Here is a 60,948-nt window from a genome sequence, read left to right as displayed (position 1 = left end):
CGCTGCCTTCGCTTGGCGTAATGATCCCATGCCGCGAAAAGCCATCCATGACACAGGCGCAGGCAACCTTGGTCGCAGGCGCGCACAACGCTGTACAAATACCGAGAACGTGTATAAAGCCACATCATCTCATTGTAACAGCTTGTAATTTTCAAAAATGGTTGGAAAGCTCAAAATAAAGGTGGTTAAGCATAGCTACAGTAACTCCTGCGAAAGCAGAACAACGACAGCTTTCACAAGGGCTAGCGGCATTGCTATCAATTCTCAGCGTTGCTGGAGCAAGCCTTCATGCGTGTTTGGAGCCTTTCAGATCGAAAAATACTGCTTATAAAATAACTGCGTGCTTTTAGGATAATCCACTGCAGCTACAAACGCTACGAAGGGTAAGCTTCCTGTCGCGCCGTAAAAAACTTGGTCGAGAAAAATCAGTTGTCGGTCCCTTTAACAATTAGATTTTAAAAACTATCCGGTTCTTGGCCAATCTCCCAGCGTGGGTGTGTGCCAAAGTTATAGGAACTACACTACACTACAGCACGCCGGCGTTGGTCCGATCTCGGTCCGACGGAGGGGCCGGTGTTCATGCCGACGTTCTGCCGTTGTATTTGCTGCTATGCAGCCAATACCGGGCCGCTGTAGATATGCCGACGAAAGGCCGTCGTATCGCCGACGTAGTTGCCAATGTACGTCCAGCATCAGGCCATTCCAGGGCCATATCTCAGCCAATCAAATGCCATTATTACGCCGATGTTCGCTGTACGACGAATATTGGCTACCGGTGGTTGGCCGATATGTAACCATTAGTAATAGGGATCTTTAGCTAGTGGCATTTTTTTTACCTGAAGACGATACAATCTGCCTCGAGGTCCTGGTCTTGCAGCTTAGCAGCCCTGTACGAGCTCTGTGGTGCAGTATATTTGGGGCAACAGAAAATTTCATGCTAGGCCGTGGATACTTGTTGCACCACGGTTGTAAAGCAATTACTCATTCTCATCTTTACAACTCATTCCCTTTTCCAAAAGTTGGGCATCAAACTAAATGAAGTTCAGTTCATGTACCTGCCACCCACCTCCCATTCTCCGTTTCGTGATAGTGAGTGCCTCTGGTGCTGTAACACCACATATAGAAAAAAAAATCTTTACTGAAATAAATGCTGAAAGCAAACGTCACACAGACACAATTGGTAAATAAGAATACTGAAACAGTTCAGAGCACTTCTTTTGAAACCAAAACCTGTGTCCATGGTAGGGATGTAGGCCCACTCTGCTAGATTTTGTTGGAGTGTGACAGGAAATCCATAAGTCTAGGAAATTACTCAGGTGGAACGATGGAAGGTAAAGCTTGCCCACTTGTAAACTACAGTGATCATGCTTCTAAACAAAGTCTGGCAAGCAGCATAAGCCAGTTGAGCAGTGCCTGGTGGCACCACCTATAGAATCTTCAGGCCATTTATTTTGTATTTTTTGTATTTGTTATATAAAAAAAATGCAGAAATATCTACAATATTTACACTAATTACAAATCAGGCCCATGGCAGGCGCAGGAGGAGCAGGCTGGCAGGAGGCGCGGAGGATGGCCACGGCAGGTGAAGGCCCCTACTGCAGTCACATGGCAGGTGGAGCCGAGGGGGGCACTTTGACGATGGCGGTGCCGCCAAAGCCCTGGTCACAGTGCCTGGGCAGGAAGCCAGCTACTGCGGGCAGCCGATGATCCCCGCATGGACGGCAAGGATCATCGGGCTGCTCCACAACAAATGCTTCCTTGAAGCGCCGCTTCCTGCCCCCACAGCGGTCACCAGACCCCGGCAGCCACCTCTTTATGAAGCTCTGCGCTTCTGAAATGTCGCAGCTGGCCTTTTTGCAGATGACATCTGCATACAAGAATATAAAGACTGTAGTACACACGAAGCACTACAGACACACAAGTACACACGCATAAAAAAATGACCAAGAAAGTCTTACCTGTTACCAATCTGCAGAGCCTCAGGTTTATGAAGGCTCGCTTTCCTTTCCTTCCATGAAGGCTGTAGAGCACTTGCACATCATGTGCCATCACAGCCTGCATGGCATTTGCCCCCACTTCTCGAAGGCCTTTGCCCCCGATCTGCAGGAGGTGCTTGCACTGTAAAAAAAATGCAAGAAGCAGACATGGGGTAAATTCAAACTGTACATCGCAATGTTTTCATGATAAAAATCTGCAAGGCGAGGTAATTGCCATAAAGGAGTGACTTTTGGAGATCATAACATTTCAATTTTTTTTATGGCAACTTCAACTCACTTGACATAAAATGTGTTGCCACATCAGCCCTCACAATAAGCAAGCTAAGAAGGTTACCAAGAGGGTGTTAGAACATTTCAGTGTCCTTCTCCGATATGCACGTGTGCTTCTCCTTCGCTGTTATGAAATTAAATACAAGACAGTCATAAACCCTTAGGAAATATTTATTCCAGCTATGAACTAGTATAATTACTCTCTGTGCTGCTTCAAGGCATGCCAGTACTTTTTCTTCAAGGTTGAAAATGTCTTCGGCTGAATGTTCACCTGAGAAAGCTACTACAGGTTAAAAACGATAATGTATGTGGACTTCGAAGAGAAGCTTGAACATGTTCTTAAGCAATGCATTGTGAGCAGAGTGGGACAAGATAAATGCACTTAAATTGGCACGTGATCAAGGCATATCAAGAGGCAATCTTAGAGCCACCAAATCTTCATCACAGATGAAATTGATACGAAAATAAATGTTGCATTAGACGACGGTGAATTCTATTTGTCTTTTTTTTTCTGTAATAGCCAACAAAGTGCCATGCGATATTTATAGCTTAAAAATCTGGTAACAATAAACAAAGGAACATTTATTTTTCTTAACCCAGTAAAATTGGGCAAGTGTTAGCTTAAAAAAAAACAGTAAAACAAAATCCGCTAGCACAAGACAGGGTGAACTGCATATCACAGCAGCGGCCTTTATCCCAGCAGTTGACATGAAATAGGACGATAAATGAACAAAATGAATGAGTGTTGGTTTTAAGCAGCCTTTTCCTAGTCACTGCCCGTGGAACACATGATGCTGTCTGCATCATCTGCTACTCCTCACATTTCACTTCGACTTCAGAGACCACAGTAAATGGTACAGTGGCTCATGCAAATTGCCTGACTAGTTTGTTTCCCGAGACACAGAATTTTGAAACAGCACTAAATTTCTGCATGTTACACAGGCTTATCAAAAATAAAGGAAGTACACACCAAAGCAGCAGCCACAGCCTCATTCTGCACAGCTGCCTCTGCTGCCTCCAGCTCTTGAATTGTCCCAGCAGGCAGCCGGGGCAAGTCAGCAGGGGGCTGTGCTGGCGGGGCGTGCTGAGGCACGGTACGGCTCCCATCGAGAGTCTCAGAGAGCTGCACTCTCTCAGACAAAAGCCGTAGCTCGTGCCTCATTTGTCGCATCTCCCGCAGTGTTTCCCTCTGTTGCTGCCGCAGGCCCAGCAGGCAGCCTCAGGATCCGCAACAAGAGAGCTGAAACATACAAGAGTACATACCGTATTTACTTGCATAATTTGGGCACCACTAATATTTAGCCAGCATCACTAGAAAAAAAAATTTGCTCGTGTATTTTGCACTCCCCAACCCGCCCAAGCCAGCTTGCCGGCACGCGCACAAAGAGACATTGGCACCTTTCAATGCTCTGCACAGGCGCACCCCTCACTGAGCAGGCGAGCGCATTCATACATAAAACAGGCTGTGAGTGCAAAGTCCCTTCTTCCGAGGACTTCCCCCAAACTACGGTCTCTAGAATATCGTACCAGAACACCCAAACCTGCTGACGGGTCATTGGAACTGCTCGAGCGTTTGCCTCATTCTATCTTCTCATCTCTTCCACCGCGAGAATGCACGCATGCTCGCGACACTTCATGGACTATTTTCTGCATCGTAGGCGTGCGAGGGCCTGTCACGTTAACTATTCCCCTCGTTCTCAGCGTCCACACTGCAAGGCATGCTTGGTTGATTTCAGAAGTTTCGGTTTCACCATCCATCCATCACGTTTTTACTGTTCCCTTGCAATGGGCTACAATAATTATATATAAGGCGGAATTCAAGCTCGCTGTTATAAAGTTTACCAAAGAAAACTGGAACCGTGGCACCGTCAAGCAGTTCAGCGTGTTTCAAAGTGTGACGTTCGGTATGGGAGAAAGCAGAAAAGTGCCTTGAAGGAGACCTAGTATCAAAGCTTGGGCGTGTTGGTTAGACATCAGAGGGAACACAGCGCAAAATAGGACGAGGACAAGCAAGGGCGATGAACCCACAGTGCTGTGTGTGCGTCGACCTTCCTTGTCCCAGTCTTCTTTTGCGCTGTGTTCCCTCTGATGAAGACCTTTTCAATTATGTGCGAATACTTAGGTCCTCTGGTATCACAGTGTCGTGGGACCTGGCAAGCATTGCCGAGAAGAGGTTCAAAGAAAATGGGGCGAATTCGAATGCACTCAGCAGAACAGAGGGCAAAGCGCTTTGGGAGAGCGGTGACAGCGGCCGCAAGGATGATTCCGACTCAACCTGAAATGGCTACAACAGCTACGACGCCACCCATTCCATCCGTGCGGTCGGTACTAACGAAGAAACGCGGCAACCACAAGACATTGGGGATGGCGAAAAAGGCCACAATTATTCGCCAATTCGAAGGCGGCCGACCTCAATACGATGTTGTTTGGGATCTTTCGCCGAGTTGGGCGATGATGAGATTGTCTGTCGGGTCCCTGAATCAGCATAGGTGAACAGTGACTCCGATGAAGCGCAGGCCGTGGCAGTGCTACAACTTGCGTTTATGGCCAAACACCGGCAGAAATACAGGCCGACTTGGTCGTCTGTGATTGTGCTTGTGTGCAGCCTTTTATTCGGACTCTCGATTATTCGTACTTTTCGGCGGTTCCCGCCGAGTCCGAATAAACGGTCGGCAACTGTAAAAGACAAGAATTGCCCCCTGGTGTATTTCTCTTACGAAGGGGTTCAACTGTAATACCTCTGTCACACGGTCACCACCGAACTCCATTTCACTCCGTTCGGCAGTTAACTCCCTCATGGAGCATTACGAGAATGGAGTTGTGGCCGTGCTACACGGCTCGGTGCAAGCTTTCGACGGTTGCCGCATGGGGCAGAAACAGCGCTACTGCGCTGGTGGAAACGTCCAATTTTTTGCCTGTGCAGTCGCCTTTAAAGCAACAAAAACATGTTTTTGTGTGTTGATGAAGTGCTCGGAATCATTATTGCTGTCACAGTGCTTGTGCGTGCGCCTCACATGTGCAGATACAAATATGGTGCGACGCTTCACAGCGGCGGCTTGGCGAGGCATTGGTGTGGAGAGTACAAGCGCTGATGCGCGAAAAAATACAACTAAAACTTACATTACGGGGCGTGAAATGCTACGCAAAAAAGAGCATAGTTCTTAAAATTATAATTGAGCTCATTAGGACGATTTTGCTAGTGCGGTTTTCAGCGTAGCAGTAGCTGGCTGGGAACGAGAGTACTCCGTCGAGTCGAAATGGTCATTACCGAACTTCCTCCACCAAAAGCTCCATTTAACTTCCTCAGCGAAATGGTGACTGTGTGACATGAACCCCATCTCCCTCGAGGAAAAGACAAGGGAGTTAAACGGAGTTCACGGGTGCCCGTGTGACAGGGGTATAATACCGTCTTGGCTGGTTATCTCGCAACCAACTACAGCAGGGACAATACTAACAGTTCCAATGCATAGCAGCAGTATACAACTTGATGGTGCTTAGTGTACAGTTAACAAGTTAAACATGTCACCGCCCATGAAAATATTTATTTTCAACTTGCCCGCATAAGATATTACCATGCAAATAATAAATGGCTCGCAATGAATTTTTGCAGTCCTTATCCTATCCAAATGCACCCAAGGGCAGCATTTCAAGAATAGGACCAGATGTCAACAAACTTGTCTAGAATGCTAGAGCAACGCACTCGGAGCTGCATGGGCAATATTTAAGAGAACAGACTTTTGGGAGTTGCTTTGTTACGTTCAATGAAGCAATAGCGCTGATAAGACAGGGACCACAGAAAGCGGACAGGACATGAGCGCATGTCCTGTCCTCTTTCTGTGGTACCTGTCTTAGCACTATGGCTTCATTGAAAGGGCAATATTTACTTACAAAATGTGGTTTGAGATGGGCCACTTCATAGACTGTGGGGTCCCCAATCACGCAGCCTGCCTCGATTCTCTCCTTGTTTATCATCATGGCTACAACTACTGCCTTGGCCATCAGAAGCGCTGTCGGTGGTGTAGCGCAGCCGGAAAGAAAACGAAAGGAATGAAAACACGCCTTGGTCGGCATCTGATGCAAGCCATGATGATGACATTGCAGACTGAAGACAACCTTGCAGCATTTCATGCATAGGGCACTGAGCCTAGTTACTCTGCATTTTTTTTTCTGTGGCACAACATCCCCTACAGAGCTTCTGAATGCTAAAACAGTGTTATAGCCACGGGGATAAACAAGGAGAGAAAATTCAAGGCAGGTGCACCAATAGGGACTGTGCAGGCTGAAATATGGCACATGCATAGTGTATCAATGATAGGAGACTCACGCGTGGCTTCCTCCGAACCTTCACGTTCCTGTGGCTCCTCATTCTTCACGTGCCTGGGAGAGGACAGTACAGCTAGAGAAAAATAGCAGCAATCCAGTGTTAATGGCATGTTAGCAAGACAACAAAACTAAGATGGGTTGCACACCCATCTATATAATAGACACACTTAATTTTTACACTGCATCCATTTCATACAGCTACAGACATGCTGCATTCTTATGATGCAACATATACACACCGGCCCTGGTCCCACTGGCTTAAAGAGTAAGCATTGTAGGCTGCTTAAATGACACCTACAGAAAAAAATTACTTGAACATGGCCATGCGCAATGTACTTTTATTTGAACCTCATAAAACCTTTGTGGTGATGGAGTACGAACAGAACAGGTCATGCTTCCAGGTGCAAGAGACCTTGGCAGCTCTCATAAAGTAAAAAAAAAAAACAGTATGCTGTGTGTGTGTGTGTAAACAGGTCATGCTTGCAGGCGGAGAGACCTTGGCAGCTCTGATAAAGTACAAAATAAGCAATATGCTGTGTGTGTGTGTGTACACAAGGAGCTTCCAGTCTTCACACGCAGTTTCTTAATGGGACTGACTACCAATTTTTCTGTTACCTGTGTTCTTTAGCGCAATGAAAGCTTGCTGGCCAATGTGTGTAATCACGGAATAGTTACATGGAAAATGCAGTAAAACATTTATAATAAATTTTTCTATCTGTGGAATATAAAGCTATGTACACGAAACACGTGCTGCTAACAGTGGGAGGTGAGAGCAAGAGTGGTTCGCGCTTGTGCGCGGCGGTAGGGTGGTTAGAATGGGGAGGTGTGAAAAGCGGCCGCTGAAGCCGGTCCCCAAAGATCGCCAATGCCGCTTGGGGTGCTGCACGCACAGGCGCGGGTACCGTTGTGCAGGCGACATATGAGTGAGCATGCGCTGCTCTCCGCAAAGATTGCGCTCACGCTATGTGGCGGTCACCCATTTGCTGTAAAAACTTTTCGATTGAGCATATGGCAGTACATGGCACCTAAGCCAATTGACAGTCATATTCTCGCCTCTGAAAACCATTCTCTAAAAGGCCTACACGCGAGACCCAACGCCAACTTTTGTAGACTTAATGATATTGCGGTTATTCGCGGCAGAGCTGCAGGTGTGTTAAAAGACGTTAAATCACTGCAAGGCTTAATAGTAATTTGAACGTGCTAAATTCCTTTAACCACCAGCAGAAACTTTGGTACAAGAGCTTCATTTTGCTGTTCTGAACGATCTTGTGCAACTCGCAGCTTGAATTCTTCACTTAGCGTTCAATCATCGGTTTCCAAATGCAGCAGTTTTTGCGGCCCACAGTTGCTCATTAACTTATATGAGTCATGTATTAAGAGCGCAACAACATGTCCCCAGCAGCAGACATTGAGCAGACAGCTTTTACACAAACACAACTTTACTGTCATGCATGCCAAGATGTTCATGCACTACAGCACTCATAGATCTCATGTTTGGTTCATGCCTCTCAAAAAAAAAAAAAAAAAAAAAAGTGCACCCGAGTGAGGAACAATATCGCACCACACTTTTGGCGCATTTTCTTTAAAACAAGCAGTTATTGTATGCGCTACCAAAAAGACGTAACTAAATGCGTTACTCGCTACGCTAACAAAAACAGAAACGCATTACCACCCGACGTTACCCACAAAAAAGTATCGCATTACCCTTGGAAGAAAGGTAGCGCAGGTTACTTCTGCTATTACTCCAAGATCAGAACTTTGAATCAGTGCGCCCACGCTGCGGGAACCAGAATAACAATTTAATAAATCTCTTATTTATATTTCACATAAAGCCTCTAACCAAAACGACTATTTTAAGTGAATTACTCATATAACTAGAAAACTTTGCACAAGACACCGGATCTATAATATAGTAGCCTAATGTTTACATTAGAGTTGCGTCTGATGGCTTATAACGTTGTGGCAGATGGTAAATCAATTTCTCAATGTCACGGCAAACAGAAAATGAGATTTCATGATCAACACTCCCCGAAAACAATATACATCACTTATCTCTTAACAAACTTTTAAGTAATTCTGACGGTGGGCATCTACTGGCGCACAAAACATATGTGCAGATCATGTACGAATAAAGAAATCCCGAAATTATCTAGTCTCGCGGAAAACAATATTTGCAGCATAAATTATTTTTGCCCGTTTAACCTACCAAAGTGCCGCGAAAATTGCGAGCGTTTATGCGAAGGCGTTCAAGGTGAGCCTCGCTTGCCCCGGCATTCAACAACCAGTAACGTATGTATACCTGCAGTAAGCAGCAGGTAGAAGCAAATTTTATTTTGAAACCAGAACTGATAAACAGCATTACCGTATTGCAGGGACAACTTGCTGAACACTAAAATTTAGTAGAACTTAAGCAGCGGCTTTATTTCTAAATGGTAACGAGCACTTACTAAATTACCGAAAAGAAAAAGTGATGCGCCACGGTGTTACTTGTAACGCCTTACCGCCAGCACTGAAAACAAGACAGGTGTTCTTGCACTCATCACAATTATTACAAAGTACAAGCTTTCCTGCAACATAGCTGAGGCATCAAGTGTTGAACCAAGGTACAATGCACCAACGCTGGGTATTCTTTTTTGTCGTTGAAATTTTCCGGCATTCTAGAGACCCGGCCTTTCAGAGCGCAAGCACCAGCTGATGACATACTTGTAAAGTAGCGACTGCTTGTGAAGAGAATCACAGCGCACTTGGCTGAAAACCCGGCGAAGTGCGCCATTCACTATCCGCGCCGTACCCGTGCCTCTGCCATCAGCGCCCCTAGTGGCATTGGCGCGTCGAGGTACCCTCTCCGGCAAGCGAAAAGCACCACGCTCGTCACACCTCCCCCTTCTAGCCACCCTAGCGGTGGTTTTCTGCGCATGCTGCACACACTGCATGCATGCACCACAGCTGAACATGTTCAATTAGTTGCCACAAAATCAGCACCGCTTCTCTGCGTGCTAATTTTTGTACCTCATATGTAGCACAGAACACAGCAGGGATAGAAACAACATACGCACTATAATTTTTAACACTAATTATGGTACGCATGAAAGCATCAGGCCATGTATAGCAAACTTAACAACTTCATCATCCACCTTCAAAGATCTTCCGTTAGGCTGCACCACGTACCGGTTTTTTGTGGCTTTTAAATGAAATTTGAAAGAATAACTACTCAGGTTGCGAAGAGAATGTTTGAATCTGTCGCTATTATTCAGGATCTTTTCATTTCCACCAGGATTTAATCACATGTGCTGGCTGGTGTCGGTCCCTTTAACTCAATCCTCCAAGCACAATACACCTGACTCTTAGCACTGCCCACTGTTTTATTTATTGCTGATTAGACGAGAGCCTGCACATAGGCTGCAGTACAGTGTGATGCCCGACCAGCATGCTCATTTGGAGCACTAGATCTATGTTGGAAGCACCAACAGCAATTTTGCTTCTGCATAGGTCCTCTTCTTGCCTAAGCTCACATTAGTTTTCACCTACTCGGATAGTGCCTTTCATGTCTCAGCGAAATTGTAAAACCGTGGTATTAATTCTGCAATTAACACCAACTTTCCACTACCTGTGAGTAAGTTTTTTGCACCGACCAAGGCATGCAGGCAATAGCAACTTTAACTATCCCAATTGTAGGAATGCATATTATGGCAAACGGTTAATCCAGTTCACTGGTGCTAAAATATGGAATGCAATTTCACTTGAAATTAAACTTGCACGCAACTTCAATTTGACTTGTAAAATGCATTTTGTAAATCATTCATGTTCTTAACTAAAGTTAAAAGCTCATGTCCACACTTATTTGCAATTTCACTTTCCCGACACTTGTCGGCACGCGGGCCGGACGGAATTACGTACGCTGCGCTCCGCCTTCTTGATACAGAAGCACGACAGATCCTGTTGTCTTACTACAACATTTCCTGGAAGTAAAAAAATGTTCCAGATAACTGGAAGTGCAGCCGCATAATTGCACTGCTTATACCAGGGAAGTGCCCTAATAAACTTTCATCCTACCGGCTGAGCGACTTAGGCAGCTGCATTGGCAAAGTCATGGAAAGAATGGTCTTGTCAAGATTAGAGTGGCACTTAGTAATAATTGCTTTTCCAAATTCATGAATGGCTTTAGGAGAGGCCGATCAACCATTGACAGTGTTGTCAACTTGGTCTCCGATGTCGAACAGGAAAGATGTCGACGCACATATTAAGAAAAAAGAAACAAATGACTTGCACATATGCATTGGTGTGCATAGCACACACTAGCAAGTTTCCAGCCACTTGTGAAATCGAGGTACCAACTGCATTTTTGAAAACAGCAATTTTAAGTACTTCAACATCGTTTTTCAGCTTGAGGACCTTTCGCAAACCCCAATAACACAGGTGTTGTTCACTGAGGCAGCTTGAAGAACTATTTTATGAATTACTTACGAGGTTCAGGCAATTCCACCGGAGGTGACGAACGGCCCTCCTCTTCATAGTGGCCTTCATTGTCTAAAAAGAATGTTTATGCATGTACATTCATTTTAAATCACTTTTAGATTGACGATTTGGATTTGCAAGGTAGAAGTGAATGCATGAAACAGAAAGTGAATTGTTTCAAGGTTGCATGAGGTGGCAAAGCAAGCTTGTACAGTATCCTTGGAAAGATACTGCAGTAAAGCAAGCCCCATTTTGGTTTATGGACTCAATGTGCACTACCACATTTTGGGGCATTGAGGAGAACTGGAGGCTACCATACGGTGACACAGGGTCAAATTAGTCTGGAAATTTAGGCACTGTGTTATTCATGGACACTATGTGTTGCATACACTTCAGCCTGCCATTTAGATCCGAATGGTGTCTTCACATTATCCTCCTGGTTGGCCCAAATGGCAAAGTAGTCACCATATAAATGTAACTCTTCCAAAATTGTTTTACCTGCTTCGACAGGCATTGTAAGCAGGCATCAGCTTGCAATATTATGCAAGCAAAGAATGAATGTAAGGAATTACCCGACTGCTCCGTTGTGTCGACGGATGAGGAACACTGTACACTAGTGGCACGTCGTTCAGCCTTTTCAAAAGTGCCTGTGAACAAAACATAAATTTCAAAGCAAATAATATTAGAGGCACCATGGGATCAAGCAACCCACAAAGAGTGCAGGCCCCATTCTCTGAAAGACTGTCCCAAGAAATAAATTTGCAACCGCTAGTAATTATTGATAGCAAAGTGGCGTAGCTATGATAAGAAATTGCAGAATGACACCAAAGCATCAGTTTCAAATGTTTCTATATGCTTTAAAAGTTATCAGTCATTCATATTGCTAGCAGTCACTGTCATGACACATAGGACTATTATGGTGCAGCACATATCTTAATATGTGGTTCTACAGTTCCCACTAACTTGAGAAATTTATGGCAACATTCAAGTCGGTAAAAGTGTGCGAACCTACTGACAAACTGCTTCAACTGCACATAAATATTTCATTTCGATCCCCATTTTGTCATTTGTCATAAATAGGCAGATTGAGTGGTCCAATGAAAAAGTGAGCTGTTAAGGAAACACCTAACGGTTTTGACAATTTGGCACAAATTTACTGAGCTGGTACTGCATGTCCTCAGGATCATTAGCAGACCAGCCTCAGCTCTCAGCATGAAGTCTACGTTATCATATGGCTTTATGTATGAGAAACGCCGCAGATTGTACAAGCACTCTTTCAAACCACCACAGTCATCCATTTTAGAATAACAGAGAGCTGAACTAGTTGGTACGTATTCATTCTAAAAAGACAGGGCAGGCAAACACTAACAAAAGAAAGAAGTCAGGACACCACAAATGCCACAAAGGCATTTGTGGTTTCCTGACTGTGGAGTTTGTTGTGTACAGACTTTTTTCTTGTGTCCGTGTTTGCACACCCTGTCTTTTTAGAATGACTGCATCCATGATTCACGTCGTCACACAGATCTGAATCCAGTCAGATCGTCTTACAAATGTCAAGGGTATATTGTGCAACCTACTCTGAATAATTATTGTTTAGAGCAGGGGTCGGCAACCTTTTGAGGCGGAGGGCGAAGTTGCATGTAGCTGACACAGTTGCGGGCCCGCACGGCTAACATAAAGGGGGGAGGCAGACTAAGTGAAAAAATTCAACGAATTGACAATAATGTTGAAAACAGTATTAAAATTCATACTTATTTTCAGTGCGAATATTGTTAGGTTGAAAACAAATATAGGTTACAAGAGCAAACGCCATTTTAGGTCAAAACTGTAATGTCAGCCTTCAGATAGGAAACGAAACAGGAAAAAAGAGAGGGGTTTGACATCACGCTGGGGGCCGCATAACACTGCCTCACGGGCCGCAGGTTGCCGACCCCTGGTTTAGAATAATTAATTGCGACACTTTATAATTTGTATGATGAGAAACAGGAAGAGAAGAACCATTCCTCAACTTCTGGTAGACAGGGAGTGCAATGTCTATGTTGACATGAGCTGTGAAACCAATGTAGATCTCAATTTTTCTTCACTATGCACCATGGATCATACTAGACGGCAAGCTGGGCTAATTGGTTGGGATTCATTTTAACTTGGTTACAGCGCAGCTCAAGACAAGGACAACAGAAAGGAAACAAACAACACAGCGCCATGTTGTTCAGCATAGCAGTTTTTGTAACTACTACACCTTTACCTACATTCGGCTTGTGTACTTCACAAGGACACCTTCTACGCCCACCGTGAAGGAGTGTGCATTGGCTCATGCCTAGCTCCGGTTCTTAGTGACCTTTTACACACACAGTATAACAGAAGTGTCATGGCTAACCTTCAGCAGAAAAGCCCAGTTAAGGTCGACGACTTTTAGTTTTTTACACAATTGATCAAACTAACCCTCAACAAACCACTGGTGAAATATTTTACGTATTTCGGCATGAAATGGAGCAACTGGAATCAACATCAGAGTTTACTTCTGACAAGCCACGATTCCTAGACCTTGAAATGAATTTTGTGTCTGACCATGTCTGTTGGCGGTACAAGCCATGGTCAAAGGAAAGCTTTCTTCCTTTCACGTCTGCGCATTCTAAATTAGTCAAGCAAAGCATCGCTCATTCCTGCCTAAAGGCAGCTTTAGCTCCCTCTTGTCACCACCAGGTTGATAGCAGTTTTATGCAACAAGTGCACACTCTTCAACAAGCTGGTTTCCATAAGCCTCTGCTAACTTTCATTGCCAAGACTCTCCTAACAACACTAAGTATGCCCAATAAGAGACAAAGCAACAGCCAACTTACCAAGCCTCTTTCTAGCAAGGCTGTTATTCCCTATGTACATGAGGTTTTGCACAGGCTAAAGAAGATTGCAAGCAAAATAGGTGTAAGAGTTGTATTCTGCGCACGCGGCAAACTTGCTAGGCTGTGCCGCAGGGTTAACAGTGAAGGACCTAAGAAACAAGCAGGTGCTAAGAAAAACACTATGCACTATGTTGAATGTGTTTCAGGGATTGTGTACAAGATACCATTTACTAGTGAGCGCTGCTACGTCGGCCAAACAGGCCGATGCATAAATGATAGGTTGAGGGAGCATGCTTACTCTCTAAAAGGCTCTGTCCCCAGCCACTTGGCTGACCACTGTAAAAATTGTGGTTGTCAGCCAATTCTTGACAAGTGTGTGGTCATGGGGCACTATAACGAGCAGTGCAAATGCGAGATTAGCGAAGCCTTCCACATTTAACACAACGATGTTTCTTGTGTTAGCGTACCCTCGTTTCCTCTCGCGACAATATCGTTTCACGGCTGTGAAATTATATATCTGGGGTCCACTGACGTGACAATGCCTCGATAATGTTTGCTGTATGGCCTTCTTCACATGCACGCGCATTTCCGCTTATGTTTCATGGTTCTGCACAGATACCTGTTTCCTATATATTGCAGTTGTTTTGCAATAAACTTTGGTTGTTAGTTGAGCCCCGTGTATGTGTCCTTTTCTCGTCCCATCTTTAGCGCTGTTTTATTCTTCGTCTACTAAGCTAAGACGTTATCTGCCCGTGCAAGGCAACTAATGAGAAGTTGCTACAGCATATTGGCACAATGTGCTCTCACTCTCTGATCAACACCAGGAGCAACGCATTTTCAGCCGCAACTTCACCTCCATAATATCAACGCAATTCCCATATTAACGCTTATCAGTGTTCATGGTAAAGAGCTCAAGCTTGTCTGCATACTTCTTGGCACTTGCATAATGTAGGCATACTGGAGAGAAAAATGCAAGCGGCCTGCAGTTGTGATCATTGCAACCCCATGGTGGCATAAGCTTAAGGCTCAGCCACGCGCCGGCAATGGCTATTGGAGGCACAGTGATCACCAGCTCAAATCCATTTGCTCGGTGTAACTGAGAAAGCAAAGCAGCGCCATAGTCCCTCCATACTTTCTACTGGTCATAAAACTTCTCAGTCCCTCTATGAGAGCGCTTTGTGTGCTGCCGAATAAGAGACACGGCGCCACCGGTGCTAAGGAGGCGCTCGTCTGAGCCAGCAAGGCAATAGCGTGGTGTCGCGGTGTCTCGGCTTCGTTCACGTCGTGTTTTATCGTGAGCGTGCGGTGCTGTCTGTGCCTGTTCCCATTTTCGAACGCGACAAATAGCTAGTGGCAGCTTGACAAACCATGCCGAAGACATGCTGTGTGCCGTGCTGTCACTCTGGCTACAGAGGAGTCGTAAAAAAAGTGTTATTCGTGTTTCCCAGTGACCCTGAAAGCCAAGATATGTGGAAACAGGCGATGCCATGTCAAGAAATGGGTACATTCTTGTTTAGCTCACCGCACGTTCGCATCTGCGAAATATATTTCGATGAGGAAGAGCTGGGCAGCCTTACTTGTTTCTCTCTGGTTTGCTCTTTCTTGTTCTCTTCAGTTTCTTTCTGTATTTTTACTCTTTGTTTCTATTTTTTCTTCCCTTTTTTCCCCTTTCTTCCTCTTTTTTTCTATTTTTCGTTTGCCACCTTTTGTAATTTTCATACATGGTTTGTGTTGTCGTGTTTCCCTAGCCAGTGTTCAATGTTCATCCTTAATATCATCGTCAAGGCACTTGAAGAACAAGAGGAAGAGGACTTCTCTTTGGTGTGAGCATGTGCTCAATATGCTACAGTTGGCTATGCTATAGGTAGATTTGCGTGCGTTAGGCCAAGCAACGATGACGCATACGACAGCCTGGCCCCCTGAAGTGCTCTACAGTAAAAAAATAAAAGATAGGAAGGGATTGAGATAAAGTGGCATGCCTACCTAATTGGGCGTGTAAAGGGGAAACAACAATAAAACAAAGAAACTAAGGGACGAGGAAGGTGGCACACCCTCTATGTGGGGCTTTTCTTGCGTGAAAAGTTTTTTTTTTGTTTTTTTTTTTATAATCAGTCTCACGTGCCCAAAGTTAACACAAAAAGATTGACAGCTTTACTTACTGCATCGTGCCATAATGGTGACTGGGTACATGCCCCACTCTGCCGATGGTGCCACCAGGTCACGAGTTAGTTCATGAACTCGCACACTTCTCATTTTGGGAGGCCAAAAGCAGAAATTGCAGTCCTCGGTCAGCCACGTAAGTGGTACAACCGCAACTTTGTTCCGTTCTTCTGGAAACTTCACAACAGCGTAGAGCTTTGGCATTCTGTGGACAAAGAGGTCTAGTTGGTGGCCTAAATATTGTGTAAATTTTGTTCATTCAGTCATAATGAACTACACGTCAAGTCCAGAACAGCTCTGATTAAAAAAGCCAGTCAGGCTCCAAAATTCAAGCAAAAGTCCAATGTTTTCCGACAATGAGAAGAGGGCTATGTTATAACCACATGAAGGCAACATACACTGGAAAAATTGTAGCCTATAATTTACATGCAGAAATAAGAAAAAGGGAAATTAATTTGAACAGAGTGCTGTAAACAAAAAAAAAACTTATCTTCCACATTATGCTACAAAGCTTTATAATACTGCTGCAAAATATGCCTAATGCAAATAATGATGTAGTGGTATAATTATAGATAATGAATAAAACTGCATACTGATGAAATATGACAGTGCTGTCTGCATAAATAGAACCCATTTTTCACGAACATAATGCAGCAGGCAGCCTGCTTGCACCTTGCCTAGTATACCAACATATCCATACAAAGTACTACCACATGCAACAAGGATCCATGCTGTGCCTAATAGCCACACGGACAATGTGGTACAGTGCAATAATTGGTAGTCTTCGATGTGCAGTGAATATGTGGAAGCTATGCAAAACGGTATAATTGGTGCCACAGGTTCTCTGCTAATTAGATGCACCATTTAACTCATACTTTTTGATCAACTGTGCATTGTTAAAGTTTACCTCGCAAGGACGTGAAATTGGCATGCTTCTTGAAGTACGATACACATGCGGCTTGTCTCACTTTGAAGTGAAATGCTAAGGCAGCAGCACAATGATGATGATGCCACATGACAAAGGAATGAGTGCTGGCTTATTGGTGGTAAATTATCACTTATATGTACAAACAATAAATTTCGTGAGCAAAGAAAAAGTGAAGAAGCACAGCAAAAAAGGGATATGGTTCTACCTGTGGATATGCTTCATTTATCATGCCATATAGTGAAATTTCCTTTGGTAAAACTGCCCACAAAAGAAAAGTTTCTGTCCAATAGAGCAATTAAAAGGAGAAGTTTCAAAGACTTTTTTGCAATTTTTAAGCTTCATGCAGTGTTCTGTCCCAATATGTTGCTCACAGTGGTTGCATTTTGAAAAGGGCACACATTCACAGACCCAATGGACAGAGGATAAGAGCATTCAAAGGGCACATTCTATATTGTACCTATGCCCTTCAAGAACTTCCTTACTGGGGCAATGGCCTGTTTGACTCATTTTTATTGTATTTATACCGCATGTATTCATTCATTGTGTTCATCTGAGAAACTGTACAAACGTGAAAAACAACCATCTCGACGCTATTGATATTTGTAAATCATGTGGTTTGCATTGTATTTATAATATTTCTTTTTTTCCTAAATGCCCGAATTATCATCTTTACGTTTTCGCATTGTAATGATAGTATTATTTTTTCAATTACTGTATGCCTGAATTGTGACTGTATCTTTCACTTCTGATTAATCCCCCCCTACGTAATACCCTCCGGGCCCTTAGGGTATCCAAGTAAATAAATAAATGCACACCCTTTTAAAACGGAGGATAGAATGTATTAAGTACCACGCTGTTGCAGCATCTGAAGAACCCATGATGATGTGTTGCTGACCAAACCTGGAACTGTAGTACCACCATTGTTAACCCGCTGACAGACTAGCAAGAAGATTTGGGACTGAAATGATGGCACCTATACCTGCCCTTCAGCAAATTTCCTAAATACAGCAGAGGTAATGCAGCCATGTGTGGGCAGACTTTTTCCCTCTTGCACAGTTTGCCACCATTCTTTATGAACTAAAGGAGGTGATTCACAACAAATTCCCAGCACAAAAAGGTCGAAGGATGACCAAAACAAATAAATCTTTGAACCTAATCAATCCGTCACATGCATAACTACAGGCATGAAGCTGGGGGAACACATGGCCAGGGCAGTGGAGACAGAGCTTTAGTCACAAATGCACACTTTATTAACCCTAATTAATCAAACAGGATAATTATTTTGCTACATCTTGTTTCCTCATGTTCATGGCACTGCTGCCGTTATATGGCATCCGATCTAGCCCATGAACTCATTAGCCAAGTTTTAAAAACGCACGGCTGAAGCATGGGGGTCCAATGTGAGCACATGGCATTCGTCTGCAGCAATCGCGTATGAAAAGTACCATCAGGCTAAACAGAACACTAAAAAAGCCGTTACGTTTAATTTTACAGCTACCGATGTGCCACAGTAACATTTCTTGTGCAAGCAGCTTATTAATTATCAGGCAGGCGTGTCGGTGTGTGAACTAAATGATGCCAGAGATCGATCTTGCCTGCTAGTTGGGCGACATAGGCCTTACCTTATGTTCTAGTGTAGCTAAGTCATGCAAGTTGCGCATGAAATGTACATTATCACACATTTCACCTAAAATCACACCTATGTGACTGATCGCCGTTGACAGTTGCTCACGACGAAATTGATAAGATGCAAACCCGAACAAGAAATCACTCAAATGAAAGAACAGCTGATACTCACGTGCAAGGTGAAGTTCGAGACGTTGTCTGAAGACGCTGTCACAGATTCCAGAAAGCCAAGGAGAGGACAAGCGATGAAATCGATTCTTATATACAAAACGGCCAACACAAAAGGCACAGTCATACTCTCTCCGACATAGCAGTGTGGCTGCACTAGCCCTGTGGGTGCCACCAGGCGAACCCCTTAAATGAAAGCACTTAATCATGTCACTCATGTCACGTATTATCGTGCGCCACACAGAACTTAAAACAGTGCGATGGCAACTGGGATCAAGATGCGCGGTCTGCGCCATAACAAGAAAACTGGAGCAAAGAAAACAAAAATATGTAAAATATTGCAAAAATATGCAAAAATAGATGTTCTAAGCTCATTTGACCAAAAGTTACAGCATGTTGAACATTCGCAAAGGAAATCCCAGTCTGAAAGTGACACACTCGTGAATGTTCAACATATTGTAACTTTTGTTCTAATGGGCATAGAACATCCATTTTTGTTGCATTGCACTCAGTTCTGATTACAGGTTATCGTGATATGCTGGCTTACTTTGTAACTCTCTCTGTTAAAAAAAAATCTTCCTCCCCAAAAGGCACGTGAAATATTTTGTATTTTAAGAACTACTAGTTATACTATAAAAATAATTGCATATTTAAAATCAGTGCACAATTATACATAAACTCACTAAGTATCATCAAGATCGATCAAGAAATGAGGAAAAAAAATTTTAAGAGCAGTGTCCCCCCTTAAACTGACACAGCCAATATTGGCGGCACATTGTCAATACTGGTCCAACGTCGCCATTATATTACACTGGCACCGCCAATATTGGCGGCATGTTATCCACCATGGGCTATCCTTGGGCCAGGAACTGCCAATCTGTCGCCAACATCGGGCCAACGTTCTGTGCTGCCTGGGAAAGCAGGACAAACTGCGGAGAATTGATTTGCCTGTGTTTCCCTTGTGTTTATCTGCTCTTTTCTGTCCTAGTCTTCTTTCTACTGTTTGTCCAATGTTTGCTGCTCCGTGTGTGATGCGTCTAGCTCCCGGCACTGCTGTTTCACCTCTGATTCTCTCTTCTGCAGATCTGTATCCGACTTCTGACATTAGAATTTCCCTGTCGCTGTATTCCAATAAAGAAGAGATCAAAGGGGGGCTTCACGGGGACGGCGGCTCATCCCTTTCTTTACATTTTGGTGGCGTGAAAACCAGGAGAAAAATACTTCTGATGTGAAACCGAGCGGTTTTTACAAATTCTCGAGAGCATCTGCAGTGTGGACGACTGTCGTGGCACCATCGCTGGGTGAAGCTGATGTGTGAGGCCTAACCGTCCCCGAGACCCAGATTGTGAAGCATGACATCTCGATAACGCCAAGGACTCCGCCGTGCGAAATTTCTGTGACGGATCCCACGTTGACACCAACTTTGCCTACATTTCCGACACTGGACCGGACCATGGAGGCCCTATTTGAAAGGCAGAGTTAAGTAGGCAAGTCCGCCACGCAAACCATCGCAAACATCAAAAGTCTGTCGCATTTAGATCGCCCATCAATAAGCAAGTTGCGGAATATTAACCAAATTTTGATTGAGCAGTACAAGCTTCTCAGACGAATCGATAAGGAGCTAGAAGATACAGTTGACCGTCCATCATTTGGTAGCTGAGATGTAGGACGCCGACGTTTACGTGCATCAGATCAGGGCCGTACCCAGGAATTTTTTTCGGGGGGTGTTTGTGTGTTGAACGGCTAACTTTGGCAACTAATGGTCCCTGTGAAGGTGTGAAAGTATGTTAGTGCCACCCGAAAAGTTAAAGCATGAAAAAATTTCGGGGGGTGTCAGAACCCCCTCAACCCCACCTTAGTTACGGCCCTGCATCAGATTATTCTAGCCAAGATGAGAACAGAATATAAGATAGCAGATATATTAAAGGCTCGGCAGGCTCACTCTGACTCAATAAAATAAAGCATTAGAACATAAGCAGAAAGAGAAATACTCTCTTAGTCTATGTCACCACAATCCAGCCCTTACCTCTTCAACAACAATCTTGTTGCACAGAAGCTAGACGAGACAACACCAAACAAATAATGCAACATACTGAAAGCATACAAATTAGCGTTCCCACTACAGAGAATACAATATGAAAGATCGACAGTGAAGAACCACGTCAACTTGTAAATACTTCTTCCACACCTATAGAAGTCTTGTCAACTTGCAATACCCATGAAGGTAATGAAAAGACAGCTGCAACAACTCAGGTGTATCTGATGGAAGAGACTTCTACGATAGAAAAGCGGGAAGCCTATGAAAATCCAAAAGGCGATCCATCAAACCTTGAAGATGAGTGCACACCGAAGATGACAGTTTCAGGTGTTATGCAGTCCTCAACCCTGTGGATACATGTGCCTGGCGGAAGAAAATCAGACAATTCATCAAGCGAAAAGAAATAGAATAAAGGAAGGAAAAACAAGGTGGACACAGAAGCCTGCCATTTCTATTGCTCATAAATGTAGCCCTTCGAGTAAGCTACAGATGTCAAGGTGGAAAAGAATGTCTATCTACACCCCTTATGCCAGTGCACATGCGAAATGCCTAGACAGTGTCACAGCTGCGGATGAAACACCCCAGACCAAGGCGGAAGCAGAAGGCTGATGCTTCCAAGGTGAACACAGCACCCAAGGCGAGAAAATCAAAAAGAAAACTTCTCAAAATGAGCTACACCAGAAACTCGTGGAAGAGACCGCATAATGGATGTCCATGCCAACGAAAACTGCTTCATCGACAGTGCAAGTCCATCAAGGGCAACGCGTTCGAAACCACGTGTGTGGAATAAGCGTCAGAAGCATAGCTGGAAGTCCAGGTGCAGGAAGAAACACGGATGATCTCACCAGGACCGACTTGGAACTAATGTGAATAGTGATGAACAGTGTGTACTTAGAATCTGTGTGTGCTGGGAGTTCTTTGTCAGGCACCACTGTGGGGGCGCAGGGGATGTTGAAAACTCTGCACAAGAGGAGGAGTGGTGCAATCATCATTAATGTAGGAGCAGTGTATTCGAATAAAGAACAGGTCAACAGGGGGGCTTCACCATGGGGACGGAAGCTCATCCCTTTCTCTACAGTCGCTTCGCTGGCTTTCATGGGCAAGCGTGCTTGCTTTCCAAACGTGTAGCCTGCTCGCTTATGTGTATCAGCGCGAGATATGAGATGAGGAGAGGGCGGTCCCTGAAGTTGCTCCGCAGTTAAAATAATTCTGGATTTAAAAGGTCATCCGAAGTTCACACAGAAATACATATCTGTTCCAAAGATTGACACAACTGTTCTGTTAATTATGAGTCTTCTGTAAAAAAAAGGCTTTTTACCTTTAGTGTTTTTTCCTTGCCATTTGGCACGTGTGGCTTTTTCTGAAACACGCTGCCCACAACTTCTTTGACTTGTTGACATTTTGATTGCCTGCATGAAAGAAAGAAACACACCAACAAAGTAGTTGACCAACTGTGGCATTTTACGCACTGACGCAATGTATAAACTATGGAAAATGCTGTAGTGAAGGGCACGGAGAAATGTATTCGAGGAGGAGAAACTGCTTGGCCGCCGCAGCGCACGAGGGCGGCGCAATAGCATCACGCAAGAAATGCGGTTTTCGCCGCAGCATGACAGATGACGCTTCCGGCATGTTGCCATCGTTTACATGCTCTTCTATGGACACAGCGTATAAAAATCGTCATACCGCCTCGTACATTGTAAAATTTCTCAAATTTCTGTCTGGACATCAATTGATAGATGTGACAGATATTTTAGCTGCAGTTAATAATAGATACTGCCCGAATTATAGGCCGTACAGCACTTGAAACGAGCTGCTAGTTGTGGCCCCGGAGCAGACGACGTCTGCCACACCCCGCTCCTCGCTTTCCTGGCTCGCATGTTGCGTGCACGCTTGCGTAGATGCCTTGGGAGGGAATGTTCCCTATTCGCCGTGCATTCCTTCGCAATTTGCAGGCTTTCTGTCTCTAGCGCGCTCAGTGGCTTCTGCGTTGTGCCGGCGGCGCTGACTTCTCGAACTCGCGCCGCAACTAAGGCACGTAAAAAGAAGTATTACTCCATGAAGAAGTATTGCTCTTTTAGGATGGGCAAGAAATGTGTCGCGCCCAACTGCAACAATGGGTACGCATCCTGCAAGGAGTGGGTATGCAACCTTCAAAGTTCCTAGTGACCCGGTGAGGTTGAAAGTGTGGGCTCATGCCGTACCAAGGAAAGATCGAGAGCTCACGCCTTGCGACTACGTTTGCGAGAAGCACTTCTCGGAGAGTAAGTCTTATCATTCGTTGAAAAAACTCACAGGGTGCATTAATTTTATGCACTAGACTAAGACGACTCGAAGGCGAAAGCCATCTTCTTCGTTTTCTTCAGTCGATGTGTCTATCCTGCCCCACCCCCGTGCAAAAGTTTTCTGCACCTAAAGAGGTTCTGGGCTGCCTCCAGGATCTGAGGCATTACAAGCTTTCTGCACCTCATCTAGTTTTGCATTGCCTCCGTGATCGGACCACCGATCACGGAGGCAATGCAAAGCGATGATGTCATGTGATGATGTCACAAATTTTGGCAATCTGTGACGTCATCACGGCATGATTTTTTGCATCACTGATGTTGGCCTAACCTATCGAGTTCACGTTACCGAAAATCATAAATTTCGTGTTCTACAAGATATTTCACTCAGGTAATTTTCCTGTATGTGACGCAACTTTTTCCTTTAATTTACAGAAAAATATGGCGCCGGCTAGAATGCATGCGAAAACACCTAACTGGGCATAAAGCCCGAATGGCGAATCATAGCCGAACGACCTTGAACCAGCGAGCTTCGTCGAAGAGCACGACGCGCGCGTTTTTCCCTTTCCGATAGGGGACTCTCACGACAGAGGGTGCGTCAGTGCTGTGCCCGATTCCGTGGCCTTATTAGGACATCCGAGAGAGCGCAGTTTCGCCTTCTCAAGAATTATTGCTCCGTGGTGAAGGGTTATGGAAATTTTTAAATCACGGTAATCCGTTAAGAGATATTCAGTTAAACCTCTATATAACAAACTTCAATATAGTGAAGTAGTTGTTTTAATAACTTCACGTTTATGAAAAACCATTTTTCAATTAGTGTAATGAAGTGCGTTTATCCGAGATTCCAATATAACAAAGTTTAAGTGCTACCTCAGGGCAATACAAGGCAATAAATCGAAACTTCTGCTTGTGCAAGTGGTCATAATTGGCTTGTTCGTGCTTTTTGTGAATGCATTTTTCAAATCGCGTGCTGTGCGATAGAGCGGCCACCAAAGCAAAGCAGTATTTTCCTGCTACAGAAGCTGGGAAAGGGTGCTATCATGCACCTCAATCATGGTGTAACATGTATTCTTTTAGGTGAGGACACTCGCAAGATGCGATCGATTAGGTAAAGTAACAACGTCACACGCTAATGAGTCTGGTGACAACAGCTGATACTTATATATATGTGGGACTAAAGCCCTTGAAACTCCGTAAAGTAGCAACACTCTTTTTCAGCCTTGCTTCCTCCTCGGTTCTCCTTCATTTCGCTCTCCCTCCTTGCCAGCATTGCTCCGGCGTTACCAGCGTACCAGACATTTCGTAGAATTGATGTGCACACAGCCAGGCAGTGCGCTACAAGCATTCATGCTTGCAGTCTGGCTGCAAGCGTTTTCATTTTTGGCACAATATTTTTCTCCTGTGGGTTATACAAATTTATTACCTGCACTTTTGCACTCTTTTGATAACTATTCCACAGTGAAAGTGTCTAAACTAGCGTAACGGTGGTCCATGACATGTCTGAAGCTTGTACACTACAATTCAGCACGCAAGTTTTGTAAAGAGCCTGCATCGCAGGTCCTATTGCAAATCGTTGTAAATGACACTTTCGAGACAACGCTAACATCACGGTATACAGCAAGCCCTCTGAAACCTAGATAATCATCCTCGATATTGTCAGGTGAATTTGCAGAGCGTATCAGTTATGACCCACGAAAGCCGGCGGGAAGAATTAGTGGCAACCGTTCCGAAGGTTCGAAGGGGTGTTACAGCTTCAGTACCGCTTATGTTCTAATGTTTGTACCAAGCATGCACAAACACACAGACGGGGCGCTGGCGCTATCATGTCTTCAACGTATCAACAGCAGTACGCGCTTCGAAATTGCACGTGTGTTGCCAAGGCTTGTAAAGCTTAGCTATGACCATGCCACTTATCTCGGTCAGGCCTGCACCTTGTGCGAAGATACATAGTAACCTAATTTTCCAAAGATGTAGATAGTGTACTTTTCTATTGCGAATCCACCGCGTGACCATCGGGGATAAAGAGACAAAAAGCCCCATAAGGTGTAAACACCGATTTTGTAACAAAGAGAGCCACAAATTTGCCATTCTACAGTGGGACATCGCGCTCAAGTCTCTTGTTTTATCAAAAGAACTGCGCTGAATTTCTGAAGCTCCGAAATCAAATTCTTGCACTCAGTCAGTCTGCGACTTTGAGTCATTTGGCGTGTAGCACACAAATGCAGACTGTACTCTTGATACAAAGCAAAATCGCACGGATGCTGTGTTAGCTCATCAAAGAGAAACAGTGATGTGTTCAGTATAATTTAACCCGCTTCAGATGTTATAACTTGCAGCAAATTGCGCAAACCTCGAAGCGTACTACAGTGAGATACTCGTAACCTAATTAACTCAAATCGAACATACTGGCCTGAATTTCTCCACTCCAATTTGGTTCATTTCTGAAACTCATTGTGCCAACAAGACTGTGTCACTAGGAGCTTTCTGCCTTCGCTAAATTCGTTTCGGTCTCCGAAAGGCCAGCACCAACCTATGGCGCTGAAAAGTGATGACACCCTTGTAACTAAATTTATGTACTACAGTGAGATACTCGTAACCTAATTAACTCAAATCGAACATACTGGCCTGAATTTCTCCACTCCAATTTGGTTCATTTCTGAAACTCATCGTGCCAACAAGACTGTGTCACTAGGAGCTTTCTGCCTTCGCTAAATTCGTTTCGGTCTCCGAAAGGGCAGCACCAACCTATGGCGCTGAAAAGTGATGACACCCTTGTAACTAAATTTACGTACTACAGTGAGATACTCGTAACCTAATCAACTCAAATCGAACATACTGGTCTGAATTTCTCCACTCCAATTTGGTTCATTTCTGAAACTCATCGTGCCAACAAGACTGTGTCACTAGGAGCTTTCTGCCTTTGCTAAATTCGTTTCGGTTTCCGAAAGGGCAGCACCAACCTATGGCGCTGAAAAGCGATGACACCCTTGTAACTAAATTTACATTGCAACAAAAGATGCACGGAGCGATACATGTGCTCTCAGACAGTGTGGAAGAAATTTGGAGCAAAGCTGGCAATTGAGAGTGACTGTAAACAAACGATCTCTGCGCGCCCAACATGACGGTAGTTGGCCAATAGCGACGCTGTGTCAGCCGCAGAGAGGGCGGAGGAGGAAGGATAGAGAGGAGGCGAGCTTCTCCACAGTACGTCACTACATTACAAATTTCAGGGACTTTAGGTGGGATGACGTCAATTCAAGACACAGGTGTTGCCGTCGTAGTCAGCGGATATCTATTGTCCCGCTGATAGATATCCGCTGCCATCACAGGAACAAAGGATGTGCATTGTTACTTTATCTGGTTTAAAGGAGTACTGACACGATTTTCAAGTGCAGCAAAACGAACGTTTTTGGTTTCTTTGGCATGTATTGTTAACGCTCTCCCCACACCGCATCTGGGAAACACGTTTAAATATTTAAGTTTGATTTTAAAGTTTTCATCTCCCGGCATCTGCAAGGCAGCTTCACCGCATGGAGAGCCCAATGACGTTTCAAGTCAGCTCACTTGGTTTGCGAAGTCTGGGTTCTGCATGCAGCCTAAATCACAGAAATCGCTGTCGGAGGCCCTGGACGACAGTTCACTCATCATGAACCACGTTCGACTGACAGCAAAGGACAGCAGGTGCATATTTCGTGGGTTGCAGTCTGCCCGTGACGTCACAGGCAGACTTGACACGTTACTACGAAGCCGCCCTCTCGAAACCGAAACCGAAACTGCTGGTTGAAAGAAGCGGTATTAAAAATATATGCAATGCATCCCCAGGCACCACAACACTCTTTTTAGGGTTCTCGACACCCGTGCTTTCATTTAGAGCAACAACCCGAAAAATTTTAAAATGCATGTCAGTACTCCTTTAATGCGCTTTGCAAGAAGTTGAGAAATGACCCCATCTCAATGATAACCTCAATAATAATTGTTGGGGTTTAACGTCCCAAAACCACGATATGATTATGAGAGATGCTGTAGTGGAGGACTCCAGAAATTTCGACCACTTGGAGTTCTTTAACATGCATTTAAATCTAAGCACACGGGCCTCAAGCATTTCTGCCTCCATCGAAAATGCGGTCGCCACGGCCGGAATTCAATCCCGCGACCTGCGAGTCAGCAGTCGAGCGCCAAAACCACTAGACCACCTTTGTGGATGCTACTGTAACCTCAAAACTATGGTTAACCTATGCAATGGCAATGACTTTTTGAACGGTACCTGACTTCCTCTGTTGATTCATCGCAGCTTTCACTTTCGTCCAGAGAAGCCCGACTCTCTTGCTGTGCCATCAGTGCCTCCGATGCTTTTTCGTCAGTGCACGTTCTGAGCAGGCTGGACCCTGTGACGTTCTCCAGCATGGCATCGGAATAGTCCGGACAATCCGTCGATTCTTCGTCGTCCTCGAAGTGCACCACGGAGCCTGAAGGTGTGGCTTCTGAATCGCTGGCTATATCGGCCTCAGAACTCGATGGTGTCTTCTGGTTGGAAGCAGCAAAAAGTAAAGAAATGACATAAATTCAATATACATGCTGAAGCCTGCGTGAACTGGAAAGTTTATTCTACCGCTTCAAATCTGCGGCTTTGCACCAGTCTTGGGAAGTAACCATAGTCAGATACACAAGTCCGGAGAGGCCTCGCCCAGATGACCGAAGCGCGGCAGTTGATTGCCTTCGCGACTGAATGAATAGTCCCACTCATGCACTTGGCAATGTTCGAGTCACCGGCTGTCCGGCTCATGACGTCAGTCTGCAGTACGCACCCCTTGGTACAGGCTTGTATGCATCTGCCTTTGAGGAGAAAATGTCACTGACTTCTAAAGTTGTATCTAACTATAGTCACCAATAGTGCATTACTAGCAGGAACCAGTTACTTCTCCATTAAGTAACTTTTAGCTGCCACTTGTTACTTTTTGTACAGTGATGGGAACATTAGGGTTACTAGAAGAGATATGAAAAATAATGACTTTATATTAAAAAATAACAATAAAACCGATACGTAAACTGATCCCATAAAGGGGATATCGCTGTCACGAATCTAAGTCAAGACAATATATGCTGTTTGCATTTGCGACACTTTAATTACTGTTCTTCCAGTAACAAAAGAAAGAATCCATTTACAGTCGCCGACCGTTTATTCGGACTCGGCGGTTCCCGCCGAGAAGTCCGATCCGAATAATCGGGAGTCCGAAAAAAAGGATTCAAAAGAAAAAAGCACCTGTATTGACCCAGCGTCCGGAAAAAACTTGTCAATGCGTGTCTGTACACATGCACGCTTACGCACGACCTAGTCGGTCTGTACTTCAGCCAATTTTTGGCCTCTCCTGTGAGTCGGCAATAGCACTGCAACGACCTATGCTAAATCCACATTTGATGGCTGTGGTGTGGGACGCACGTCATTACGGCAGCCACTGTCCACATGTGCTGGTTCAAGTATCTGACGGATGATCTCATCGTGCAACTCGGTGAAAACTCCCAAGCAACTTCGGATTGAGGTTGGCCGCCTTCCACCTGGCGAATAATCGCTGCATTTTTCGCCATCGTCAGGGCCTTGTAGTTGCTGCGTTTTAGTTCCAACGGCGCACATGGAATGGGCGGCGTCGGAGCAATTTCAGCAGATCAGGCTTCGCACACCAAGCAACAAACAAGGGAGCAAGGCCACAAAGCTCGGGACGCAGATCAGGCCTAGCCACAGAAACATCTGACAACGCTAACCCTCACACACCAAAAGGAAACGACATTGGGCTAGTTGATGTTGTAGCGCTTGTGTTGGCGTACTCTTTTTGTATGAGTTAGGATCCGCATCGCAGTCGTACGCGCTGTCATTCACCTCAAACGCTGCAACGAGCTGATTCGGATCTCGGCTTGGCTTGGCCTGCTGTTTGGCCGCAATAGCCGTTCAATGGATACTTGACTGGCTAAAGCCAAAAGGCAACCGTTACGCTTAGCTAACAAACATAGCCTTCGAAATCGGCAATTTCTGCGTGGATTTTTACACTGGCACGATCTTCAGCTATAGCCAGTGCAGCATTTCAGTGCTGGCAACCTAGCAAAAATATTGTAAACATTGCCGACAGCTTGTCATGGAGTTCAACGTCGCACTCGATCGGCCAGCTGGAGTCCGAAAAATCGTAACGGCGCACTGTGGGGTGTCCAAATTTTTGTTCGTGAGTTTACATTACTTCAATGGGACGAGTGGCGGTGCCATGAAGGTGGCTGAATAAACGGTCGGCAACTGTACATAGTCGTTACAAACTGTAACAAGTTAACTTGTTGAAGCTTGGGAAATCAGTTCAGCAAAAGCTTACATAACTGTAACAGGGTTACTTTTCTGCTCCATGTAACTCTGGCTGCGACACTGTTACTTTTTGCTGGTAACTTCACAGCTTTGTGTACTCACCACATGCTGTGCGTGAGCGTAGGTGCACTTGTCGTCGCCATCAACCTGCGAAAAGTTGAGTCCACGCGATTCCTGCACTTCAACCGCAGCCGCCGAAGCCACTGTGAGGTTCTCGCGTTCACTTTTGAACCTGCTCCTCAAGGCGACCAACCAGCGGTGCTGTGACAGTGAGATGCAAGCAGAGATTGACGCTTCATATAGACACAACCTTCATGTATGTTATTCCACTCCCGTACAAACCCTACTCCATATGGTATACTACTACACATCAATAATTGCTCCCTTGCATGTACTGACTTTTACTTACTTTGGCATCGTTCTGGATAGCTGTTTAAATTGGCAGTTTCAGCTGGACGCAGTCTCCTCAAAACTAGTTTCCAGCTGTTACGCCCTTGCAAGCTCACGAATATTTTGACGTTCCAATTCTGCACATTTTGTGCTTTACTTCATTCAACTGCCACCTTTTGTACTGCGTAGAATCCTGGGGCTCGACGTATAACTTCTATCTTGAGCCAGTATGACGGTTGCAAAAACGAGCTATACGTACGATAACTTTCTCACAATACTAAAAACATAGCAAACCACTGTTTTCTAGGTTGAAAATCTTACCTTTTGATTTTGTGCGGGAACTAAGATTGGCTACATGTATAAACAGTGTTGTAAGGAATAATGAACCATTCCCTATTTCATTACTCTGTACAACCCCCCCCTAACATGGAACCAAACTTTTAACAACTTCAATAAACCACCCACAAAAAACGCTTATAGTTTGGAATGGCATACTGCATTATATAAAGAATACCCAGAACTTGTCGAGACCACTGAAAAAAATACTACTTTGAAGTAGTTTTCTCTGCTTCCTGAGTTGACTGGTATTTTGGGTTATCAGTTTTTTTAACCATGTTGCATATACAGTAGAATCTCGATGATACGATCACGGCTAATACGAATTTCGGGATGATACGAATTTTTCTGTGGTCCCGGCCAAGGCCCATTAATTTACAACGTGCTTGAGTACGGTTGTTACGAACTGATTTTTGACCCGCGTCGTTTGACACGAATAAACGCCGCCCCACCCAACGCAACGTTGGCCCCACCGACGGCCGCGGAAGATAGCAGCGTGCACTTACGGCGCTGGAATGCGTGCGGCGCCGCCGGTTTGGCACGTTGCCAGCGCCGCCGGCGAGCAGCGCGACAGCCTCCAAAATCTGCGCGTATCGGAGGCCGGAGCATGGAGGAAGGAATACTAAGGAGAGGCCCTGACGTCACATTCGTGAAGCCCCCACATCGCAAACACCCGCATCGCCTCCTAGCGAAGGCGCAGCGAAACATTTCGCGATTTCCGTTGCGACGTTTGCAAGCGCATGCGCGCATCGCGAAACTTTGCAGCCTTTTTTGTTTGTTTGTTTGTTTTTCGCCGTGCAAGCGGCGTAGTCGATTCACGCATGCTGCTCTTTGTGTGTGTTCTTTAGGAAAGCTACGCAATGCCCAGCTGTTGCGTATACACGGTGCAAATCGCGTGCACTGCGGACAGTACCGGGTGTCACTTTTCATGTGTACGTATACGTTCGCTTCATTGCTGATCACTAAGGCACGGTATTTGCGTGCCAAGCTCTCGGATGTGCGCTCTGTTGCTTGCTACTCATTCTCAACTCAGAACTCACGTGAACTTTTGTTTTTGGCGTCTGACGCGCCGTACATAACATGCGCTGAAGGCAGCGTACGTTTTAGAGGCTGTGTCGTTCAACGAAAGGGCAATAAACTTTTCTTGTTATTATCAGACTACGTGATGTATGTATCGTGCGGTGTGCGCTCGCTGCGTGCTTGTGTTGTGTGCGCACTGGAATTACAAACTTTACGTGCACGATCGCGTATACAATACAGCTGTGTCTTCTTTTCGACGTGAAGTTACGTCAACTATAGGTTGGCGTTGCGCCGAATAGCTACTGCGCTCACTTCATATACACGAGCAAAGAACCGCTAATCGGGCAATAGATCTGGAAATCGGGCTACAAGGAAGGAAAAAAAAGGCGTAACGCCCAGCAGAACGCGTAAGTCACTGCTAGGTGAGTTCGAATACGATGAGGCAGGGGCTGAATGTTTTTGATCACGGCACGTACCGGTACTTTCTGTACTGTTGCACAAAAACGCTCCTCGAAGAACTTCATCACGCAACGCTCGGGCCTGCTGCGCACGAACAGCCTGGTAAACGTCTGCTTGCAACATTTTACTGCGTGCGAACCGCACAATACGCGCTAAGTTTACGCCGGGACTACGAATCCGAACAGAAGCGAACCACCGCAGAGAGCACGCCGCGGGGCGTCTGCTGTTTTGTTTGCCCCATATCGGCTTGTTTGCCCCATAAATCTGACGTCACTTCCGCCACACTTTTCGCAATGCATTGGGATACGATAGGGCCTCTCCTGAGTTTTTCCTTCCTCCATGGGCCGGAGTGTGCCTTTTGCTTTCTCTTGAAGATTACAGATGGCGCTGGCCACGTTTTTTTGTTTTTTTTTTCTTGGTGCGGAGGCAGGCCGGCAGGCGGAGACGGTAGAGGCACGGCCCGCGGGAGCTTCTTTCTTCTATGCGTGCCGTCGGACGGAGTGGTTGTCGTTGCTGTGCTCGAGCCCGCGTTCTTGCTTTGTTGTGATTGTGCCTTTTTTGCCGAGTGGCAGCAAGCTATGTCTCGCAAGCGGAAAGCCCTCTCCTTTAAGGAGAAACTGGACATTCTTCGAAAGGTCGATGAGGATCCCAAAAGAAAACGGACGGAGTTGGCTAAGGAGCTAGGCCTCGCAACGTCGACATTAAGCACAATTGTTGGACAGCGGGACTCAATAATGAAGAATGTGCTTTCATTCAACGTCAACGCGAGGCAAGCGAAGACAGCCCAACACGTGAAGCTTGAAGAAGCTCTTCTGACCTGGTTTAAGGAGGTTACTGCAGCTGGTGTGAACATCGATGGCAAAGTGTTGCGTGAGAAAGCCGACGAGATCGCACTTGCTCTGCGCATCGACGGATTTCAGGCCTCAGGTGGGTGGCTGCACCGTTTCAAGACGAGACACGGTCTCGTTTACAAAAGCGTCTGTGGGGAAGCGAAGAAGGCTGACGAGACCGTTGTTAGCGACTGGCTCGCGAAGCTGCAGTCACTCATCTCTGGGTATGAGCCTCGTGATGTTTTTAACGCAGACGAGGCTGGCCTGTTTTTTAACCTTCAGCCTGAGAAGAGCCTTTGCTTAAAAGGCGAAGCGTGCCAAGGAGGCAAGAAAAGCAAAGAGCGAATAACGGTGCTTTTGTGCTGTAACGCCGACGGGTCGGAGAAACTTAAGCTGACGGTAATTGGCAAATCCCAAAAGCCTCGGTGTTTCAAGCGCGAGAGCCATTTGCCGTGCGTCTATCGCGCAAACAAAAAGGCGTGGATGACGGCGGCCCTGTTCGAAGAATTTCTGTCGCTCCTTGACAGAAGGATGGCCTGCAAGAATCGGAAGATTGTTTTGATTCTTGACCAGTGCGCCGCCCACCCGAGGCAAGTAACGCTTCAAAACGTCAAACTGATCTTTTTGCCCGCGAACACGACGACGCACCTGCAACCGCTTGACGCTGGAATAATAAAAAACCTCAAGCATCATTTCAAGGGCCTTCTTGTGCGCCGCCTACTTGCCAATATTGACAGAAAACACGAAGGCGACCTGCGGATAAGCCTCCTGGACGCCATCCATTTTATCGCTATGGCTTGGGATCGAGTAACGCCGACTACCATAGCAAACTGCTTTGCGAAATGCGGCTTCTTCAGGAGTTCCGAAGAGGTGCCCTCAGAGCAGGAAGAGCCAATTGAGGGTTGGGAACTGCTTGATGCTGGGTGTACAGCTGAAGACTTCTGCACGGCGGATGACAACCTCGCCACTTGTGGTGCGCGCACGGTGGAGGATATTGTTGAGGAGGCCACATGCGAGGTTGCCGATTCCAGCGATGATGGCGACAACATAGACGAGGGCGATGGTGAAGGACCACCACCGGCGGCTGAAACGCTGCACGCGCTCGACGTCCTGAGGCGTGCTATGGCCGCTGATGAAATCAGCGACGACACGTGCACGCGTTTTTACGGATTTCAAAGAAGTCTGCTGAGTGACTTCGCGAAAAAAAGAAGCAGAAAGACATTAGAGATTTTTTCTGCAAGAAATAAATGTTTTTTTATGTGTTCCTAAAAATGAGTTTGCCTCTGACTGTTAATTTAGCTAGTTTTACATGTGTTTCGGTGATACGAATTTCGGCTAATACGAATATTTTTCGTGACCCCGCGGGATTCGTATCATCGAGATTCTACTGTATTGTACTTTATGTTTTTTGTATTTTCTTTGCAAAGTATTGCAATATCCTTGTTCCCTTTATTAAATTATTCAAAAGAATTATTATTAATACTTGTAACAACAAGTTTTATTTTCCAGATCTGTGCACCACTATTACTAAACTTTTTTGCGTTTACTACAAGTCATGTTATTTCTTTTTTCCTTTGTTTAATCGAATTCATTTTACTCTTGTTAGTAGCCAAACGCTACTTCTTGCATGATATCAAATTTCATTTTCTATTTCTGTTTACTTGTAGAATTATTACAGCTTCTGTTATGTATATTTTTAAATGGGACCCGCACTAGCCTTTGGCTATGGGACCGTACAGTTTGTGCATACTTTGTACAAGATAAGTGAGCAATAAAGAACATTCATTCATTCATAACTGGCCATTTGGTGTTGTTCTCAGCACTTTACAAAATTACGTAACACGGGCAAAAAGTTGCAGTTTTCAAATGTACAAAGATGTTATAAGCTCGTGCTGTCTTATATTGCTGAATTTTCTGCATGAGGATATCACCTTACCCTGTTGTACTTTCCTTCCATCACGTGTGGGTACTTTGCCACCAGCGAGTCAAGTACTTTGTTGTACAGCCTCGGTGTTGGATATCTGCAAAAAGGATTTATATAGACCTCTGTGCAATGCACGACATCAATAATCCGTTTGAGCAAACACTACTTGATCTATTAGCCGCATTAGTCCCTCTAGCTGAACCTAGTCAATGAATGTTACATGTAACGGAAGAATACTTATACATCAGTGAAAAGGCAATTTTTTTTCGGACACTTGATAATGCAGACCCTGCAGAAAAATGGTGCAAAACTAGCACACTCACGGAGTCACTCCGTAGCAAGCCTTGAAGAGAACAGAGATCATGTGCGTCTTGACTTTTGCAGTGACTGGCCGCTTGCTTTGCAAAAATGTGTCGCACCAGACGCCGAAGGATGGAGGCAGCACGAACTTGAGAGAGTCATCGCTGTTGTGCATTGACGTGTGACTGATGGCAGTGTCATCAACTTGCATCTCGTCACTGCCGCTCACTTGCCTGTAGGACAGAACTGCATACGGTGTGTCTTCAATTCGTGTCACGGTCCTGCATAACAAGACGGGCACGCGAGTCAATTATCCACAAAAAGAGCACAGGCACAGAATTCAACAGTCATCAAAGATATTGAGTTCTTGAGCTGAAAGATGCTCTCGGACTACGGACAAACACTGTCTGTGCAGTTCATACAACTGAGCTTTCGAATTTTTTTAAAAAGTGATACAGAAGAAAACTTTTGCTGCCGAGATTTTCAGCCCAATCGATAGCTTGTGTGATCTCAATTTTTGCACAACTTTTATCACTTGTCCATTAAATAACAGAGAGCTGAGCTAGTTGGTAAGTATTCATGTTAAAGAGACAGGGCGTGCAACAACGAACACAAGAGAGAAGTCAAGACGCCACAAACGCCGGCTAACAACTGCAAAGACGCACAGCGGCGGTAAAGAAAGAAGGCACGAAAACTTATCTGCGCATGCCCATACAATAGGCGAACCTATCAATTTGGCATGCGTGGTGGTCTATGTGAGAGATAACTATTCAGACACTTGATTTCTTCTTTATGCAGGTTAATCGATGAATGGCTGACGAATGCTCTACCACTATTATCGATATGCCAGGCCTCAAACATTAAACGCGTTTCTTCATTCCTGTGTCAGTGCACGCCAAATTCGATGAATGGCGATTTTGTAAATATCTTTACATTATTGAGAGTGTAAGTGCACACCAAAATTCGATGAATGCACGATTTTGTACTGGCACAGGAATGAAGAAACGCGTTTAACGAGTTGAGGCCTGACATATCGATAATAGTGGTAGCGCATGTGTGAGCCAACCATCGATTAACCTGCATAAAGAAGAAATCAATGGCGCGATTTTGTACGCGTTCTTAAAACGGACGGAGGTGGTCCGTTACATCCAGCCGCACGCGAATGGCCAATGTGAACCGCAACAGACGTCACGGCCCTGCATTGACCAATCGCGTGCGGCTGGATGGAACAGACTGCCTCCGTTCGTTTTAACAACGCGTACAAAGTCACCCCACAAGTGTCTGAATAGTTATCTCTCACGTAGACCACCACGTGTGCCGGATTGATAGGTTTGCCTATTGCATGGGCATGCGGAGACAAATTTTGTGCCTTCTTTCTTTTCTGCCGTTGTGCACCTTTGCAATTGCTAGTCTGTGTTTGTAGTGTCTTGACTTCTCTCGTGTCCATGTTTGCATGCCTTCTCTTTAACATTTATAACGTAAGTCGTCGGAGGAGCGAGTATCCGCACTATAACCAAAACACCATTTTTCAAAGGCTGCACACGTGCAAAGTGTGACGAACAGGCAGTCATGACATTCTGAGAATTGAGTCATGTGACTGGCATGTCAATTCGCATTTGCTTAAACTTGCAAATGTTGAAAGGTTAACATAAGCAGACCCGCGGTGCCGACAAAACGAACACACACACAAAAAAGCACTGTATCAGAAAGTTGCCGACTAACTTTTCAGACTCCTGATTTATGCGTTGGACTTTCTTGCAGAATGGCAACTGAAGTTCCACATGCTTTCAATTTCCCAGGCGCGACGCCAAAAGCAGTGGCAACCGTGAACCATCACTCGAGTGTAGCACATGCAAGCTCTCGTTTTCGTCGACGTCGCCCCTTTCAGAATGTAAGTAATCACTGCAAAGCGTTTCATTGACTCGGCACCAAATTGCACATCCAAGTTCCCTACAGATGAGGTGGTTAGCGCTCGTTAGGCCTTGCTGCGAGTTGGCAACTTGACATGCTGTTGTGGGAAGCTCGCCCTAGACAACATGAGATTGGGCATAAAAGAGATTGCACTCGTTACCTGAACCAAGGGCAGCATGCGTGAAACCAACTTTGAATTCGCGGTCGGGAGAACAGCTGAAATTATTCTGCACCATCCTGCATAATAAGCTTGCCCAGCTTTCAAGTCCATCTGCTAGTGGCAACTGCAAAAGCCCGCACTGCAAAGCCTTTACATTGCAGAACACAACCTACACTGAAGGCGGAATTCTGCACTCTACGACGACGTAATTGCTTTCCAGACAAAAAACCAAAAAGCCACAGCGGCACCGTGCACTTGACGCGAATGCCCGTTCAGTGGGGAGCGCGCACACGGAATGGATGACAAATGGCCGGAGCAGAGGCTTCTCCGGCAACTGGACAACCCTTCCTCACACAGCGCGCCCGCACGCCCGCTACACGGCCTTTCTTTTTTCCCTCTATTCCACCTCCACTCCGCGTCGGTTCGCTCAGCATCCTGTCCTCTCTCGTAACTCTCTTTTCAGCTGGCACACCTCCATTGAAAAGTGCACTACCTCGTGTCTCTGAACTGCATTATAACTGGTCTTTCATCTCGGGGGGCTGCACAATAAGCTGTATGTGTATACATGGAGTTCCATAGGAGGATAAAGAGGAATAAGAAAAGACCGCAGTGTAGCCAGTCCTGCACTGTAAATGGTTATGTTGCCGGTGGTCTTAGCTGTATGTGCATGTAATGTTACGTAATGCTGCCGAGTTCCACCTTATTTAGCTGTTTTAGTTCTCACAAATTCAATTTTTCCACTCAGTAATGAGCCTTTAGGTGCTCCAGAAGCCTTTTTCCCTGTTATAAAATGCACTTTTGGTGGCACCAAGGTCCTTTTTCCCTGCGCCAAAATACGTTTTTGGCTGCTCCAAAAACCTGCTTTAAAATGGCTTCGGCCAATGACATCACTGCCTGAGTATAGAATTGAAAATGAAAAGCCACTTATTTTGCAAATGCTGCACTATAAGTTTTAAGAATAAAATCTCTGCATGTCTTTAACACGGTAACCAGCACAGGAACAGTATATCAGTGCAGCTGCATGTTCGACTGTGCTGCTACACACACAAGGTACACTATTTCTTACCACAGACACGTTTACAACTTTAAAGAAAGAGCGATATTTTTTAAGAATTGGATACATGTCTGCATCCAATATACCAATCACCAAAAGATACAGGCAAGCAGTGCGGTTGCGGATAATAATTGTTGGGGTTTAACGTCCCAAAACCATGATATGATTATGAGGGACGGCGCAGTGGAAGACTCCGGAAATTTTGACCGCCTGGGGTTCTTTAATGTGCACCTAAATCTAAGTACACGGGCCTCAAACATTTTCGCCTCCATCGAAAATGCAGCCGCCGCGGCCGGGATTCGATCCCGCGACCTTCAGGTCAGCAGCCGAGCGCCATAACCACTAGACCAACGTGGCGGATCACGGTAGCAGATGCAAATGCACTGTTACATATACTAGGTACACTATTTCTTGCTGCAAACTCGCCTGTAACTGTAGAGAAACAGTGAAATTTTTAATGTATGGTCAGCTTACAGCACAGCTTGAGACGTCTCCATTGCATCACTGCCGGCCTCTTGAATTCCAATGTCACATGCTTGCAACGAAACTTCCCCTTGTTCTTGGACTGAAGCTGGCTGGATTGCACAACTGCAAAAGTCAAAATAAATATTTTCTGGTTTAGAAACAAAAGCCCTGTTCTGCAATATAAACTGCAGCTTTTACACATTAAATCTGATATTCAACTGCTCTGCAGAAAGCTTGACAACCATACTGCAATTCTTTCCACGTTAAGGCAAAACTTGAATTATAGGACTGATGAATGTATTACTTTATCTCACCAATAGTTAACAGCGAGCAAGAATTACTGCATACAGGCTCTTACAGAGCCTCTGAGGACTTAGTGAAAATACTACTAAAATGTCTCAACTCGTGTTTGATAAAGCACAACATGCAGGAGATAGATCAAAATAGGAAAACGTATCTCGACACATGCCAGATAAAATTACAAAAACGCAACTTGACTGGGCAATGGAGCATAAAAGTTCATGTGCGAATGCTACGACTAATAAGACTGACAGCGATCTGGCAGAACCCGCAAAAATCTATTCAAGGGCAAGCAATCAGCACAGTAAAACACTTGCAGCTCACATTTTCAGAATTTACAAGCTCTGTTACAGTGATGACCTTTCTATAGTAAACACTTCAAAAGATGAATTGTCAGTTTTGCCCAAAGGTGAAGCATGTAATAAAACAGCTGGGCATCGCACTGAAAACACGCCAGACACATGGTGCAATAAGGAGCGTCACGTCACGTCTCAAAGGTACATGAGGCGAGACTAAGCGAAAACCGTGGCCACTGTATAATGTCTGTGGCCGGAAAAGGTCAGTACAGTAGGCTCTCGTTAAACGGAACTTGAAGGGACCAGGAAAATGCGTTCCGTTTAACAGGAGTTCCATTTACTGAAAGATGAACAAGGGTGCAGAATCCAAGTACAAAACCAACCATATTAGAGGCAGCTGTTCCATTCAAGCAGCAGTTCGATTCAAAAAATTTCTGTTTACTGAGAGTCCACTGTATTTAGGAAAGACGTTTACTCTCCATTTCACTTAGATGAGCACACACATGACGTATTCTGCCCAGAGTTTTGCAGCACGGACAAGCGTGCATGCAGTGCCTGGCAGAACATGGCCTGTGCCACTTTTGTGCCATTAAACCCAATTTAATGGACTACACTCCATCTCACACGTTGGTTGCAACACTGTGAAGGCTACGTGGTCAATAAAAAGAGCGCGTATCCCTCGTGATGTATTTACCTGCACCCCATCTTTCGTTTGGCGTCCCCAAAGCATCTGCGTGCACATGTTGGGCAATTAAAGTGAGCGCATGGCAGCGTCGGAACAAAGCAGCAAGGTGGCACTCATTTGCAGCTGACGCCTTCCTAGAATTTATCAAGTCATCGTGTGCTGCGTAGCACGTAAGTTCTAAACAAGCACTTGTGCTTGCTTTATATTCGCGTCCTGACATTTCAACAGCAATATGTTCGTGATTATCTTGCAATGTTTCAATGTTCTCTCAAGTTCTCGGGGACAAGGCTTAGAGGCATATCGGAGAAAACAGCTGATCTCAATAACAAGGACAAATCATACCCGATACTTTGTCCTCAGCTTGAGATGATGTAAAGCGAGCCAGTTTCACTGTTTATTTATTGGTGTGAAGAGAGTGGGCAAGTAGCAAGCGCGAGTTCAGATTGAAACAGGCGGTCACATCTGCATGGGTGCTACCCATGTTGCTTTGCTACCACAATTACCAGCGGTTACTGATACAATTAAAAGCATAAGACTTAGATGCAAGGCGTGATTAGCGTATCATGCATTGCTGTGATGTAGCACATGCCAAACAACCCAGGCAGCACAGCACGTTGGCCCAATATTGTTTATACGTTGGCAAACCATGGCCAAATGATGGCCCATACAAACCACTATAAAACCAATGTTGGCAAGCCAGTCTACAAGGATGCCAATAATGGTCCATCTTTGCCAGCCAACATAAAATATTGGTCGTGCCATTCTTTGAGGTTGGCAACGGCCCATGGTTGCCGATGTACATATGATATTGGCAGAACCAGGCCGTATGGATGGCAATATTGGGCCAGCTTATCCGTTGGTAAAACAATATTGGTTAAGTAATGGCAGTAGATTGGATATATTGTCCAGTCAATCTGATTGGTTAAACAACATTGGACGGCCAATGCTACGCGCAAGACAATATTGTCCAGACTTACACGTTGTCGCTCCAATGTATTAAACACTGGCAAGCATATGCATGATATATCGGCAAGAATGTTTTTTTCCCCTTTTACCATCACTGAGTGAAGGTTAGCCCAAATCGAGCCACCACCTGCATGCCACCACCTATTATGAAAATCACTTTGTCCGGCATCCAGCGCACCTCAAAGATTTCTGGTTACTTATCACCATAGGCGTGCGCTGGGTTCCCCAATAGGGGGGGGAAAAGGTTCGTTGCACCGCCCCCCACCCTACTAAGAGGTTCGTCCGAATTAACCGGGTTGCGGACAGATATGGCTGAATTAACGTGTGATGCCGTTAAACAATACACATGCTTGCAGGGACCAGAGAACGCGTCCTAATTATCCAACTTTCCGAATTAATAAGTGTGGAATTAACGAGCTTTTACTGTATAAAGATGGCAAAAACAGTCCATCACTGTCAGCCAACAAACCAAACTGCAAATTACAATCTATAAGAAAGGGAACAATGGCGCATTCAGGGTCTTGATTTTTAAGTTGGCATTTAGTGTGGCACGAAATGTATGCTAAATAGTTGGAGAAAATTCGTTTTACAGATGTTGAGCAATGTAAAATAAGTACCAAGTTCTCAACTGAGTTTTGCGCGCTGTTGGAAATACATCAATGAGAAAGGAAACACAAAACAAAATCTCACTTTGCAATGCTTGTTGAAAGTTAACGTTAATTGTGTGATAGAGCCAGCGTATACATCGCAACTGTATAAAAACAACCAAAAAAACCCTGCTTTTACATTGATTGAAGCTGTATATAGTGTTGATGAGTTAATCGAGTAGAATAGAAGTTGTCTGCTTCGTAATGGGCCTCTGCGCTGGTGTGCCTTCTGCGCACCGCACACGCACCGAAATTATTCTCACGGCTTTATTAGCGGCAAACAATCAAAACATTTCATGTGACTTCAACCACGCCACGTATTTTCGCGTTTGCTACACGACTGGTTGGATTACAGGATTGTAACTTCTTTGTGTGCGCGCTACAGCGACGTGCTGTCCAAGACTACAGTATCGCCCGCGGAATCTTTAAATGATCGATGAGTTATGTTTGCACTTTCAACGCTTCACACAACCAGACGTGTTCACTTTGAATAAATGTTCTCGGTGATCGGGAGGCCGGAGAAGCAGCGCGGTGGTCGCTGGTCATAAAACACTTGTCACTTGACGGCTGCTCCGCCCACGATGGTTCAAACGGGGCTCCTTGCTTTCAATGCCTTTGAAAACGAGGGGGGGGGGGGGTTGAGGGAGATGGCGGGAGACGACGGCACCTCGGATGATGCGTACGCGCTTCGGCCCCTTCTGCCAGGCGGCTATTCTTTTTCAATCAGTGGCGGTTACTTTCCCTCGTTCGGGCTCCCGGCATCGGTGGGCGCCCGGCCCTCAGTATTCAGTCAAAAGTCATCGGGAAAAAACGGAGTCGGATACCGAGACAGGATGCCATGATTCTACGGATACAGAGATTCGACGGCAATGCCACAGTGAGAAGGCAGCTGCCCTGTTCTTCATCGGACCTGACTGTTTTGACTTTTGAAGAGCGATCCACAGATGAGCGCCGATGTGTTCTGACAACTCGCAAACTTTCCGCCGGATTTTTGTGTTCGCATCGCGTTCAGTTAAGTCGTTTTTTTACTTCGTCGCATGTTACTTTCCGTGTTTTTCGTAAGTGAAATGTGTGCTGCGTTTATTATTGTCTACATTACCGCGTAATTTTTAAAAATTTGTTAGTTTGTGAATACCATGTGGTGGGATTTATTGTGCGCTTCGAAGTAGGTTCGTTAAGTTCTCGCCCTTAGCGATGTTGTCAGCATTTGCATGTGCTATTTTGTTCTTTTCTCGTGTTGTAGTGCGTCAGCTGAACACCCGTTGTTTTTCATTTGCCCTTCGCCGCTCGATTCGCGCAAAGAAATGATGGATTTGTAACACACAAATTTTTATTAGTTGTGAAGTTGTCGCAGACTTTCAAGCTCTTGCCGCAGTCACCTTTTAATTAATAAATAGGCGATGAACTTTCTGTTAGTTCAAGGTGGTTATGGATCTCGGCTGTATCGAATGTCTGTTCACGTGTAGATGTTCATTTATTTCATTTTGTATCACGCTTCACTTTTCACTCACTTCCTTTTGAACCTTCGGTGAATTGACAAATCAAATAAGCGCTAACACCTAGGGAGGCTGTGTGTGTTTGTGAGTGGTCCCGTTTCCCCGATTTCTAATATAAGGGCGTTATTGAAGGTAATTAGTGTAGGTTCTGTGCAGCTGTTATCTGCCAGCAAGCGGTCAGCAGAACAAAGCGCGAAATGCGAAATTATTTTCAAAACTTGCAGTATCTTTGCCATATGTATACATGCAGAATAAACGTGTGTACTCTCGGTTTTTGTACGCTGATTATCCCTGCTGCTTGCCTAAAAGCAACAGCGTGGGCAACATGCATTTATTTACGTGCACAAAAATCTACCTCACGTTAAACTACACATTCAGTGGAAAATGCCGTAAAGATATTGACATAGCTAACGAAAAGGCTGGCAAGAACCAGCGTTAAATGCTGGAAATGAAAGAATGATGGTGCAGCCAACGATAAATGCTGGCAAAAAATATTGGAGCTGCCAATATTTATACAATGTTGGCGATACGTACAACGGACAATGTTGGCTACAGCCATCCTTGCCATTATTGGCGATATGTTGGACGGACAATGTTGGCTACAGCCATCTTTGCCATTATTGGGAAATCATTGGCATCCAATATTGGACCAATGCACATTTAGGTGTAGCAAACCCCCAAAAGCCAACGCAGGACCAATATTTCTGCCAATGTTTACCAACCTTGTTCCGAGATTGGTCCAATGCCGGCCGTGCTGCCTGGGAAAAGCAGTTGTTTCAACCTTGCTAATTATAAGGCAATTACATATCATCATCATCCTATGCCCAGTGCAGGGCAATGGCCTCTCCCATGTATCTTCAATTAAACCAGTCCTGTGCTTTCTGTGTGGCCACATTATCCCAACAAATTTCTTAATCTCATCTACCCATTTAAAGGAGCAATAACACAAAAATTTCGCTTCTTGTTTTTTTCTGTTGCAATAAGTATCTAATGACACGCTTATCACGGCTGAAAAGCTAATTTACTCGAGCACGCGACGGTCAATTATTTGGAGATGGTTTTACAGCGCACTGTCGCAGTTTCAGTTTCACAGAGCGCCTTGTGAGGCGGGACCCAGAGTGGTTTTTATGTAAACATAGCTGCCTACATGAGCACACAAAACTGCGTGCACATGAGCACCGCATTGACAACTCTTTTGAACAAAGGCTTTCTGGGTGCTGTATAATCCCCTACGAGACATTGTAAATACGCATGACCCCCCAGAAATGTACTGCCGAGGCAAGGACATCAGCCTTTGTACTCCCTCAGTCCATTGAAAATGTCTGCTAGGGGAGAGCGCTTGCAATGATCGTGGCAGCCAACCCAAACTCATGACGCAGGTGGCAGTTGATTGTTTACACGAAACCAAAAGCGTTTCGTGTGCAGTGGTTTCACATGTGCATGCACTTTCAAATTGATTTTAAATATGTTCTAGGCTACATTATCCGTTGATATTTCATAGAAGATGCGTGTGTCCACACAAATCTATCCCATAAGTTATCTCGCCTTAAAAGTTTTGTGTCGGTACTCCCACGGCCGCTGGATGAAAAAGTGCACGGTACGGCCTGCCGCGTCAGCCGGCTTTCTGTGGGGAGAGTGCGTGTCGGCAATAGTTGCAGTTGCGGCCGCTGGGGCGCCCGGGGCGGAGACGGGAAAACGTGCGCTGGCGGCTTTGTTGGGGTAGCAGCCGCAGCGAATTAGTTGGTGGTTGTCACACGACCTCTTCCGTAATATAAGTACAGTTAATTTTTGCTAACATTGATCCCACTCATTTCCAATAGTTTTTTTCAATCTCATCTGTCGCAGTAATGACATCATGCATTCAGTTGTGTCTGTTTGCGTAATCTGGTTAAATAGCCAATTAAATTTCCGTTTATGTGCTGACCAACCAACACTGGGCCATCCGGCAAGCCGAAGGTGCCACCTGGGTACAAGAACTTCGAGCCGTCACCTGACGCCATCATCAACGACGGAGGGTGGGACGGGACAGGAGTTAATCCCCTCTTCCCCCCGCCTCGCCCAAAGGAAACTGCCGGACTTAATAAAGTTTATTCATTCATTATGTGCCGAGCTCCTGATGTAATTTTTTTCCCCAAGAACAAACCTTTGCTTCCGGGTTGAAAGAATAAGCCACAATGCACTTAGCAACATTATATGGCACTGAATGAGAAAAAGTGGCTGTTATATCTATAAGCGTGTAATACATCATTTGCAATTTTACTCTATTTATATTTCTGTAACACTGCTTCAGCACTTTGAGCTTTCTCAGCTAAAAATGCTTGACAAGTATTCATTTGAAACATCTAACATTACATGTTCATAGTGTTTATACACACAGAATGTAAGAGAAAACATGCTTTGAAATTTTTTCGTGATATGTGCTACAGGGCCAAAAAGTAGTTTGATACTAGCGGATTCTACAAATATAGCGGTGCATATATTTGACAGTTCTCAACGGGACAATGACAATAAATTGCAATATAGGTATATAAGGCCAATTACTGCAGAAATGATATCAAATAAATTGACTTTGTGTATTTTTTCCAGATTTTATGCTCACTGTTGGAGTTCAAAGTGGTATTAGTTACATTATTAAGAAAACGGCATGAAGGAAAGAGATGAAAAGGCTGAAAAACACACGAATAGAAGCACTTGTGTCCATGTTTTTTTTTTTTTCAGTCGTTTTGTCACTTTTTTCATCTCACCGTTTTCATAATAATGAATCCGTAACAACTAGCCCAGTCATCAGTGTTAAAGTTACTCTAAATGACCAGCGGTTATCTTGCCTTTTCGCTAGATGGCCTGCCCATTCCCATTTCTTTTTCTTGAATTCGACTAATATTTCCATATACACGTAGAAATATGTTTTGCTGCGCGGGCATGTGGTTTGCCTATGTCTCATAGTATCCACCCTCTCGCAACAGACTTGTGAGATAGTGAGAATAGTGAGTGTGCTGTGCACATCACTCGTGTCAGCAGCAGAAGCCGTAATGCTACCCTAGCTACAGCAGAGCCAAGTGAGCAATGTGTCCATTTGTTTCATCAATTCTGCCAACAAATTGAATGCCCTTCACTGATTGTCGCCAGTGAGAAGGTATCTGGATACTTCCTAACCCTCCACTTGCACTGGCAGCGTATGTGTGCTCACAGACACAATATGACAATGCAGACAGTTCAAGCGCTCGCGTTCCCTGCAGTTATGTCGTGCAGCCTCCACATTTGTACACATCACTGAAAACACATTCTAAACGCTGTCGGAAAAAAAGTGATCCTGTAGCTTCAATATTTAAGCCTGATCAGGCCAGCCTTGATAACATACCCTTTTCATAATTCTCAAGTGCGCTTACCTGTGCTACATATACACCGTACTAAAGGCGGTAGCTGTCATGCTTCGAGTGGAGACGAGATTACAGTTGCAGGTGCTAGGGCTTGTCTATTACACATATTTATTTCATGAGATCTTACTATTCATTTTTTATGTCACAGTGCAAGCAAACTGCACTTGAACACCGTGCTCGCATCAAGCTGCCATAGTTGGGTAACTGCCTCACAGGAAAGCTAGTTTTAAATTATGAAAAGGGTCTATTACAATTATGAATAAATTGCTGACACTGATCTCTTTTGATGATGTGCTGCAACATAAAACGAATGAAAATATTTTTGTACAAATTAGTGGCCATGATTGAGCTGGGGGCGTTCTGATCGCAGAAAGTACATCGATTAACAGCAGTGATGCAGAGCAACATGCCCAACCTCTTGACAAACGTGCGCCCCTCTAACATACAGCTATTTATTTATTTATTTTTTATTTATTTACAGGATACCTGCGTTGCCTCAAAGGCATTATTGCAGGGGAGACATCTGTGCTACATGTTCTACAGTGAAAAGCAACCAAAATATATGAAACAAGGTTAACATCAAGATAAACAAGGTGAAAGGACCATAGGTTAGCATGGTCAAAGGTAACAGAAAGTTGAAATAAAAAGTAGCACAATTATACATTATTGTAAACACAATCGGGAATAAAAATTATGATTATCAGGTACAGAAACGTAGTCTTCCGGTAACAAATTCCAATCTCGTACAGTTTGTGGAAAAAAAGACCTGGAAAAATTATTTGCGCTGCAACTGTTTGCTCGGACTTTCTTGGAGTGGTCGTGTATCGTCGAGATGTAGGATTTCATTTCTGCACTAAAGTGCATCAGAATGTCGTTGACAGTGGCCCTTACATCAAATGCTGTGTGAGCATTTTATTTTAGCTTACTACATGGAGCAAGAAACATGTGAAGGCGTAACTCTATTTCAGGCGACCAGATAATGTCACGCTCTCGGAGAGCCACATCATGTTAGCGGCATCTGGCGGCAAACAAGGCAATTGCAATTTCGGTTGCCAAGGGAACCAGTCGCGTGTGTTGCTCCCGTTCCGCCACAGTCACACGGAGCGTGGATGCAGAGCATGTTTGGCCGTGTTCATTTCTTGCTCCGTCGCTGCAGACTCCTTGCGTAAGCTCGCAGAAACTGACACAACAAAAAATTTAATAACGGAAAAAAAATAAGAAATTATGTTTCCGCTGATGGGAATGGTGCTGTTTGTCCACGAACGCTGCCAAAAAGTGCATGCGTTCACCTAAAGCCGGCTCATCCAACCGTCACGTTTTTTTTTTCGTTTTTTATTTCATTCACCATGGTTGCGGCTCCGCGCTGCAAGGCGCTGGCAGTTGAAGTGCCTCCGTCAGCGCATTCTATTTTTGTGGCATTATCTGGACGACCGTTCCAACAGGAGTTTCACCTCCTACATATTTCTTCCTCTCTCTTATTGTCACTGATATGAACTATCCAAACGTCAGTTGCATCTCTAAATGAGAATCGGCTCACGCAAGGTAGGGTAAATTGGAGATTATTCGGAAAGGCTTTCGTCTTAGAGTGGACATGGAAATAGGCTGAGAATGATGACGATGATGGAGACACCGTGACTGAATAGGATGTTTGATTAAATATCCAATACTGGATAACACTCACAGATTTTTTGGAGACTTGAGTGTGGCATTCTGACCACCAGTAGCCATTGCCGCAGTGCACAGAATTGAAGCACTCCTCGAGACGACGCGTAGCTTTGCTTTGTTTGGAATTTCGTCTTCAGGTACAAGGTCCACAAAGTCGTCCAGGTCAGAGTCAAACATCTGGATCTGCTTGGAACAGGGTATTGCATTTTGTTTCTCAAAAAGACCAGGAAGTTCTATGCATGGGATGCGTAGCAATTCACGAAACAACGCATTATCATGCATTTTAATCAGTGCATTGTCTAATCATTTGCAGCATTTGTTTTCCTCCCTACACTAAAAGAACAGTCGCACTGTTTAGGGTGTGTTTTTGTCACACTTTGTCGTGCCTGTCATTGTTTGAACAATCTGCAACTAAAACGTCCAGTCCATGAACAGTGTGCACACCATCAGCCATACGTAGAATTCGTGACAGGAAAACAATCAGGACGTAGTTTTAAGAAATGCAAGCATGTCGCACAATGATTAGCGTTGTGTAACGGGACAGCCCAATGGGTTAAAGGAGTACTGACAAGATTTTGAGACATCGCATTTTTTGTTTCCTTGGTATGCAGTGTCAATGCTGTCCACACACCGGTGTCGGAAAACACGTATAAATTATTTTAATTTGACTTTGAAGTTTCCGTCGGTGACAATCTGCAAGCCAGCCCCACTGCAATGGACATTATCCCGACGAGTCAAGACAGTTCCCCCGAGTTTGCGAGTTCTGCGTCCTGCATGCAGCCTAAATCGTAGAAATCACTGTCAGGGTCACTGGGCGACAAGTCACTCATCATTTATGTGCACCACGAGCAGATGACAGATTTGCGCTAGTACGTCGCGAGTTCCTGTATCCCCGTGACGTCACACTGCTATGAAACGTCACTGAGAAGCCGCCCCCTCGATATCGAAACCGAAAGTGTCTTTTTAAGGTAGCGGTAATAAAAATATATACGATGCATTCCCAGGCACCACAATACTCGTTTGAGGTTTCTCGACACCAGTATTTTTATTTAGAGCAACAATCCGAAAATTGTTAAAATTCGTGTCAGTACTCTTTTAAGCTGTTTTGACAGCACAGCCTGCCACTTGCACAGACCGGAAACAGCATTCACAATTCTGTCGCACAATCTTTGCCAGACCCGCACTACTGATTGGTGAAAGAAGGCTATGCATTTAAGTCGTTCAGGTGCCAACTCATTCTGCCAAAAACTTAGTTTCGCTTCACACTGTCACAGTTCAGAATGAATTAAATGTGTACAGATTCATAATGAATTTCATTTTTAAAGTGGTTTTCGTCAAGATACATAAGACATAAGAACATAGACTATCGTATCAGCGAACCTAATCTATTAGAAAAACAAGGGGGAAAAAAAGCCGAATGTAAAACGTTGTGATAACCTGAGAAAAGTAAAAGTTTAAGGAACAACTACATACATCTAAGCTAAGAAACATCTATACATCTACCTTCCCACTCTGAAAACACTTCACAAATATTCAAATATGCACTACTATCAGAAGTGTTTCACTTTGCGGGCAACAAATTTGTGAAGCAGTTAAGTATCGCCGTTTTTTTTTTCATTGTTTTCGGTGCACTTTATTTGGACTTCACACGGTTCCTGGGCCAAAGTCCTGAACGCAACTGCATTAATAATGGCGACCGCACTGACAAGCGATGTTCAAACTGAATTGCAAACTGTTGTATTTGATGCCTGGAGCAATGTTTCATTTGGGAGTCCCGTTTAATTACGTACACACAGCGCCTCCTTTAAAGTCTTTTTGTTGGCATGTATTTTTTTCCTTACGGCATCAAAGCGTAAATTCGATTGCTACTTCCATGACACCTCGGCATGCAGCGTATTGGATCGTTAAAAAGCCCGAATCGGGGAGTAAAATGTGCATCAGTGGCAGCACCAGAGGTGCGCAGTAACAGCCTACGGTGTGGAACGCGATGAAGTGCCTTTGAAAAAGGCAGTGTCTATTCTCCCCGTAGCCGGGAGAATTTCTGAAAAATATTTCTCCCAGCAGTCACCTCCCATTGGCTCTGCAAAGTCACATGACAAAGCTACCGGGAAAACTGCCTGCGAGTGTACTCGCGGGTTGTTTGTTAATGCTCTAAGCAGAGGAACTGGTACTGTGTGCATTTCCAGCCCATGCGTCCGTACGTGTACGAAACAAGTGTTTGCTGCTTCGTTTCAGTACCTATTTTACTACTGCCTTTATGATCTATTACGTGACACGGACTGTCAAGACTATCGAATGCTTCGCCGATGCAATCAAGAAGAGACTGATTGTGTGTTGGCAAAGTGCAACTTGCGCTCAATGATCACTTTTTATGAAATGGAAGCGCAGATCTCGCGATACAACGCGGAAAACTGCTTTCACTTATGGGAAAATTATGCAAGAACCATTCGGCGGCAAGAAACTGCGTGGGAAACCTTGTCGGCAAAGTTTTCGATGCACTGAAGCACTACCAGTCCAAAACCAATTGTTGGAAAATACGTGGCCTCACAAGCAGCCAATTTTGCCCCGACCTCGCTCGCACCTTCTCTCAAGTACCGTGATTTTAAATTTCCAGCGGCCGCATGTCGCAGCTACTGTGCTATCCAGCAGGTACTGGCTCGAGCCAATCGTCCGATGGAGCGATCGCGACAGCTCGTTTGCGCCCACGCTATCGCTCGTTCGCTCGTTTACTTGGAGTGAGAAGTGATTTTGAATAAAATGCTACTAAGACATCGACTTCCTGCAGCCTCTATCCGGCAGATCGTGGGGTGCGGGGCAAAATTTGATATTGCGTAAGGAATTAATGGACTCTACTGCGGCCAGTAAAATAACGACGCTTTTGCTACATTTTTGCGGCAATTCGCGTTCAGCTACCGTGAAGGCCGAATATTTCTCACAGCAGCCGGCATGGTGATATAAAAGGCGTTCTCCCGGCAGCCTTGTCACGTGACTTTGGAAAGCCAATAGGAGGTGACTACCGGGAGAAATTTTTTTCAGAAATTCTCCCGGCTGCCGGGAGAATAGACACTGCCAATCTAGAAATGTTACACCAACTTGAAACCCGTCCATTAGTGCGTGCATGTCGTTAATAAATCCGGCAAGTTGCGTGTGGCACGCGTAGCCCTTGCGAAAACCGCGCCGATGCTTGAAAATAATGTTACGGTCACCATGATAGTTGATGACACGAGTGTGGGTGACGTGCTCAAGTGGCTTACAATACGGCCCTATACAAACTGCATACGTTTCACTATAAGCTCTTTGTTCACCCCCCACCCCCCCGACTATCCACAAGTCACAGCAGTTGGAACATGCAGAGGGAGCAAGGAAAATGAAAATATACCAGCGTGTCTTCGAGATCGACATCCACGATTGCCGTCAGTTTCTCCAGGAACTCGGCGTAGGTTCCCGTCGCCAGCTTCAGCTTTCGCCGGTTACCGTTTTGTAATATCACGAGGCAAAAGACATCGCCCATTTTGGCGAAAGAAACAACGCAGTGGAACCACTGCGCGTGTCACTTGTCACTCATCAACGCACACGATCAGCACGTTCATACACGGGCAGCCGGCGCGGGAAAGTGAGCGGAAATAGTGCATGGTTGGTGGTCACACAAAACCAGTCAAATCCGAGAAAAAAAAAACGTTTACAAAACTACAAGCGTTAATTTATAGCTCCAGCGTAAACAAACGTTTATAGTTCCACATCGGTTTACGTTGGAATCAACGTTTATAGAACATAAACGAGAAGAGCGGTAAAAAAAATATGGCGACCAAGACGCATCATCAGCCATAGCAATAACCAAATAACAATAACTACGTTATATTTAAAAATAATTAATCGTTGGGCTAGTTGGTTCAACATATCTGGGTTGGGAGAGCGAAGGCTTGGAGGAAGGACAAGACCAAACAGAAGAACAGACAAAATAAACTCAGTTGCAAGTTGAGCGTGTGTTCTGTTTGGTCACGTCCTTCCTTCCAAGCCCTCGCTCTCCCAACCCAGCTACGTTATATCGTTCGTATTTCATCGTATTTCTCGTGTACTTGCATGGCGCGCACGGTGTAGCTACAAAGGGGGTAGGAGGAGGTGACAAATTCCCGCCTAGTTGCGTAGTCAGCATTTCTTTTTTCGCGGCGTGAAGAAAGCAAGGATTGCTCCAGCGACAGAGGCAACGATCGATCACCTACTTGGGACCTGTCCGGGCCTTCACAAGGCTCGCACCCGCCACCTACGAGGCCTTGACTACCGCCCCGGTCGACCACCCGACTTAACGCGCTGGACGCACGGGCCGTTGCATCGACCGCTCCTGGCCTTTATCAGCGAATCTGAACTCTTTCCTTTTATTTAACTTATGCCGTAGGGCATACTGGCGCCAATAAAAAAAAAAAAAAGAAAGCAAGGAGGTTGAACCATACTTTATGAATGTTCTTGCGTGAGTTTGTATGTGTACGTGCATACATACACATGCAAATCTGAAAATTTTCGGCGGGGAGGGGGGGGGTGAACCCCCCCACCAACCACCCCTTGGCTAACCAGTGCTCCCACCCCAAACTTTTCAGTTTGTATGCACACAGTCCCAGTCGTGGTAGCAGTAAAGAAGCCGAGTAGAGGCGTGAAAGCGTAAGGGACGAAGCCGAGGGATTTGACCACAGTGTTCGAGGGCCATGGGCTTGCTAGGAGGTTGTAACCAGCTGTAACTACAGTGAACTGTAACCTCCTTGTCGGCGTGTGGCTGCCAGGGCCACCATAGGCTACGGTGCGACGTTCTAATAATGCGACCTTTCCCATCTGCGTGCCAGTTTGTAGCCCACTTCAGCCTCGCAGCAATATTACATCTAAGAGAATTTGTTGCTGAACTGGTTAGTTCATAATGCTGCACTGCAGAGCACAAATTCGGTACGGGACATAGAAGAGTACACACTACACAGGATAGCGTTTGTTCTGTGCGGTGTGTGCCCTGCTATGTCCCGGGCCGACGCACGATCACTCCAGGCAGGCCCGAAGCCAGGAATTTTTTAAGGGAGGGGGGGGCAGGGAACTTGCTGAAGGCCTTGACAATTTGAGAAAAACACATATATTCTCTTTTTTTTTTCGGTAAAACACCCCCCTCTATCACAATTTCGGGTCTACGGGCTTGACTCCAGGACCTCCAAGAATAAAATCATGGCCACTACTGGAACGTCGCGAACGGCCCAAGAACCAGCATTTTACCAAAAACTTTTCACAAGCTGGATTGAATCCAACGCACTGTGCGATTCGACGTTGTGAAAAAATGAATTTATTTTATTGAGCATGGTCTATAGCAGTCGAACACTGATGCAACTACACGAAACCACAAAAATGAAACGATTGTAATGCAGGGGCGCGGTAACACACACACACACACAAAAACATATATTGCCGTCAAATACCGCAAAAATTCTACGCTGGTATGTCTAAGATCGAGCGCACATTCTGAACAAAACGAGTAAGAAAGAAGCATTCTAAACAGCGTTCGCGTCCATACACAAAAACGTTATCAGTAAGATATCCTGCAAGCGGGTTGCCAGTCGCACTGAAAATCGTCTGAAAACTCCGCTAGATACTTCAAGGACGCGCCTACTCTCTGCTCGTGGACGGTCGACGTCAACCGCCCGTGGCGCACAGCGTCCTCTGAGTGGCAGTTATCGACTCGAGCTCGAAGTAAATAAAGAACTGGACAAGGGTTATAAAGACCTGAACAATAAAGGACAGCTGGTCGGACGAGACGTCGGGCTGGCCGGGAAGCCGATAGTCGAGGTTCCAGATGCGCTTCACGTGCAACATCTCGCGGAAGGCCAGGTGTACAGCCACCGCTTGCTCCAACACAGCCTTCGCTCGTGTCTTCTCTTGCGTCTTGGTTTTTAAATAGTTTGGCATATGTTTCTCTCGATGCAGCTGAACAGGGAGCCGAGCGCGCGAGTTGAGTTTTCAGTAAGTCCTGCCCACCAAGGACTGCAGCTGCTCGCCGTACGCTTCCTCGGTCAGCATCTGGACCATAGCTTGGTACAACCTGATGGCGACTCGCGGCAGTTTGGAAGGCGAAGAAAGGCTCGTTGGTGCGCGTCGACGTGGTGAAGATAGTCGCCGGGACGTGGACTCGAGTTAGTACAAACTGTACTAACTTTGAGAAGCAGACCTAAGCGACTGATGTAAAAGCATGCTCAAATTAAGAAATGAAGACTCGCTAATTACTCAAGACATAAAACGTCATCGAAGTTTTGCTTAATAATAATACAAATAAACAAAGAAATGTTAAAACGTCATACACCCCATTGAAATACTCCACTAATCGAAGAGCAGGACTTTTTGCAAAACATTAGTAAAACTATCAATGATATGGCGTAAGCTGCAAATTCCGATATGTCGCATGTACGCTAGATTGTTTACCAGACGCAGCTTACAAGAAACCTTTTCGTCTTGGTGTGTTTGCGCGCGTGCCTTGTGCGTATTGGCCAGGGCAAAAAGGCAGCCACAGTCTCGGTTCTGCAAAACGATCATAAGCCGAGAGTTAGGGAGCTAAGCGACGAAAATAATGAGCTTAAAGCAATGTTTCTTCAACTTTAAACGATGCGAATATTCTGGGATTACCATTAAATCGTTTAAATACCTAGTTCTCAAGGCACTGATACAATGATGGTGGTGCAGGGCTGAAATTGCAATCACGCCGTCACGATAGCCATTCGGACGACACTCCCGGTAAATTATCCGGTGATTGTAACATGTCGGCATTATATCCATTCCCTAGAGTTATTGAACCTACACTCTACATTAAGGCATGCAATACTTCAATGATCAAAAGAAAGAATTACGAATGGTCGCTAATTAGCAATTCTGCTGCTTCATGCTACTCATTCGCTCAGTGAAAGCCTAGAAACTGATATGAAAGCTCTCTGTCTCAAAATAACCCAAAAGTGACGAAATGACGCTTTCATTGGCAACACTTGTAAAAAACTTCCCAAACACAACCCCGAGCATGAAGTCAGCTCTAAACGTTATACATACACACAGAAAGTTGTACAGTCGTGCAACAAGAAAACACCAAACATCCAGTCCAATCGATCACATCAGTTACGACGAAGGAACTAGAGTCCGTGCTTACTTTGGATCCAGGATGTCTCCCACCTTCAAGAACTGCCGTATGTGCAACCAGCAGTCGCGATTGAGGTCGACTAACTGCTTCTGACCGTCGTCGCGCCTCTTGCAAGTCACACCGTACTTGACAATTCCTGCCAGACACATGAAGTCGTCCAACTCGGAGAAGCTCTTCAGGCTGTCTTCAATTCGAGACACGGCTTCATTTTCGTCAACGGAAGCGAGTTCTTGAACCTTCTCAACAAGTCCGGGGTTGAACTGCATCAGCTCGGCAGCTGCAGCGCAGTGCTTGTGCCTCGTTCCCATCACGAAGTGCGCCGCCCGCGTCACCAGCGAGTTATTGCGACGCATGACGTCTTTGATGGGGTACCAGCCGAAGTAAGACTGGCGCCAGTTTGTGCGCATGTCGATGAGCATGTAGTTGCTTGAGATGATCGGCGACAGCATTAGGATAACAGACGTGCTCGTTTGACAGTTGTGCGGGTGAAAGGAGAAGCGGCATAGCGTCCGGCTAGACTGCAACATCTCCACCAGCACTCGAGCCTCCTCCTCGGTGATGGAGAAACGCTCCAGTGAGAGCCTGCGTATGCTCTTGTTGTTGGACAGCGCTTGCAGCAACATTGGGTAGGACCAGTCGAAAGGCCAGATCTCGGAGAAAAACTCCAGACGCAGCTCTCTAAGCGCCGTCGTGTCGGTGAGGTACTGTGCAATCAAGGAGCTCACCTTCCCGCGGAACCTGAACCCGGGCAACTGGAGATCCAGAGACTTCAAGTGACTGCACATCGGCAGCAGACGCAGTGTGTTGTGCAGCGCCTCAACTTCGTCGTCAGGCAACCGGTATAAGCTGATGCGGGACAGTGCCTTGCACTCCAGGAGCACCGCAGCGGTGTCCTTCGAGATGACGTGGTCGTCGATGAAGAAACGCTCCGGCACTCCCGTGTCTCGAATGGCCTGGCATATATGGGCCACATCCTTATCCATGAAATTCTGGACATTGACCTTCTTCAAGGACGTGTTACACGCGAGTGCCCGGAAGAAGGACTGAAATCTTCCGGCTTTATCCAAGAAAGGCCCATGGTAAGCTCCTCCAACGTATTGTTCTCTGCGAACGCCGCCAACCACAAGGGCATCTGCTTTGATCCGCTCCCGGATACAAGCACCCAGTCACGCAAGTTGGGGTCGTACTCGTAAAAAACACAGTTGACCATGTGGAACCTTTTAAGGCCCTGGTTTCGGCTCAGCATATCGGTGATGGCCTTATTGTCCAATATATCTATTGTGAAGCTGATCAGGTACAGCTCAGAGAGGGTGGTGCTGCAGGAAAGCACCCCTACGATCGGACCAAGGTCCTTGAAGAATAAGTGAAAGTCACGTGACGACACGGTCAGGCTGCGCAGCGTCTGGTTACGCCTCAAAAGTCGGCGAAAGTTTCGCACAACCGGTACGAGGTCGCGCGCAGTAGGTCCGTGTGGAACGACAACGTCGAGATTGTCACGTTCTGCCTGAGTCCTCGAAGGATGACAACCGCCTCCCGGCCCACATTGCTGTGGTCGGTCATGGTGAGCGTCGTCAGCGACCGGGTTGTTGCCAGGAACTCCGAGAGAGCTTCGAGGGACGTGCAGTCGAGATACACGTGGCTTAACTCAAGCTCTTGCAGTTGATTCAAATGCGGCAGCACTGCGGCGAAGCTCTGCGAACACTTCAATATCATGTTCTGTTGGCAGAACTTGAGCTTTCTAAGGCTCTGACTCTTGCGCAGCGAATCGCATATGAGTTGGTGGTGACCACTGTATACGTGGTAATTCAGGTGCACCGAAACGATGCAGCGGTGATGCGACAGCAAATGACACAATAGCGTTGCGGCCTCCTCCTTTTCCAGTCGATCCGGAAACATCTCCCCGTCACACATTTCTGCGAGGCACAGTTGGCCCGGAGAAAATTCTCTCAGTTCGAGACCAACCTGCCAGAAGAACTCGTTCCACAGGGTAAGGTCTGCGAAGACGTCGCACAGACGACCCTCGCTGCTCCTGCATGGAGTCCGGTAGTTTATCACGGAGCCGGAGAAGGGACTTTTCTCAAAGAGCATGCTTGCCCGGACTTCGCTCGTTTCTCCTCGAGAACCACTGCAAATAGTCTGAAGACGAAGGTTCTTGTGCTCTGACAAGGCGATCGACGTTCGCGTGCTTGCCTCGTTCACAGACAAGAAAATCTTACAATGACACCAACAACAATGCCAACGACGCCACGCACGACGCCGTCTGGGAAACAATAGTGGCAATAGCACAGTCGCCCAGTCGGCGCAGTAGCGATAGCGCGAAAGGCGGCCTCCGTGTCACGTGCCACATAGAATTATTGTGATTATTGTGTATGATACGAGAGCAGAGTTGCGCGTAGGTCCGCGATGCCGCGATCTTGCGCGCCGACACATCCACGTTAGACAGAAAAGCCACTCCTCTCAAATGTAGGAGACGACGCGGCTCTGTGACCCCGTGTGCTTTCTCTGCCGTTCATTCCCGCCGCTGGAGGAAGAAATACTTTCGCGCTTCAGAGAGAAAAAAGAAGAGGAAAACTCGAAACAAACAGCCAATTTCGACGAAACTGGTACTATAAATTGCTCCATTGTAGTCACTACCGGCCGTAATATTTTTAAATCTTAATATCAAATAAGAAAACTACGATAAACATGATTCTGGACAAAATAAGTCCACCAAATCGCTCCTACCACGTGTTTTTTGACGCAACGCTTTAAAAATATGAAAGAAGTAACTCGAGAAAATAATAAGCGCCGATGAAAGAAGCGCTAAAGATTATTTGTGCATTTCGTGCTTTATGAATAACGCGGGCTAAAGAGAATTTTAAGTAGATCCGGGTAGATGTGGCGTAAGAGACATTATATACAGCTTCAAACTTTTATACTGCACAACGGTCGGACTGTATCTTGCTAGGTCTGTAAAGTGAATATTCATACATTCACAAGCACACGTGTGTGTCTTTTTTTTTTTTCGGTCCGATTTTTGTTACTGGCGAGTCAGCTGTTACAAAGTGGGCAAGAAGCCATACATATCCTGCATGTGATCGCCAACTCTAGTCGTAAAATTTTACCAATAAGATTTATAATTACTCTATATAATCGAATTTTGTGCCTGGCGTGTACACTGATGTGCACTCTTGAACGTACTGTTGCACTTAAAAAAAATAATGAGGGGAGTTGAATACCCCAAAATTTGACCTGCAGTGCCGATTTTGATGGTAGAAGAACGCACAGGCGTGGTCAGAAGTTCACAGGCGACGTTGCGATAGGATTCATAGGTTAGCGGCCTGGGAACTTTTGACTACTCCTGTACACATAGGCGTGCGCAGGGTTGCCCTTCAGGGGGGGGGGGGGGGCGAAGGTTCATCGCGGCGCCCCCCCCCCACTTCCCTATTAAGTCAATGTATAAGACAGACTTCGCGCCCCCACCCCACTTCTTAGGTGACTAGGGGGGGGGGGCGCCCCCCTGCCTCCACTCTGCGCACGCCTGTGCCTGTACATATTCACCAGGACCATTGAAGCATTTTACTTCGAGTGTCACTGTTATTTTTGACACATTTTCGACAAGACAAAGAGTTTATGTTCGGCTTTGACAATACAAGCGGGTGAGAAAAAAATCTGGTCATTGACAACACTACCCAATATCCATTTTAGCGAGACGCATATTTGACACTGCCTTGTTCTTAACTGAAGTGACTATGAAACGGTAACTGCAACGAGACAAAATGCACAGTCACGAAATTTTGCTGCGTCAAGCCACGGTTATGCTTTGTGTTTAACTTCTCCGCAACTTACTTGAGTTATTTCGCACCAGTGACAACACAACACTTCGGGCCTGCCGGGTGCCGGACGGCTCAGGGCAGCGGTTGCGCGGTGGTAGAGTAGTGATTGTGGCCGTGGTGGCGCTGCAGGCGCCAGCGCCCGCGCCCGCGCGGCCGTGAAGTCAGCTTTTACTCAAAATGATGCTTTTTGCGCACGAGAGTGCTCTTGGCGAATGAAATCGCGAGCGGCCTGTGCATTCAAAACGTGCCATTGATCTGCTTCCCTAGGGGAACATACTAGAAACTACCTTCTCTAGTGAGAGAGAGGGAGAGATGAGATTGAGAAACTGCGGGAGGAAACTTCCTGCCTTTGAGCAGTTCTCCATATGCGCAGCCATGGTGCGTCCTCTAGCAATAGAGGATTTTACTCTGTCCGGTATTCCGGTAAAGCGAAGGCGTAGCCCATTACCGGATATCGTGTGCCGTAGCCAACGTTCTTAGATTGGCCGTAGCTGCCGCCGCGTCAAGTTGCGCCAGCTATGGAGGATAAAAACAACTAACAAACACACAATGTTCCGACATTCCGGGATTGACACTCGCTAAGCCTACATGACCTACTAAAAGGGTCAACATATTCCATCGGAGAAGATTTTTCTCTAGTTACGCGACAGGCAAGAAAAGCGCTCATTGAATTTGTTAAAACGCAAAGAAAGCCGTTTAAGCTCTCAGTTGACAGGCTACGCATGGATGGCAAACCATACATGCTTGATAGTGTTAACAAAACTGTTGTTTTATCTGAAAGATAGCTCGCAACAAAAATATACGCTCGAGAACACCACCAGAAACCTACAGCGCGTGTGGCTACACCTTCTTTTTTGATATCATTTACTAACATTAGAAGCGTAATACGCAAACGCGATGCAATCCGCTCTTTGCTAGAAGACAACAATTCTGATATACTCGTGCTCACAGAAACTTGGCTGTACCCTGCAATCACAAATAACGAAGTTCTTGCTGGCAGTGAACGCTACAACATATACCGCAAAGATCGCGTCGACAGGAGAGGCGGTGGTGTACTTCTTGGTGTGAAAAATACGCTCACTTCTTACGCGCTGAATCTTGACTCGGCCATTGAAATTATTTGGATAGTATGTGTGACCAAATACGCTAAGATACTAATTGGAAATTGCTACCGTCCGCCCGATTCTAGTCATACATTTGTACGTGAACTTTGCCATGGTATCGAAAATGCCAAAGATCTTTGCCCTACCGATTTAATTTATCTCTTTGGTGACTTTAACTTTCCGCTAATTGATTGGATAAATTTATCATCACCGTGTTGTCTTTCAACAGAATTCATTAACTTAACATTGGATTATAACCTCTTACAAGTCATTGATAAACCAACCCGTGGTTCAAACATACTAGACCTGTTGCTGACAAGCGCTCCAGAATCCGTGATATGGTTTCTTGCATGAAAGGATTCAGTGACCATAATTTAATCGAAGTGACATTGGACCTATACCTTTACCATTCACAGGAATATCTAAAAAAACAATCCGGGACTACAGCAAAGCCCATTTTGGCAAAATAAACGAACAGCTGGAAGAATTTTTTAAGGAAGTCTTGTTACCCTCATTCTACAACCGGTCCGTAAATGAAAATTGGGTGCTTTTCAGAGACAAAATGACCTTGCTGATTAATCATATATCCCAATTATCACAATTTCTAACGATAAATCCAATCCCTGGTTCACCAAATCCCTCCGCAAACAAAGAAACAAGAAAAAACGCCTGCAATGCTAAACGCGCTGCTACGACTTCTGCTTGGGACAAATACAGGCACTGTTTGAGCGAATACTGTATAGCAATAAGCAATGCTAAAGACAAATATTTCCAAAACGACTTACCCTCTCTTTTGCAAAATAACCCAAAGAAATTATGGCGTCTCTTATCCCCTGACCACAGTTCTAACCAGTTGTCATTACTTGATGAACACAACATTCCACTTTCAGATTATGTATGTTCTACTACTTTTAATACATTTTTCTCATCTGTGCTAAGCCAGGAAGATCATTCCGACGTGCCAAATGTCCCTGAATACGACTTCCAGTACATGCAGCCCATTGAAATTACGGTGGATGGTATCGCGTTGTCGTATTAAACAAATTAAGGCATCCTCATCAGCCGGTATTGATGACATCAACTCCAAGGTACTAAAAAACACCATTTCCATATCTAGCATTTCATTATACCACACCTTTCGACAATCGCTGCCGTCTGGAAAACTGCCAGACGACTGG

General features: G+C 45.3%; 1 protein-coding gene across 1 annotated transcript; it reads right to left on the bottom strand.

Moving 5' to 3' along the window:
- Positions 1-1,453: 1,453 nt before the first annotated feature.
- LOC119400173 (uncharacterized) lies at positions 1,454-51,265 on the bottom strand. The gene is given in 17 exon segments (XM_037667162.2): positions 1,454-1,867; positions 1,959-2,118; positions 3,238-3,389; positions 3,391-3,507; positions 6,592-6,663; positions 11,055-11,117; positions 11,618-11,692; positions 16,045-16,250; positions 18,772-18,806; positions 22,124-22,214; positions 27,352-27,611; positions 29,530-29,688; positions 34,399-34,483; positions 34,710-34,967; positions 38,286-38,399; positions 47,725-47,891; positions 51,088-51,265. Coding segments are annotated over 17 exon segments (2,412 nt in total). The 5' UTR covers positions 51,220-51,265; the 3' UTR covers positions 1,454-1,601.
- Between the last annotated feature and the right edge of the window lie 9,683 nt (positions 51,266-60,948).

The sequence above is a fragment of the Rhipicephalus sanguineus genome, chromosome 7, assembly GCF_013339695.2.
Source record: "Rhipicephalus sanguineus isolate Rsan-2018 chromosome 7, BIME_Rsan_1.4, whole genome shotgun sequence".
NCBI classification, from domain to species: Eukaryota; Metazoa; Arthropoda; class Arachnida; order Ixodida; family Ixodidae; genus Rhipicephalus; species Rhipicephalus sanguineus.
The sequence above is the reverse complement of the archived record's forward strand: the minus strand, read 5'-3'. Positions and strand labels throughout refer to the sequence as shown.